A 70,784-nucleotide genomic window follows, 5' to 3' on the forward strand; every position below is an offset into this window, starting at 1 on the left:
TTTTTAAACTAAATATTGACGTAAATGAAACGCTGTGGTGACTCATAGCAGACAGTAAAAGCTCAGCGTGTACGAAGTGCCATCGAAATCAATCGAACTTGAGACACGCCTCGAAACTTCTGAACGGGAAATGGCAAACAAATTGCTCAACAAAATAAAAGCCTCGTTGGTCAAGACAGCTGGGAGCGACACAGAAAGTTTTGAGGAGGAGAAACATCACGAAACCCAGGTCACTGATATTCTGTTAGTTATTAGGAGAGAAAAACAGATACGAATAAATAAAAAAGCACTTTAAACCTATCAAAGAACATAAACAGAATCTATATTGTATAAACATGAGTTGATACAAAAATGGACAAAAAATAATGAGGAAAAAGCACAAAATATCAAACCAACTCTTAGTAGTTCAGCTTCATTCCTGCTCATTTTTGCAAAAGGTCGAACTCTTACACTCCACACTCATAGCGTTTAACTATATAAAGTGACCAGAAACCTATTATACAAGAATATACAGTGACAACAACAAATGCCATGCACTTTAGTCTCTATATCACAACATGTTAAAAAGTGACATTATCTCTGGGACACAAATCTTTAAAAATATGCATCTGATGTAAATAATAACAGGTCCATAGTTTTTGTTTTAAAAAGTGTTGTTTGAGTTTCATAAAATGTTTGCACACACACTGCATTGGAGCTTTTTTATTTTTTTATTTGCATTACTCCCTAAAAAGTGAACTTTTTGTTTTATAAATAATTTCAATTAACTAAATATCTCCTGAGCTTTTAAAGGAATCTGTTGACATCTTTAAGATGTAAAATTTCACCTGCTTTTTGTGCCTTCACTCTAATACTGTTTTATGTGCTCTGGTTCTCAGTGACGTTTTGTTTTGTTCTTTCTCAAGATGAAATGAAGATGCTTTGTTCACTGCTGAACATCTAGGTTCTTTATTAGCACGAATAAAAGTAAGAAATAGAGGACTACCTTTTGAATAACATGGCTTTACTTTGAAGTCCCCGGACAGGAAACAGCCTTCAACGTTTCCCTAAACTTGCAGTGTTTCCAGGAGTCCTCAGAGTCTCAGAGCTGACTCCGCTGCTGGAGGTGTTTGATCGGGATCATGGAGCTGGTCTTTCTGTCAGCCTGTCCCTCTCTGCACCTCTAACCCTCCAGCTGCCCCACTATGGCGCTCCCGGTAAACGACTCCTGCTCCGTGCCTGACCTCCCCGAGTTCAATCGGTCAGAGGACGACGGACACACACCGGAGTCGGTGATTGTGCCGGTGGTGTTCGGGATCATTTTCGTGTTGGGGGTGGTGGGGAACATTTTAGTGCTAGTAGTGATAGGGAAGGTGGGGTACAGCGCAGGTGGGGGAGGCGGCGGTGGAAGTGGAGGAGGAGTTGGGAGGCGCTCGCTTAGCCCGACCAACATCTTCATCCTGAACCTGAGCGTGGCGGACCTCGGCTTCCTGCTCTTCTGCGTGCCCTTCCAAGCCACCATTTACACTCTGCCGGAGTGGGTGTTCGGGGCCTTCCTCTGTACGTTTGTACACTACATCTTCACCGTCAACATGCTTGTGAGCATCTTCACGCTCGTGGCCATGTCCGTGGACCGCTACATTGCCGTGGTGCGCTCCAACAAATCTCTGAGCGTCCGGAGCCCAAGGAACGCACTGGCAGGGCTGTGCGTCATCTGGACGATGTCTCTGGTGTGCTCGGTGCCGGTGGCCAAGCACCAGGGCCTCATTAGCTACCACAACGGAACTTTCTGCTGGGAGGACTGGGCCGGAGCCTCCAAAAACGCCTACAAAGTGACCCTCCTGGTGTTGGGGTACCTGCTACCGCTGCTCCTCATCAGCTGCTGTTACACTAAGGTCAGTTCAAAATAGGAGGCATTTAACGGGGTAATGTTTGACTCCCAGCTGCAGTAAAACAGGCATTAAGAACAGAGCAGAAGGTCCAAAGGCCGTGCACAAAGTCCTGCAGATCATAAAAGCTGTGCGTAAAAACGCGCGTGAGGCGCGCACTCACCAGCACCGGTGTGGCGCTTCAGAATAAAACCAGTTCAATAGGTCAGCTTAATGTGGGTCACATGTGATAAACCGATATGACCAAACTATGATAACATCATACAAAATACCCAGCTGAAGTTTCAGAATAAACGCACCAGACGCAGGTAAGAAGCTTTTGCTTCATCGTAATGATTATCGAGACATTTCCCAGAGGTTAAATATTCGTTTCCCCAACTGTTTTATTTAAATGAAACTTAACATCAAATATGGTTCATTTTCTTTAAACCAGGCAGTAAAAACATCAGCATCCTAGACCCCTGATAACCGGTTTAATATCCATCCTCTGCATTTAAATTTATGATCAGACTGTCAGAGATCTGTGAGCGTCAAAGCTGATCTGTTATAAGTCAGTCATAAATAACCGTTCAGCGATACCTGTAGCAGTTATTATCAGTTTATGTGTAAAATATTTTCTGATTCATTCATTAATTGCTTTAAAACGCAATTAATCACATTTTCTGCTAATAAAAGTCTGGAATCCAGCCAAAGAAAAATCTCTGAACACGTTTGCACTGTTTAATAAACAAATAATACAAAAATATTAATTTGACATATAAATTCAGTTCTGATGGGTTAACCATTTGCTCTCACTTATTTAATAAACAAACAAAACTTACAAAATAATAAGTATTAAATGAGTACAAGTCCGTCCTTCCATCAGCTTATCCCCTTCAGGTTCACAGGGGGGCTGGAACCAATCCCAGCTTGCCACTGGAATGTGAAAAATGTATTTATTTTATTGGCGAAGTGCTTTTAATACCTACAGATTGTTGACTTGAACTACACATTGATTAGATTAAACAGATTTAAAATGAACATTTCTGTTGCTTCCTGAAAGTGGCTGTAATTCGGTTACCAGGGAACTAATTAATAAATAAATTCACAATAAATTCCAGGTTCATTTATTTGGATTTTTTTCACGGTTAAAGTCACTTATCAGATAAAAGTGTCAAGCTGAAGTAGCACAGAGTCAGTTTGTGTTTATGTAACAGCCGACTGTCACAATAAAAGTCCTCTGGTGTGGCCTGTGACTTCCTCCAGCGGGCATCTAACTGTGTAACTTTAACCTTCAGCTGCTGATATGAGTACAAGTTGACCAAGTTGATGCATTTGCTGTTTACAGACCAGTTGATCCGTTTTTGATAAATCATTAAGAAGTATTTCCTTCAAAATTAATCTGTCTGCTCTACTTTTTCTCTCCAGATTTTATTTCATCTCCATAAAAAAATGAAGAACATGTCCAAGAAGTCTGAGCGCTCCAAAAAAAAAGTAAGGGTCTCCTCTTCCTTCTGTGCTGCGCTGCATGCAGGGAGACCAAGCATACGATTACCTTCTGTGGAAGAATCACTCAGTTGTAAATGCATTACACATGGCTCGTGAATTAAAAAGGCTGCAGGTGTTCCAGCTTTTATTTTTAATGAGTTGTTGGAAAGACAGCTTGCTGTTTCCTGTAAGTAAACTTTCATCCAAACTGGTAGGGACTATGGGTCTGGTACTGGTACAGCAGCAAGCCAGTGCACAGTATTATCAAACCATACAGGAAAAAGAGAGAGTCAAAACTGAAAACGAGCACCAGCGGGCTGTTTGAACACTGTTACTGTTACGATGAAGAGATGCTGAGGAGGATTCCCTGTAACAGGATGATTGGCAGCTGTATTAACTGTAAGAAATTAGTTATTTTATATGAAACTTTTGGCTGCCAGGCTATGTTTTTTTTCTCCCAGAATATAAACAGGTTCTTTAATTAAAAAAAAAAGGAAACAGGTTCATTATGAAGAACTGGCTCATCTTAAAAGGTTTTGCCTGAAAAAGAAACTTATGAGCTCCTCTAAAACAATAGCAGCTGGCACTGAAGGTGGTCTTTTCTTCTTGGCGCTGTCCTCTCTGTCTTCTTTCTCTGTGAGCCACATGGAGAGAACAGTTACGTTTAAAGGAGAGATAAGAAAAGGAGCATTAGCAGAGCTTGAACGTTGATCTGTTTTTCTTACAGGAAACACAGCTCAGTTCGGGAGATAAAGAAGCTGTAACAGGGATGACGTGGAGAGGGTAGTTTTAAAAAAAACTAATAAGAAAAAAGTGGTGCCTACCTGAATGCACATGCAGCCATCTTGTTTTATCAGCAAATATTTTTTTGTTTTTGCATATATTTTGTTTTTTAGAAATGCATATGCTTATAACTCTGGTGCTTAGCATATAGAAGTGATTCACAAACTAGAATGTTTAGTGGTAAAAAGAAACCGCATTCATTTGAAATGTGGGGAAACGCTGCCCATCTCGAGCATCTCTTCTGGAGCATGTTGCCGCCGTGTTTGCATGGGTTCTCTAGCTTTTTATCTTCTCTACAATAAGTTGTAATCCTTAATTGAAACAGCATCTGAGTTGTTAGAGCAAAGAGTCTGGTGTAAGACAGCACCTGTTTCTTTTAGGTCTGGTGGACCTCCCCCATGGCATTTCATACTACGCCAAAATAAATAAGTAATAGATAAACAATAAAATATCAGAAAATTTGTGTTTTTTCACTATGTACCATAAAAACAGATAATTTTCATGGTAACAAAAAGCAAAACAAAATACATATTCTGCCAGTTAAAAAATGTCTGATTTTGGATTACGGGACGGTCTGCGTAATGTGCTAATAGAACTGTTTCTGTAATTTTACACATTTATTTCTTAGAATTTAAGCCCAAATCAAATCAGCATTTCTTTATAGAAAAAAAGAGATGTCTTTTTGAAATTGGACTTCTTTCCCTTGTATTAGAATATCAAACTGATTACATCTGTACTTGAACATCAGTTTTCTGTCACGCTGAGGAACTCTGAATGTCTTTTCTCTTTGCTGGGGGCGGGCCAGTTAGCGTCTTTACCAGGCATGGCTCTATGAGGGGGCTATGTCTCCTTTTTCAGATTGCTGACACTTTGCTTTCAGAAACCCTGCCAGGGGCATTTGTCACCAGCAATACTGATCTTGGGATTAATTGAGCAAGGACACCCCCATCACACCATGATAAGGGTGGAGAGGTATTTGAAACTAATGAAGTTGATTTTTGTTATTCTATTTAAAATGTATGCTTTGGTCTGCATAATATGGAACCTCAGGTTTAAAGCCACTGAGGGAACAAGAAAAAATCAATATAATATGATTAAACATCACCATCACAGTCAAACCTGTTCAGCCAGCAGCTCAGTTGTGTTAGCTCACCTGCCCCATCATGTAGGTCATAGTTTGCCCAGAGTGTGACAGCTGTGGAGCAGTAGAAGTTCAACATGACAGGTGTGGGCGACAAGCCTCAAAGATTGAGTTACTTGGTCCTAGCTGGCAGGCGACAGTGTGCAGATCTCCCGTACCAACAGATCAGAGAGACATTAGCTACAGGCAATTTACAACAAAGTATCTGCTGTTTCTCGGGTCAGTGGAGCAGGAATAAACGCTACTGGGTAAATATTTAGACAACAGGACTAAGAATAGAGGAGATTCCCACAAAGTCTGAAGAGGAGAGAAATGTTGGGCCTTCATTCACACCAGTTCCATCCTCTGTGGAAACAAGAGACACCATAACACTGATAACAATTATGTAAGCGCTCACGTCAGATTGATGTTTCAGTGTCACGGAAACACCAGCCAGCTGAGTTCTTTGTGAGGACATACTGCTGTATATATAAATATATCCCAGCTCGCCCTGTGGACGGTCTTTATCCTTCAAGCTCGGATCCACCAGACCCAAGTCAACCAGAGGACTCGGGCCTTGAGGGTCCTGGGCTGTATCGTTCCCAGGACTGCGCTCTTCTGGACAGATTCCTTGGATGACGTTTCTGGGATCTGCTGGAGTCAACAGCCTAGTTTGAGGGTCACTGCCCCGAGTGCTCAGATCAGACCATTTTTTGCCATCACCCTCCACATCTCTCAAGCTCCTTTCTCAGTCCTTGGTACTTCTTGAACTTTTCACGTTCCTTCTTCCTGATGTTGTTATCCTGTCTTCCTCTGCTTGTCCACCACTATGTCCAACTGGTTAGCCCTCACCAGTTTGTCCCTCTGTATCTGGAAGTCCCACAGGATCTTGCCTTGGTCATTCTCAACAACCCAAGGATCACCTGCAGGGCGTAGGTCAGGGGTGGGCAATTCCAGGCCTCGAGGGCCGGTGTCCTGCAGGTTTTAGATCTCACCTTGGGTCAGCACACCTGAATCACATGATTAGTTCGATACCAGGCCTCTGGAGAACTTCAGGACATGTTGAGGAGCTAATTTAGCCATTTAAATCAGGTGTGTTGGTTCAAGGACACATATAAAACCTGCAAGGACACCGGCCCTCAAGGCCTGGAGTTGCCCACCCCTGGCGTAGGTGTTGATTGCCTGGGTCGTGTTCTTCCTCTACAGCTCACTCCTCAGAAGTTGCATTATTCTCTGCAGGATTTTGGTGGGTGTGACTTTCCTTGTGGCCTCTTCATGGTCTTCATTTTCCTATTCCCAGGCACTTGCAGCTGCCCTCGATGTCTGTACACAGCAAATCCAGCATGTCCAAATTAACACTGTCGGATTTGATTTCAACACTATTAAAGTGTCTATATGGGTCCACACCAGAGAGTGTTAATTTAACTCTTTTTGGAGAGTTGGTACGTTAACTCTGATTTAGTGTTAAACACCAAATCTGTCTGGAGTTGATAATTTAACACTTGGTGTTAAGAGTTTATATATTAACTCTCAAAGAGTATTTTAGTTTAACTACGTAAGAGTTATCTTCTAATTCATTCTAAAAAGCGGGAATTTTACTGTTCTGAACTTCTAGAAATCTCTTTTGGAAATAAACATTTACTAAAAAGATGCAATGGTTTTTGAAAAACATTTATTCTGAACTGTGCACCACAATTTCAAAACATTTTCTGAAAGATGTAACAGTATACATGTTCTCACTTTCATTAGAATTTTGTTTATCAAAAGGTCTGACATGGTAAATGCAAATAACAGCATCTCATCACTTATTTCTTCAATACAATATGCATGTCCTTCATTCATCACTTTGTGGAACTTCAACGCACTTCTGCTCTCCCCCATATTCCATCTTCACAAGCATATCCTGTGTGGAGATTGAATAAAAATTAGTTGACACTAATTAATGGCACAAATAATCCAGTAAACAATTGCAGCACAGTAAAAAAAAAAAAAAGGAATCCTCTTTGAGCCATTACTTGTGTAAAGTATTTTCCCAAAAGACAAAGACACAGGCAACAGGTAATACTGAACTAAATGTAAAACCTCAACCTTTTTCATTTTTACCTAAACCGTGTGCACAAAACTCTGGAGGGATCTATGCTAACGTAGAAGCCAGTCAGGACGTCGGCGATCGTTTTCAGGCTTCAAGTAGCACCATTATACCAACATTTCACATTCTACACATTGTTTTAGGTGTATTTGACCAAAAGTTTGACTGAAAATTCACATGCAAGCTTTTTTTCAAGGCTGTGGTATTTGCCCGCAAACAATACCTTTCAGCTAGCTAAAACAGAATATTATGCTATCAGCGAGCAACATGGCTAATGCCTTTCACACAGCTTTGTCTCAACTCCAAAGAGCCACAGAAGTAAAAGCTCATAATAATAATTGAAACAATCTTTGGAAAAAGCGACTTACCAAGCATGGCAAACAACTCAAATATGTAGAGCAAAATGTTCTGAAACGGCTTCACTTCAGCTTCGATTGGAGCCGTGCTGGGGGCGGAGTCTGTGAATTTACTCTGTTGGTGTCATAGCCCCTCTAGGAGTTCAGAGTTAAGAGGTCAAGAGTTAATGTTTCCATTGTAACACCTCCAGATTTGACAGAGAAACACTCATTTTTAACACTCGATTTTAACTACTATCATTTTACACCTCAGAGTTACATTAAAAGAATGTGACTCTGCTTAGAGTAAAATTAACTCTACTTTTGCAAGAAGACTATTAACACCAAAACATTTAACACTTTTGAATTTGCTGTGTAGTGTAAATTTCTGGTAGTGCAATCCCCTCAGTTCTGGCTACCTTCCTTCTCTCTGTTACCATCTGACTACACATCTGTAGTCCGAATGACATTCTGATGTGATTGCTGTACCTCCTTGTGGTGTGTATCAGTGAATTGATTTCTCGTTCATGTTGGGTTGCGTCCTCATCCCAGATGCTCTTAAAGTATTGCTCTGTCTCCAGCTGTAGTGGGGCTGTTCTCATACTGTTCCCCTACCTTGGATGGTTCAGTGGAGAACATCTGGTTTATTGTCCTAGATTCTATCTCTATGGTATACCAGAGGGATAGAAGCTTCTAAGGCCTCAGATATAGATAGCTTTCAGTACTACTTTTTAGGCACCCCTTAGAGAGGGGGTGCACAGTTGCCCCATCCATCCTCTCCAATGCCTGGGTCTGGCTCTTGGCTGGGTACTGAAGTTTGTCAATCTCTGCTCTCTGCATCTTTATGCATCGCCATGATCTCCGCAAGCATCTGGCCCAGCAGCTGGACCGGCTGTGCGGGCTGCGGGTCTGCCCGTGCACTGCTGGCTCTGGGTCCATTGTGTAACTGACCCATTTAAAAAAAAGGGCCATGGGTCATACTCGAACCCGGGCTTGCTACTCTCAGGCATGTGATATATGACCGTATGCTCATCTAACTGAGCTAAACCACAATTGGAGAAGGCATAGAGAGGGCTTAAGCTAACACATTAAACCGGAGATGGCCGCCGTGTATTCAATTTATTTCAACAAAGTAACTGTATTCTGATTACCACCTTTTTAAATGGTAAGTGTAACAGAATACAGTTACTCATATTTTGTATTTTAAATACGTAACGCCGGTACATGTATTTCGTTACTCCCTAACACTGCACACACACACACACACACACACACACACACACACACACACACACACACACACACACACACACACACATATACAATATGTGGTCAGAAATATGCAAAACACCCAAAATAGGCATAAATAAACCAAGAAATGTTTCATCAGTTCTTTCCTGTTACAATATTTGTGCAAGGTTTTATGCTGGTGTGACATGGTTAGATAACACACTTGATTAAAGTGTGAGAGCAGAAACATCATATGAATTCACACAAACAAGAAAGACAATAAAACCATGTAATAAAATATAACAACGCATCGTATGACTAAACAACACCTGTGAATTTATTATGTTTGAAATTAAATAAGGGGCTGGAAACTTGGCACCTTTCAGTGCTTTCCATCCGGACTACATTAGTTTGTTTGAATTTACAAATATTTGCATCAACTTATGAAATAAGAGGACCTGTGGAACAGAATCCATCCGTCCATCCTCTTCCGCTTGTCCGATTCAGGGTCGCGGGGGCGCTGGAGCCTATCCCAGCTGTCTTTGGGTACACACTGGACAGGTCACCAGTCTGTGCATTCACATTCACACCTATGGGCAATTTAGATGTGAACCCCACTAACTGCATTTCTTTGGACTGTGGGAGGAAGCCAGAGTACCAGAGAGACCTCCCGCAAACACGGGGAAAACATGCAACCTCCACACAGAAAGATCCTGACCTGATGGTGAACTCAGGGCCTTCTTGCTGTGAGGCAAGCATGCTGCAGTGGTTAGCACACCAAACAACCTTTTCAAAATATTTCTTGGAAAAGTCCTCAACTCCATATTAAGCAATCAGCTGAGATTTTCCATCTGGGCACTGTTTAGTGCAGTTTTGTCTGTCGGTGGCATTAGTGAGTCTGTTGCTCTTAACTTGCCAGGGTTACTGTTATAAAGAAAAACACATTAGTCCAACAGCTCTTTAAAATAGAATCCAGTGTGTCCATATTCAGACGCTGAGCATGCAGTGGACATGTGGCTCTGTACAACCTTTTAGAAAGGTCGTGGAATCTTTAATGCAGCTGAAAACAGAGAGATTGTTTCCATATAAACAGTATAATGTTTCAGCAGATGTTCGGGTTGAGTGCTGAGTCTCATCTCTTCACGTAAGACTGCAATAAAATTTTACGACGCAGATTTAGCTGCAAAAAACAATGATTTCAACACAAGAGTTCAAAAAACAAGAAGACCCGGCATGATTACTTTGGAACTGAGATCATCTCGGAGGACATGCTTTTTTCCATTTCCAGCCTCGCTGTCAGACACGCAGTCAGCTGTTATCTTCAGTCTCATACAATGAAACGCAGACGTCTCGGTCGCTGGTCAGTTTCATCTGCCCACAGTCCTGAGGATGAATAGTTTTATTGATCTTTGTGCAGTAAAGAGAGAAAAAACTAAATCGAATCAGTGTTCGCTGTGTGAACTTTTAAATCAACAACAGATCCCCACAGTACACCTTCATCAGCTGTCTCCTACTTCTTGTAAGGGTCTCGCAGCCTCTATGGAGTTACTCTGTCTCCATGTCTTCAAGAGATTTTCAGGTTTAGCGCTGGCTTTGATTCAGTGATATTCAAATCAGGACTCTGCTTGGTTTGTTGGGCTCAGATGCCTCCTGATGGTGATGGAGGAGAAGTTAAATATACGAGTGAATACATCTTGTAATGCTCAAATATAAAATTAGTTGATGTTTGAAGATGTTTGAAACCCAGGATTCAGCCGAGCACCGTCCTTCACCTGAGAGAAATTTTATTTTTGTGAGACTCAGTTGTGGAAAATGTAAAAGTGAGCGTAGCTGGATTGCTTTCAGCGCTCAGAGTCTGTTTGTACGTCTGAAGTGGACAGACTGTCATCTATCACCTGTCGGCCGCTCTGTTTGGATATATTATAAAGCCCTGCGTATTTTATCATTGTCCATCAGCTAACACACTCACCTGCTTTTGCATCAGACTAGTCTTAAACCCACAAAAGTCGCAAAGGCTCCACAGTTTTAGTCTTGGCTACATCAGCTTTGCTTGATTTACAGTTCAAAGTAATCCTTGAATGTTACACTGGGCCTTAATTCAGGCTTTCAGGTCATCTTCTGTCTGAAAAAAGATGCTTTAGCTCCCTTTAACTGGTGCTTCTTTCAAACAAAAAAAAAGGAACAGCTGTGTGCCTGAGATGATCATATTAGAGATATCCGCCCTCATTGACAGCAGGTGGGAGTGGAAACAAAGCAGTCTGAAGCCTGAGCTTCTGGCTCTCAGGGAGTACTTTGGCCATGTTTGTTATGATCATCTTCAAATGTAATAGTATATATACAGTATGACAGACGTTAAAAACAAGCATAACAAATATTTTTGGGTCTCTCAGACAGAGATTACAACGTGAGAATATTTTAGGACATGTGGGAGTTTTTCTGGAGAGAAGATGACACTTTAACGAATGTTTGTTTTTTTGCAACTTGAAATTTGCAACATTTTCTGAAAGTGTAGCCATGTAAACATTAGTGGTGTGCTTTAGTTTGGAGGATGAATGAAGTGCTGTCTGTAACAGGATTAGACTTTGTGAGAGCAAACAAGAACAAAACAACCCTTTTATGGAAAAGAGCATGGAAACTGTGAACAGTCAGGACACTTGTAGAAATCAAGTGAAGTGAACATTTTCATGAGAGCATAATGAAAGAATCTTTGCAGACGGGATACTAAGTGAGTGTGAACACATTTTAAAAAAATCAGACATAACTGGGACAAAGCAGTGAGGACTTTTGGGAGAGCGAAAGCTTAATAAATGAGAGCTGAGAAGCTTTTGTTGCCGAGTTGAAGTGTGAAATGGCAGCTGCCTGTGTGGGAGAAGAGGCTTTTTAATTAGATTAAATATTGACATGAACTGAGTATGGATAAATGTGCGGTTCCAGGGTTGTGGGCGGAAATGTGATGTGCTGACTTTGGAGATGAGTCACGGTAAAATTATGACAACAAAAAAATAGGTTTGAAGCTGTTAAGACAAACACTGAACTCATATATATTTCAGGATGTAGTGTCTGGGGATGGGTTATTACTTTCTCTGTTATTACTTTCATTTTTTTAAAGTCAGTTCTTCATTGCCAAAGATTTACAAGAAATGCAGATATTCTTTGAGAACAGCTTGTTAAAGCTCCATCTATAATCAGGCCTATGTTCAGTTTCTGCTGTGAAGTATTTCAGCAGTAAAACAGCGACACACTGTTAAGTGATGTGTTTACCGAGTGCAGGTGAAGTGGAGCAGGATCGGTGTCTGCATTATTGGCCGAGTCTTTGAAGTCCAGACCTGCCTTCTGACAGTTAATAATTAATAGTTATCATCTCCTTGCCCCAAGTTTGGAGATTTTTATTTAAAAAAAACAAAGAAACAAACTTTTGTTTAGGATTTTTTGGTCGCTAGAAGATGCATTTACTGTCCAGTGATTGCCAAGACTTGCGATAGCTTACGGTTTTGTAATGTGGACCTTACACAGTTAATTCACACTTAACCCTGTGACCCTTGGAAACATCACGCGGTTTGAATCTTGCTTCTCAAAAAAGGACAAACTCTGATCTCCATTAGTTTCCAAGTGACTACAGTAACAAGAGATAACATAAAACATGAAAGGTAAAATAAATAGCCATTACCATCTTACGGGTAAAGTACAGATTAAGAAATAGTTCATGAAACAATATTTAGGTCTTTGGTATGTTTCAAAAAGATATTTTAAATAAACTATCACAGCGGAGGAAACTCAAAGTCCCAAAACAGACTGGGATGATAAGAGAAGGGCTGACGATGACTTAGCGGTCTAAAAAAGTACCGAAAAAAACTCTAGGCAGATAACTGTGACAAACACACAAAAACAGTCTGACAAAGAGTGATCGTGGACCACTGGAATATAAGCTGGGGAGCCAGCAGGATGAGTGGTGACAGGTGAGTTTGAGTGTAATGCGCTCATGATGATGCAGAGGGATATTTGATCTATCTTGGGTTACTTTTTCGCTGGTTATGGTCATATGGAGCCTAAATTTCTGTTTTATATTGTAACGTAGAGATCCTACGATAATACAGAGAAACCGCCAACAATCAGACAAGTTCTTGGTGACAGTTGGAAGGAAAAACTCCCTTTCACAGCACGTCTTTCATCCTGTCTTCCTTCTCTCACCCCAACCGGTCGCAGCAGATGGCCCCGCCCCTCCCTGAGCCTGGTTCTGCCGGAGGTTTCTTCCTGTTAAAAGGGAGTTTTTTCCTCCCACTGTCGCCAAAGTGCTTGCTCATAGGGGGTCATATGATTGTTGGGTTTTTTTCTCTGTATGTATTATTGTAGGGTCTACCTTACAATATAAAGCGCCTTGAGGCGACTGTTGTTGTGATTTGGTGCTGTGTAAATAAAATTGAACTGAATTGAATTTTAACAGGAAAAAACAGGCTCAGGGAGGTGCAGTTGGAGTGGTTATTGTTTGCTTTGCAATAATCGCACCAAAAATAAGATTTCTGAGAACTGAAAAGAATAAACTAAGAGAGAAAAGCTCTGTATTAAAATAAAGACAAAAATATGGAAAATAATGTGATTCTAGTGATTCACAGATATAATGGTAACATACTGTAGTTAATGAGCATTTAAAAGGGGACCAATTATTCTAATTTCTAGCACATTCATTCATTTATTCATGGACTCTGATAGATTTGCTTTTGTTATTTTATTCTGCAATTATGCTGCCCTGCTCTTGCAGTTTATCATTCACTTTAAGTCAAAATTCCTCTGATTGGCTGCACCTCACAAAGGGTTTTGAACCACAGGTGAGTCAGCCTGCCGTGGTCACAGTCAGAGGCATGTGCCCGAGATGGCATTTTAACAATATTCTCCCTCTAGGACATCATGCAGATCCAATAGAAGAAAAACCTGTCTGAAAGTGAGTGTGCAGAGCAGTCTGAAGCCTGAGCTGCAAGTGGCGGGTTGACGATGGCTGACTCCTCCAGTCCTCAAGTTGAAGCATCAATGGGAAAAATGCCAAACTCCAAATTACCGCTGATGGATCCATTGGAGTGTGTGATAATAAGAAAGTGCTGTCTGAATATTTGTGTAAATGGGTGAAGTGGCTTGTTATTGGCTCAGAGTAGAACAATGCTATATAAGTCCATTTACCTCCTGGCTCGCGGAGATTAGTTGTACATATTTTGGCCTCATCATTCAAATATTTTTCCATGTTTAATATGAACATCCGCCACTGAAAAAGTATATACAGAAAATAAGGAAAGAATAACAGGATTACTTTGAGTGGTGGCGGTGGTGGACTTTAGAGGATAATATTGAGGAATATTAATGGAGATTTGAGGAATCTTTGAGGAGTGTTTGGTCAATATTTGTCGGGCATATTTCTAAGTGTTTGGAAAGTGAATTCACATTGTTTATGGAGTTTTGGTTTAGTATGTGTGGGGAGCTCGGAGAGTATTTGTAAAGTGATTAGGGAGTGTTTGTGGACTATGTGGAGTGTTGGAGAAGTCACTGGCTGAGTGATGGTGATGGTGGAGCACTGGTGAAGTATTTAGACGTTTAGGAGATTACTGCCGGAGTATACAGGGGCGTGCTGATATACTGTACGACTACATCCTGTAGATTCACACATATGTTATCTCTCCCTGCAGACGGCTCAGACGGTCCTCCTGGTCGTCACTGTCTTCACTATCTGCTGGATGCCCCACCACATCATCGTCATGTGGGCGGAGTTCGGCACTTTCCCCCTGACCCAGGCGACCTATGTCTTCCGCCTCGTGTCCCACTGCCTGTCCTATGGAAACTCCTGTGTTAACCCCATCCTGTACGCCTTCCTGTCTGAGAACTTCCGCAAAGCTTGTCGCAAGGTCTTTACCTGCTACTTCCTGTACCCGCCGCCTCCCACAGAAAACGTGGTTCGTTTTCGCATGGAAAACTTCTCCACCACACACTCCACCACCAACATATGAAGGGCCAAGATAAATGACGCTCAGGGTGCTTATCTAGCAGTAAATGAGGGAAAGCTTTTTCTGAGTGGATCTGCTGCAGGCAGGTCACATGAAAATAAGACGGCACGTGATTGGAGGATTTATTCACAAGAAAACAAGAGACTCATCAGAAACTTGCAGAGCCTGGACTGCTTTAAGTTTTGTGTAAAGATATTTCAGATATTGTTTTTAAGCTTTAAACTTAATATTAAAAAAACATTTTGTGATGTGTTGGTTTTTTTATCGAAAATTTTGAAACTTTCATACTTTTATGTTTTTTTTTGTTGTTGCTTTTTTTTTAAATAAGAAGAATTTTTTTCAGACCATTAACGCAACCTGAAATCTTTCAGTTTGAAAATGTAAACTGTCATCATATCATACGGTATACAAACGAAATATACATAAACGTTTACATTTTTCATATTTTTATTCATTTTGTTTGGACTGACCGAGAGTCTAAAAGAAAGACATGCGAGTTTAAAGTAACCAGATCAGTTAAAAAATGTAATTATATTTAAAATATAATAAATAATTCTGCAATTTGTTTTTACAAAAATTAATTAATTACTTAAAAAAAACCTTTAAATCTGTATTTCAGTTTTAATGGTGTAAAATTATTTATCTATTTATAATAATTGTGCTGGTTCAGATTATAATTTCAGTTTTTTATAATTCAGTGTTTTTTATTCATTGGCAACCTTTTCGAACCTTTGAAAACATGAAATCTGAATATTTATCCCGATTCAAATGACATTTATAACATCTGGAGTTTGTTTGTGTCTCACGTTATGAAATTAGGTCTGATTCATTAAAAATGTATTAATAATTAATGAAGCTCGTTCAGCTTTGGTCCACAGTCAAACTTTGTGTTTCCTTTCTTTTAGGGGACAGAGAACAGAAATGACCATTTGGATGTGATGAATGTGTGTGCATGAAAGACAATAACACATGTTTATGGACAATTACTCCACATTAGCAACGTACTACCAATGATTTGACTTAACTAGGCAGTCAGCAAGGTCTGTATTTGATGATCTGTGTAATATTTATAGTGTGTGTAATCACAGGTGTTTGACCACAGTTTCTTTGTGTGTAAATAAAGTATGAACTGACTTCAACAAGCGTTGGACTCTCATGTCTATGTGAAGGGCATTGTCCGACATTTAGTGCCAGTATATGTGCAGAGCGAAGAAGAAAAGAAGAAACATATATATGGCATCAAATGAAAACCCGGCAAATAAAAGTGAATAAAACTACCATCTTTATTAAAACGTAAAAGCATAACAAAGGGAAGCAATTGTAATATTCTGTACTCTCGTACTGTTTGGTTAAACATGGTGATGTCAAGTATATCGCTGTATTCTATTATACTATACTGTGTATACTATACAACAGCGGTCCCCAACCCCCGGGCCTCGGACCGGTACCGGTCCGTGAGTCGTTTGGTACCGGGCCGCGAGAGTTGAGGCTCAGGTGTGAAATGTCTGGTTTTCAGGGTTTTATCGGTTTTCAGCGTTAGTTTGTTACCGTTTTTATCGTTAACTCGGTTTTCCTGGGTCTTTTCATGTGTGTTATGAATAAATCTTCTTTTTTTCGGTACCGGTACTAGTTTTATTTTGTTGTATTTATCCGCGACACCTTAAAGGCCGGTCCGTGAAAATATTGTCGGGCATAAACCGGTCCGTGGCGCCAAAAAGGTTGGAGACCGCTGCATTAGACTACACGTATGACCAAACATAACGACATATTCATATAGTGCTTTATTCAATACGCTTTCTATACCTGCCAGCCAATGTGGAATCACCAGTTAACCTAATATAAAGCATTTCTGTAAGTTCAGTAAGGAAGATCTGTAATCAATCATCTGACTACTTTCCTGGGTGTTAGTTCTGTTCTTTACATCACTACCTCTTTCTCATGCTGTCAGCCTCAGTACCGTCATCATTAATCTAGTCAAATCATCGTCTTCTTGCCCACCTTCTTTGAGCCACTCTGCCTCCAATTCACGTAGTTTAAATCTGTGCTCTCCATCTGCAGGGGAGGGGTGGAGATGTGCGTTTAGGGTGTGGTGTCAGGTGAGGCTGACTCACAAACCTGACCCCAATCATCTGATCATGTCTCCCCACTTGCGTATGTCGCTAGGAACTGAAGAGAGAACTGCGCGTGGTGTGAAGCTGAAGGAGGGCAGCTTGAAAGCTCCTGCAGAAAGCGATCGAAATTTAAAAACAAACACTGAGTGTGTAACGCTGTGTGAATACGTCCTTTATTATCACATTCTCCTTTTTACACTCGTGGAACCCACCCTCCTTCCCATCTCCACCAGACAGTCGCCTCAATCAGTCAGACCTCAGTCCTCATCTTCACCTCCGTCAGCATCCAGACTCCAGGGGCTCATGTCCTAAATCCTATCACTGCTGCGATTCCTTCATGCCATGATGGGTCATAGGAGTCAAATCACCAGATACATTAATTTCTCCTTCTCAATAAATCAAATTCTTACAAGTGATCTCGCCTTATTGAAATGCATATATGTATAATATGCTGGAGGAAATCTGTGCAGGCACAGAGATCTGATGTTCAAACCAGAACTCTTCTTCCTGTAAGGTGACAGGGCTAAGCACTGCACCACTGTGCCACCCACAGGACATAATGCATATGTCACGTGGGTGACAACAGGAAGAAAAAAGTTAAGAATGTTCAGCATTTGTAAGGGTGATAAAATTGCCATATAAAGCTGTTCATTCCACTCTCTCAGCAGTGCCTGTGGTGACCATGAAACATGAAGCAGTCTCCAGTCCAGAGCCGTACTGGGATAGAAGAAATGCTTTGACACAAAGTTCAAACTAAAACATTTTCTTAAATTGTTCATTACTCAGTGAGAGGTGGTCAGGGATTAAATTAAACAATGTTACAAAACAGGTAAGATTCTTATGATAATGAAGGCAAACGATAAACAGTGAAAATTTCAAGTCTACAGCAAGATTTTATGTTAATTAATCTTATTATTCTAGACAGTTTTATATTTATTTTACTGCAGATTTAATGAAGCACTTTAGTGCATAGCAAGAAAGAACACACGTGGCTTCTGTATGAAACAAAAAATCAGTCAGGTTTCGTTGTGTTTTGGCTTCAGTCCTGCACAGTTGCTATAAACTAATAAAGTAGAAGATTTCGCTGTGCTGCTGAGTTTAAAGACAAATATGTTTTTAATGCAGACACAAAGGAAAGCACATGATCGTCTCATCATTGAGCTTCTCACTGAGGTAAGACTGTAATGTGTTTCCCTTAAAGTATGAGTTGCCTTTGTGATATATGTTGTTGTGAATAAAACTGAATTCATTTCAAGGAAATTGTTGTAGTTTATAAAATATGATCAATACAGGAGTAAAAAAAGTAGTGTTATTCAGGGAATGTTCATTGGCTAACGACGGGTCACAAGCCCGTAGCCAATGAGCATGCGATCTCTTCAGTTTTCCTTTCTTGTGCTGCTGTCTGTCAAGATCGTGACAGAGAAAACGATCAGTTAGGTTAAGGATACTATGTTTGTTGCAACTGGTTACATTTACTTTTTCTTCTGGAATTTAACAAACCAAATGCAGGAGCTTTGTGTTGGGCAGGAGGGGGGGCTGCAGCTTCAGGTTTAGCAGTTATTTCAGAGTTATTATTGGTTCAGGAATACTGAAGCATCATGCTTGCTTTATTCATCTCCCGTGAGTTCAGAGCAGGGTTCAGTCCTTCAGGATAAACAGTCGTCTGAAGAGTTCTTGGACCTGGTCCTTCCCCGTGTCCTCATGGCCCCCCACTGAACGCTGAAACCAGATCTTTGACGCTGCTGGCTGTACGTGGTGTTTCCTCGTCCTCCTCCTTCTTCTTCCTCATCTTTCTTGGGTTGGCATTGAGACTCTTGGAGCGCAGCGTTGGATACATCTGGTCCTCCCCTACCAGCAGCTCCTCCTCCTCCTCTGCATTATTATTCTGACCCTCCTGTTCATGGCTTTGCAGCTTGGTCTCATCTAGTTCCTCTTTGGATTCCTTGCTGGTCAATTCAGTGGCCCAATTCTGGTCCTGCTGGCCGGGGCTATAGATGATGTTGCTGACATACTTCTTATTGGAGGATGGAGAGCTGCTGAGGGTTGGAGAGGATAAATACTGTGTGACCTTTGACCTCTCCAGAGGGAAGGACACAGCCGCCTCCAGTCGGCCCTTCTCTATGGGTTTATCTTTGTTAGTGTCAGCCGAGTCACGTTGAGGTGAAATGGAGCAGATCTTGGGGGATTTGATGTCTGGGTCACAGGGAGAGATCAGAATGTCCACGTTTGAAAGAGACTGAGTGTCCTTAAGTCCTTGTACCTCCAGAGCTGAGCAGAACTCTTTCAATTCACCTAAAAAGAGAAGTTCAGACAGAGGATAACTGTTTACCTTCATTCTTCTGATATAATGCGTCCAATAAAGACTCATCTCCTGTCCTACCTGTTTTGGTTCTTCCCTCGCTGTTCCCACCTTGCCTCTCTGGACTCTGCTGGACCCTCTTGTCGTTTCCCTCCATGTCTCCGAAAACCGACGTCCTGTCGTCGTGCTCCAGCTGGTATCTGTACAGACTGTACCCGTCAGCGCTGTTGATGCTGCCTTGGCGCAGCAGAGTGCCCGGCTCACACACGGACGATCCTCTGGAGTGCGTGCGGACGAGCTCAGCTCGGTCGACGCCCGCCAGCTTCTCCAGAGCGTTCATCATTCGGTTAGAGAACTCCTCCAGCTGAGCCAGGCGGAGGTCGACCGTCTGCAGGGATGCCTTCATCGAGTGTTCCCTTTCATTTACCTCCTCCAGACGCATGAACATGTTCTCCACCCTGAACACACGACATGAGTACTCAGGGCTGTGATGGCAACAAGTTGTAAGTTATGCTGTCTCACTTAAGTTTCAGTTGCCGGGTAAATCATTACATTTTTGTTTGTTTTTTTTCACATTTAACAGCATTTTAAGTTTTATTCAGTTCTTAACGTATGTATTTTTGATTCTGGCAGTTTTGGTCCTCCACAGATTGCACGCTGAGATGAACACGAACCTTTCAGACGTGACTCTTATTCGCTCGTTGTTAGACGACTGCTTCTCATCGTCCTTCTCTCTGAAGTATTCCTCCACACACTGTTCCTCAAACTCATGCAGACTCTTCAGCTCATCTGCATTCAGCACCAGCTCTGAGGGAACACAGCATTTTAAACTCGGCACACAAACACACGTGACTGCAATGTGTGCCTCAGACTGGTAGAGGTGGTTCTGATAGCTCGAGAAATACCAGGATTATGCTGTATTCATACTGAGCCTTTAACCTACTTTAGCTTCTGTTAGTGATGTGCTTAAACATATTACATTTTTAGATATCAGATACTGAAAAAAACTGAACAGGATCCAGAGTTTAAGTTCAGGTTCTGATTATGGCGGTCTCTGTCTTACGCAGTCGTCTTTCGCGGTCGTCGTACTCTCCACCCTCTGCTCTCCGTCTGCAGTGGCAGCACAGCCTCTTCAGTACAATGTAGATGTGGGGGAAGACGATTAGCGGCGGGGGCAAGATGGGGCGGTCATGGAAGGTCATGATCAGCTGATATCGCTGGAACTTCCACACCTGGTTAGAGATGGACTTCACCTCAAAAAAGGTGTTGCTGTGGAGCAAGTGGAGAAAATCTCTTAACTCATTCACTGCCATTGACGTCTATAGCCGTCAATTGCAGTGTATGAGTCAATGGGTTTAACTCATTCACTGCCAATGGCTGGCAGTGAATGAGTTAATTATCACTTTATCATTATATAATCAGGTTTTCAAAGTTCAAGGTGAAGTTATCAACTGGAACCGTGAGCTAACTAGAAAATGGTTTCTAGGTATTTTTCCTTCCCACCAGTTAATAGATTATGGTGACATCTACACAGGAAGTGACATTCCCAGCCCGGGCTATTGTTTTCAGTGCATCTCTACTGTACCTCTGTAGAGCAATTGAGGGGACACACTGCAGATCTAAGCAGTTTGTCCTCAGATGTTTCCTTGGATAGAAAATTTTCCAACAAAATGATTTCCTCTCAAGGTCTTGATATAGACACAGTATAGCACCAATAACATCAACTCGTGTTCCTGCTGCCAGATGGATACTTTGTTTCTATTGATCACACAGCCCTTTGTATCAGAGCAGAGAAGCTAAAAGGTCAAAGTTCATTTAAAAGCTTTGTTAAATTGGAAGTGTGCAAAAGTCTGCTTGGGTCTGAGTGATGAAAAATTTGTCATCAATGGGGTGAACATGAGGCTTCTTTTGGATGTCAGCATGCTCTACAGTCTGTCGCGACACTAATGTTACAGAGTTTGAACTATAAGGGCACAAACAGTGTGTTCATCCTCCAGCTCCGAGCAAATGAGTGAGTATAAGGCCGGGATTATACATGCTTGTGGACATGAACAGCTGTGTAGTTGAGCAGTCACCACTTGATAATGAACCTCACGTCACATACTAAGTATGTACGTACGGCAAAGTAAACACTGCCATAATCAGCAGCCAAATGGTTTTTAGGACACATACGGATCATTCTCAGTATTTTGTCCACATATTTTTCTGTTTCCCCCATTTCCCCTTTTTCGACACTGAAACTAAACTCAACTCTTCTTCACTGCATTTAACTTGAAAAATATGACAAGTGTTTTTAAAGTGGGTTTTGTCTGAGTCAGTGTCTGCAACCCCTAATTTCCTTGTCTGCAGTGCAAGTGTCAAAGCTTAATTGACAGTTGTCTACACCTTACAAGGTGTGGATAAAGGCATGCCTGAGGCTGGCTTTGGGGGATGCCAGTTTTTGTCTTTGTGCTCTCTGGGCTGTCATGTGTAGCTCGGGTTACTAACGGATTTAAAATTAAATGTTGTTTCCTCTTTATGTTGTGACTTTTAAGCCACGACGGAACATATGTTACAGCTCGTGTCTGCAACGACTGCTCGGTGTACTGACTTGAAGACGGCAATGAGCAGGTTGACCAGAAGGATGTTGGCTACCAGCAGGTAACAAGCCATGATGGCGGGCGTGAGCCAGGCTCCAGGGATGCAGGGAGGAAGCTTCTTCCCATCTTCATCATATAAGTTTTCTCCACAAGGAGCTGAAACCCAAATACACACACACACACACGCATAGACTTGCAGCACTCATTAAATCTGACATAAAGAGTAAACTATAACAATGCAAAAGACAACATCAGGCAACAGCATTTATGAGCAACTGAGTTTTTATGAGTGTTACCAAAGAAATTTTAAATAGGGTCTGTAACACCCACCCTCAGAACCTCCTTGTTTCATAGACAGCACTTATGAAATGACACATTTTTGTGAGGGTAGCTTAGTTATTTCAGCTGCTAAACTCATTTCAGCCTCTTCTGGTTCAATGAGACTGAACCGAAGGGAGTTAAAAGAAAATCAGTGAGTTTAAAAGCATAAATTCAACAAATGATGGTCAGTAGATAATACAACTGAGATTTCACAACACTATGAGATTAGCCTTGTATGACCTCAAATGCACAGATGAGCACATTGACTGTTTGGTTTGAGTGGGTTAGTGCTTTTAGATGCTTACGGTTGATTTCCATCGCGTAAACTGTCCAGGAGCAGCGGAAGGAAAGAAGGAAGAAAAATAATCAGCTGAAAATCCTCAAAAAGTGAAGAAGACTTCATGTTGGAACCACTGAAGGAGATAATGTCTAACAAAGGAGAGGATGACAATCACAGTCACAATGAACACAACAAATCAACTGCAGGGGAAAAAATAAAATTCGTTTGTAGTATCCAAATGATTAATAAAAAGCATAAGTACAGTGAAAGTAAATACAGAGATCAATTGTTTTTGGAGGGAGAGGACAGCAGGGTGTGTGGACTAACTGATAGTTTACAGCATGGAGGGAGGACGGGGTAAGGACAGCATGAGGACAGGGGACTAACAGCTGTCTTACTATGGATTCTAGTCTTACGGTCTATGGAGTCGGCAAACACCTCTCCGTAGATCATCCAGTAGGGCATGTAGAAGATGTTGCGGGCCAAACGCCACGTCGGCTCCTCATCTGGGTGGAGGATGGCCTGCCGAGCTACACCAAAACTCATCAGCACCACCAGCATGATAACCACGAAGTACAACATGTCGATCATCTGGAGACATGTGGGAACACGAGACATTTAACCCAATCAATGTGGACTCTGTGACGATATCAATATTATACCACACGTATAAACAATAACCTGTGTGCACTGCTGGTACCCCACATAAATCTGATAATACAGTGTACATGTAGCTGTGTACTGTGAGGTACCAGTACATCACAGTCCTTTTAAATGTAAGACTATGATTTCCTGGTGCCTTTACAAAAGGTTGTGTAACATTGCGTTGGCCTGACTGTAAGTGCGGTTTCCTGAATGAAAACATAAGAAGAAACCCACACCAGGGGTCCTACCATTTTGCCGATCATCATGACATAGGGCCCCAGGTATTTGTTTACTCCGAAGATGTCAAGAACTCGGATGTACCAGAAGATGATGTCGACGCAATAGATGACGCGGCCATATCCCATGTAGGGCTCAGGCTCCAGCCGCAGCAGGAACCCAAAGATGAAGACCGAGATAGCCACCAGGTCTGTGATGTTCCAGTAGTCCTCCAACCACACGTTGATCTTCTGCTTCAGCTTCCCAGGCTCGGACATCAGGATCTGACCAAGCAAGTGTTTTCATCCAGGTCAGAAGAAAAGGTCAGAAGTTCATTTTTCAGAGACTGTAAACACGTTACTGTACAACCCGCTTGAACTGTAATGATTTGAAAAGTTTCCTAAAGTATCAATATTGCTAATGTAATTCAGTCTAATGCATTTCTAATGGAACAAAACAATTAAGGATCAAATGTTGTGTTAAAAGTGTAATTCAAGAAGAGACCCTTTAATATGAGATCACCTTTCAACCTGTCAGCTCAGAGGATTAAACCTTTAGGTTCCGCCATTGAGCATAATTTCAGTTGCATTTGGTTACATTTTTTCATGTAGTTTCTTCAGTAAAGTGTAAAATTCTAATTAGGCAAAAATAAAACGTTCTTTTTCTGTTATTAGCTGTTCAGATCTCACCCTGCACCCCGATCAGATTTCATTTTGTCCTCACACCTACTGAGCTCATGCTAACTGTTAATGGCTGTTTTGTTTGTTTGTTTTTCAGGCACAAACTTTGCTTTGCCTTCAAAATTTTAATGACCTTCAGAGCAGAATCCAGAGTTCATAACAAGCTCACACTCAGTCTGAAAATGTAAAAAATAGACTTGTCAGACAAGAGCAGTGTCTGTGTTATATAACACAGTACTGGCATACCAGTATAAATTGCAACTTGGAGCAGCAGAGATAATGTTGTTCTTGCACACCTTCACAGACTGGAAGAGAACCTGATGTGGATCGATTTAACCACCTGGGCCAGTTCTTGTGTAGTTAGGGACTGAAATCTGCTGCTGAGTGAGTGTCACAGAAGCAGGCGGGGGTTAAACAGCCAGGTGTGTTTGATGTTCACCTGTCTGAATTTCTCCAGGCCCAGAGTGACGATGTAAGAGACGACGATCCACTCTTGCAAAGACGGCCACCGCTCCATCTTCACCAGGATTATGTAGTTATACAACATCAGATACACCAGGTATGAGATCTAACATGGACAAAAAACACAAGGATCATAGAATCTAAAAGTAAAAATTCAGCTTCTGGATTTATGATGGACAGCTAGAATTGGGAACGTTTCAGACTCTTAGACCTCTGAGTCTTGATGTGCCAATTTATTTAAGCACATAACATTGTCCTTCAGAGTTACGACTCCTGGGAGACCCGGGCAACCCTTGGATAGTAAGTTCATTAAAGATATGGGAAAGAGTACTTAAAAAGTATCAATTAAACCAGAGGGCCGGATTCCTTAAGTGGTTTGCATATGACCCAGAATTTTTGCCTAGTAAGATCGACTCAACATTCAAAACATGGGCAAATAAAGGTCTCACCACATACAGTACGTTGTTGAAAAATGGAAAAGTGATGAGTTTCCAGGACCTTAAGAAAAAGTTTGGGTTGCAAAATCAAGATTTTTTTTAGATATTTGCAACTGAGGGACTTCCTGAATAAAAAGTTAAAAAATCCTCAGTTATCAACTGGGAATGAAGAGATTATATATATATTCGAGAATGTATATAGAGATGGATCCTATTACAAAATTTTTTCCAAATTATATTGTTCACTGATCAATCTACGGGGTGATGATACAAGATATGTTAAAGCAAGATGGGAAACAGAGAGCAACCTATCCCTAACAGGAGAGGAATGGGATGGGATCTGTAGACAGCAGTGGTCAGTAACAAGCTCCCCCTCATGGAGGGAATTCAGTTGGAAGAATGTAATTCGTTATTTTATTACCCCAGCTCGAAAATCCAATTATTCTCAGAATACAACATGCTGGAAGCATTGTGGACATGCAACAGCAAATCATTTCCGCATTTTTTGGGAATGTCCCCATGTGGTTCCATTTTGGAAGGAAATACATAAGGTCATGGAAACAATCTTCCAAAAGAAAATACAATTTCATTTTGCATTATTGTACCTAGGCAACCTAGAGAGTCTTAATCTATGCAAACCGGATAAATATTTGTTCAGTGTGCTGTCGGTAGCTTCCAAAAAGGCCATAACTCGCCTTTGGCTTAAAGAGGATACTCCTACTATAGATGAATGGATTGATGTGATATATAATATTTTTGTTATGGAAAGAATAACTTTTAGGCGAAAGTGGCAGGTGGACTCATTTGACAAATATTGGTTGAAATATGTACAAAATGGGAGGCCCGATTTTGTATAATGTCATTGTATTTCTTGGTTTGTTTCGTTTGTTTGGTTTTGTTTTGGTCCGTTTGTCTCTTTTGTTGTTGTTTTGTTTTGCCTTGCTTTCCCCCCCACGGTGATTAAGTTGAATTTGTTGTACATGTTGTATAAATAAGAAAACTAATAAAACATAAATTTTAAAAAAACAAAAAAAAACATTGTCTGTTGCAGTTCTGTCAAACACGAAGTTTCAGGGAAAATATTCATAAATGTTCAGTCTTTTTATATCTACCAGATACTTATTTTTATTATCTGAAATGCCCTTTTATATATTTCTCATTTTAAATATTGAAATGTGCACTTGCCGTGTTGAACCAGAACTTGGTGAATGGGGCATTGTAGAACTCATAGATTTTCCTCCCGATAGGAACCCTCTTCCCGTGCTTCTTGTCACTCTCATTTTCTTCTTCATCTCCTTTCTTTGAAGTAGCGTCAACATTAGATGCTGCATCCTGAAACAAAGTCTTAGTTACTCAAACAGCCTGATTTTATGCCGATGTTAACGACACGAGAGTTTTATACCTTGTTTGACTTCTTGTCATCTTTAGTTTTTCCATCATTGCTTCCTTTGGATGAATGATGAGGAGCTTCATCCCCAAGACGAAAGTCCAGGAGCATGATGGCAGGAGGGAAAATAATCCCTAAAATGACCTGGAGACAGGGTGAGGAGGGGACAAAGGTCAAGCTTAACAGAATTATGTTAACATATAGATGCCTCTACTGCTGGGATCCCTCAGGGTTCTATCCTTGGGCCCATTTAATTTAAAAATTATATTTTAACTTGTGAAGTTCTGAAAAGCAAACAAACTCTTAACCTTTTCTGTCTATCCAGTTTCTTTATTCTACCCTTTTCCTGAGAAAACCTTGCTGCTGTATTCTGCTGGTACCTTGAGGCTGTTGCTTTTGCCCATCCTCAGACAGCCCATCCACATGTCGGTCAGCAGCATCTGGCTGCAGGTGTGGGCAATGAAGTCTCTGTGTTTGGCAGCTACAGCCAGCTTCAGGCAGGTGGAGTTGCTCCAGTTTTTTAGCTCGTAGGTCAGGAGCTTCATGGCCACCTGCTCATCGTGTTTGTAGGATTGATCCAACAGCTCATAGGCCAGCTGACCAAAGTCCCTGCAAAGAAAAAGGCCAACACCCTCCTTAGGCTGCCTCACAGTGGATACTTTAAAGCTGGAAAACCAGCATGTGGCTTTAACAAACACAACTGAGAAGGTTTAAAAGATAACAAGGGCCTTAAGAGTATAAACAGAAGCTGGACACGATGTCCAGGATTGTGTGTGGGACTCACTTGGAGTTGTTCTCCAGGTCCTGGTAGATGTCATCCACCAGCTCGCTTTGGGAAGACTCGTGAGCCATGGCCTTGTAGAGCTTGCAGGCTACTAGAGCCTTTGCCATGGCCTCCTCCCCTCGCTGCCACAGGAACAATGCCATCTTTTGGCGCTTCATCAACACCGCCCACACCATCAGTTCATGGAAGGGGTATTGGAACCTGCTGACTTCAGGGTCATCTACATCAATGTCTACTTCCTCCTCCTTTTTCTTGTTCTTCTTTCCTTTCCCCTTTGGACGGGGTTCATCATCCTGCAGAAACCAAGCAGGTCAGCAAGTCTTCCTCTCAGAGCAGATCACCTTTAGTTTTCAGATCTACATGTACATACCTCCATGCCAAGAAGCTTCAGCGCTTTGGGCTGTAAGACACAAGATGAAAATGTGAGTAAATATTAGTGTATTGATGCTACAGCAGATGCAAGGTCATTTCTATCGCAGCTCCACCAACTTTACTCACTCTTTTGAGGCCATACAGGTTGTTATACAGAGTCCTGAAACTCTTCCTTGTGTACTTGCAGCGGTACGCTCCACCCATCAGGAACTCCAGGACCAGTCCAATATCGATCAGTGTGATCTGGTAATCTGGAGGAAGATTCCCCTGAAACACATGTCATTGGATTATGCATCTTTTGTTCAGTCATTCCTCATATTTTCTTTGATTTGCTAGTTTTCTTTCTGCAGATGCAGTGTAGAAGAGCCGATTTCCTTCAGTGAACAGGACACTTATACCTCGTTTTTAAAGGTCGTGAACATATTTTCTATGATGTGCAGCTGCGGTTCTGCCCTGGTACCTTCTGGGGACAAGCAGCCTGAGCTCAAAGCATATACTGCAGTTTAAATATTTCATGAACTCGGTGAATCCAGAGCACGGTACTCACCTTTTTGACATCTCGGACCAAAAAGTGCAGAGTGTTGGCTGGTCCCAGTTTCTGCAGAAACCAACCACAAAACAAGGTGATGCGAATAAAAACAGTGGTGGCTTCTCTGCTTAATACAATTTATACAAATTAACAGATTCACTTAGAGACCAGAGGACGTGATGAGCGGGATGCACGCAGACAGCAGCAGAGAGCTGTTTTGTAATCTGACAATAATGTGGTTAAACCATTGTTTTAAGAGCTTTTATGTCTGTGGATCAGAGCTAGATTAGAGACAGCAGCAGTGATATAACAGAAGAAGGACATTAAGCTGCAGAGCAACGTGTCAGCGAGAGTAAAGTGGTTAGAGCAGAGCTTTTGTTTTGTTAACAGATGTCCAAATTTTATTGAGATCAAACAAGCATGAAGGTATTATATTACAAGGGAAGAGTAACAAATGGTGAAGTACCAAGAAATTGGAGCATTTTCTGCCTGATGTATATGAGCAGTGTCCCTGAGAGAATTAAGATTTTTCAATGCATCATATAAAACCAAAACTTTTTTTAAGGTTTCTGCTGATTCAAACAGTGCAGTTTAATCTTACTCTCATATTCAACAAACCAGCCCTCATTACTGCATCAATAACAAACAGGCAGACTGGGAAAAACATTTGAAAGGTGACATAACATGTATTACCAGCAGGGTGTGCTCAAGCTCCACTGCAGCTCAGTTCAATGCTCTTCCAGCCCCCATTGAAGATAAGATAAAATAACTCTTTATTGTATTTTGAATGAACCTGAGGTTTATGTGTGTGTTACCAGCCTGCTGTGAGCACCAAACAATCAGGGCTCTCACCCTGCTACGTCTAACATCTTTATTCAGGATAATCACACCCAGTTTAACACCACCATAAATCGGTTACCCAGTTTCATTACCCCGTCATAAAATGATGCTTTGTACTGGGTTTAAAATGGGTTATTTCTTTCTGCTGCTGATGGATTTTTATGCTGATTTCATTCAAGGTCATTTTTAATTTTTATTTATCATATAATTCTTGCAAAGAGCACTTTTTCCGTTGTAAATCAACTATGACTCTGCACACGGGAGGTGTCATGGAGTAGGTCCTCCTCTCACCGTGTTGTACAGCTCCTCCAGACGGGGGATGGTGAGGAAGTGGTGGATGTTGACGCCGTTCTCAATCAGAAGTTTAACGAAGTCAACCCTGTCCAACACCAGAGCGTCCATCATGGCCTGTTCCAGTGAGTTCACCTGTCCCACACAAAAACACCATCATGACAATCATCCCCTGCCACCTGCTTCTGGATCACAGATTTGCCTCGATGTGTCAGTCACTGAACGGATGCTGGTGGCGGCTATTCAAGATGATAACATCACTTTTAGTCCAGTCTCCTACCCAGTTGAGCAGCTCCAGTTTCCGAGGGTCCGTCTCTTCAGGAGGTTCAGGTTTGCTTTTTCCTCCTTTTCCCTTCTTCCCCCGGGGTTTCCCTTTAGCCCCTCCTGCTGATGGTCGCTGGGCTACCGGGCTCTTTGGACGGTCAGAAGGTGAAGTTCGCACAGGCTGAAACAGAAAGCAAACGCAAGTGGGGAATCAATAATCCACAAACACATAAGTAAAAGACACCTAGGCTGAGGAAGCAGACAAATGGATGACAGAACGCTGATGTCAAAGAAAAAAGTTTCTCTTGAAAGAAAAACAAAGTTTACGGAGTGACTGAAGCTGTTGTATCTGTGAACTCACAGGCCAGTGGAGTCCATACACAAAGATCTGACTGCGAGCAATGTCCACTCTGTTCCAGGCCAGAGCCAAGCTCAGCTGATCAGACGCAGATGCATTTGTACCTGAAACCAGGAAAAAAGATCTCACCCTCAGTTCCGTCCCTACACAGACATGTTTTTGGAATAAATATTAGAAATATGAATGTGTTGCTGTTACATTGACCAATTAAACCATGTGAAATCACTGCGACTCCATATGCTTGAAGAAATTATCTGTATTGCCAGCAACATGTGGCTTTCATGACACTCATTACACCAAATGTCCCAATTTAAGTGGAGAAAAGCATAATTTGCTTTGATGTACTCAGACCTATCAGAGAAATGATCCTGAACTGAAACACAGGCCAACATTTCTCTTAGGCAGTCGCCTGTCTAAAATGTTACCTAACACAACAGCATTAACATTGTTGTGCGTTTCCTTCTTAAAACCCTTTCACACACCAACCTTTGAGCAGAGCTGTGAGGATGGACATCTCAATGTCCTGCTGTCCCTCTGAGCCCATCCTGAACACTGTAATCTACACAATCAACAAAGAAACAGCACAGTGAGCGACACAAACCGCACCAGACACCCAGAGCCTGAGAGGCAAAGCTCAGGGCAGAGAACCGGTCCCATTATAGGTCATCCGTCTCAAATCAATGTGCATCTTCTGCTTTGCTGGCTCCAACTTACTTATAAATCTTATGGTGCAAAGCTTGGACACATATAGACTGATTACTGTGACAATTTAGCTTCATTTATCTAATATTTTTCAAGATTCTTTCTTTGAGTCAACATAAATTAATTTAATGTCAGAAAGAATTGTGCATGCTTTATTTTGAATTTTATTTAGCATCAAATATTAGACAAGAGACCTTAATGTTTTCATAGTACTCATTCATTCACACAGTGACATTTTTAGCCTTTTTGAGATGTTCATGAAAAGCGGATCAGCTGATCATTTAAAGGATTCAAAAAGATCTTTAAAGGATTAAAAATATATGAAGCTAAAATTTCACAGGAATCATCATTTATCTTCAAACTATCTACAATAACAATTTTATGCAAATTGGAGACGATAAAGCAGGTCGTAAAAATGTGATTGAGATGGAATAAGGCATACGTAATCTGGTAAATCTGTACCTGTTATCTCTGAGCCTCCAAGGATCTATTTCCTTTGATCAGATATAAAAGTTGGATGCAGACAGATGTAAATGTGATGAAACTGTCAGAATTCCAGATCTAACAGACGTTGGTCTTGATTTATGCAGCAGACCAGGGTCTGAGCAGCTCTCCTGCAGAGGTGGTGTCCAATGCAGCAACCTGAACACAAATGTCTTGTGACATTTGCCAATAATGTTATTTGTATTTATTTTTAGATGCAGGCTGTATCACATTCAACTCTTAATCAACACCGATTGTGCATCTATTTTTTATTTTATTTAAAAAGACCTTAAATGAAAGAATAGGTCATCTGATGACGTCCTCTAATATATTCCAGCAGCATCAATCCAGCCTACTCATGAGGAAACCGTTTGGTTTTTAAACCCCCTTATCTGGCGATCTCAGCTAGACCATTGAGTGTCACTGAAAATGACATTGAAGGCTTCCCAGTGTGGTAAAATATGAAGGACCCTCAGTAAGTGTCAGTAAAGGATGAATCTGGAGTGAGAATCTGTTGTTTGGACATGTGCGGCAGGTTTTCAGATGCGTTGCACTGCTGGTTTCCCCCCCCATCCCATCTGTATTCTGTTGATTTGGTCTTTGTGCTTATTTACTAATTGATTTACATTCAAAAGGCAGGTTCTTCTCTGGAAGAGATTAATGGATAATGATATCATCACTGGAAGTCAAAATCTGAACAGGCATTTTCACGTGTGTGATTTACACGAGCTTTATTTTCCTCATGTTTCTGACTTCAGGTCATGTCTGCAGACGAACATGTGAACCTGCAGCAAAGCAATTTTAATCTGACAGCAGATCAGTTTAAGTGAATTGATGTTCAGATTTTTACATTTATGGGCAGCCTGCTGTTGCAGCTGTTCTCTGGAAGAAGCAGAGGATTGTGGGATTAAATAAATGGTGGAGGGTCACAGAACAATCTCCACTAAGTGCTGCAGTGTCAGTTCAAAGGGAAACCCTTCATTGTGCAAATGTCACAGTGAACAGGTTTGTATAACATGAATCTGTAATCTGCAGAAACGGTGCCCAACCAGTAGTGTAGGTTAACTTACCACAGTTACACATGTGAGGTTTAAAAGAACTTAAACAATGTTTAAATTGTTTAAGTTCCCCACACACACACACACACACACCTGAGCTTATGTCATTACAATCAAGTGTTTGCTCAGTGCTGGTTCAGAGACTTAAGCCATTGTTCTCAAATTGGCACCAACACTTGTGCACCCTGGCATGTAAGGTAGCTCCCCCTGGTTGCGTTCGGTCATCAGGCCTCTACATGGCTTTAATTCTTTTGCAGGGTTGGACTGTTACAGGACACCCTGCCCTACACAGTACAAAAGAAAAATGGTGCATAGCCAAGACGAAGGAAAAATAAAAACCAAAATCAGGCGCAGACAGTTTAATTTTGAGAAAAATTAATGCGTTTCATTGTGAACTCAAATCACAGTTTGACATTCGGTTGTTGTCTTTAGTAAGTCTGCAGCATATTCATGCACTCCTGAACCACTCCGATCCAGGCAGGGATTATTTCGTCCCCAACAGTAACACAGTGTATGAAGGCAGTAGGGCTGGTTTGTGATAAATGACTGAGACGAGATGGGTTGGGGATGGAGATCAGGTTTATTAATGAACTGATGAGGACATACGTGACAGACAAATGCAGTTATGAAGCCCCCCCCCCCAAAAAAAAAAAAAACCCCACACACCTTAATTTCAATTTGCCCCCAACCTACCAGAGCTCTCTTCTTCATGCACTCCATCACCATGAGGAAGATCTGCTGTGCCTGGCTGCGGCTGTAGTTGAAGGTCTTCTGGATGGTGACCAGCAGCTGGTCTTTGACACTCTCACTAACCAACCTGCGCAAGAGAAACATCCAGGTAGCCACATTAACATTAAACTGAGGAACGCAGAGGGGTATAACGATAAAGATTCCCATATTAAAACTGGAAAACTGAGCGTCTCACATGATCTGATAAATTGAATTATTAGTAATTGTGCATTTTAGAAGCAAATGTGATTTTCTACATGACGTTGTAGTCTGGCTATTTAACTTCAATCTGTCGATGACAATCCTCAGTGATTGTATCAATACCATAACTGCCACCAGGTGTGATCGTCTAGTTAAGCCTGGCTTTTACGTTCGTTCAGCTCACCCATCTTCCTCGCAGTATCTGTGAGCAAACGAAAGGATGTCTGAAGCTCGACCACTGCCATCACAGACCACCACTGGGACAGGGGGCTCCTCCTTCAAGCTCTCCAGTGTGATTGAGATAACATTTGGACCACCTTCTACGATTAGACAGACCACTGGGACCCCCTGACCAAGACCTGAAACCACCATACACAAAAATAAGTTCTAAGGCCAACTTCTATCAGCATCTGCAATTCAAAATAATGACCTTTAGCATTCAGTGATTAGCTTCACTTGCACCAATTTGGTTTTCCTTTTCTGAAGAGTCACTCATTCACACAGAGTGCTGTGCAGCTTTAGCATTGCTGAGCCACCCACCAGAAAACTGCTCTCATGCATGGTCTTCCACCTTTATGCAGGACCACGTACCCAAACCCAGCACCCCTTTCACTCTGGAACTGCTTTCTAGCCATGCATTGTGCTCAAACTAAAAATGGTTTGTTAAAGACAACATTTCTGCCACAAGTAGTGTGAAACAGCCGCCTCACTTAGACTTACCTGACTCGATACAGTTAAGGTTGGATAGAAAAAAAAAAAAAAGTCTTTATTTTCTGGTCATTTATGGTGGCCTCATGAAGTGAGAGGTGACAGCTGAGCTCCCCTTTGCTGTCCCTGCCTTACAGACAGCTCCAGGCATAGGATGACAAAGGGAAACCCACAGGTCACACAGATTGATGGACTGATAAGCTTCAGACTGACACTAAAAGCAATTGTGCATTTTGGGTAGGTCACATGTTTGACTCACGTGTGTTGATTTTCTGCAGAGAGATATGCTTCTCCAGCTGCCGGCGGAGGCGAACCTCAGCGCCGTACTTTCCACACGTCCCGTTATCAGCAAGGATGAAGTGGGAGTGGCTGCTGTTCAGGACTGACAGCTTGCTGAGCGGGTTGGACATTGTCTGATAAGGCCGGGTCACCTAAAACATGAAACCCCATGTTTCACCCAAGTGAGGAACAGCACATTCTGCTGCCAGGTGTTTTACTACATAAATATCTGCAAACACTGTCGGCTTAGACTCCGTCTGGTTTGTCTTACATCTCTCCCAATCAGGTCTTCTTTGTTCTCCACAATCCCCCATGGTGCAATCCCGATAGCACAAACTTTCCCTCTGGACTTTGAAGAATGGTCTTTCAGAGCATCGCCAACATGGCGGATGACTCCTGGGGAAAAAAAAAAAAAAAAAGAAAAAAAAAAAGAAAAGTCACGATATACAAAATGACTCTTTTTGATGTCAAAGAACAGCAATGGCATCAAGTCATCTTTGCATAAAGAATGAAGGCTGTACCTGTACTGACTCCTCCAGTGAAGATCCAGGCTCCAGTGGTGACAGCAGCTTTGATCAGCCCTTTACCAAAGACCTGCTTCAGCTTGGGAGGCAGGTCAAAGTTCTGGAGGCCTCCATGAACAGAGATGAGTAGTGTGGGAAGCTCCAGCTGCCAGTCCTTCACCATCAGGTGGAGCAGGGAATCTGGTTTGGAGTCAAAGGAGACCCTGATGTACTGCAGGAGGAGGAAGAGGTGTCAGTGCTAGAATGCTACAGAAGCAGTGAAGCTGGCGTGTCACTCCTCAGGCACACTACCATGGCCTTGTTGACATGTCCTCCTCCCTGAAACTCCAGCACCCCGTAGGCATCAGTGGGGGAGACCTGGGTGTGTTTGAGGGCACTCCATCTCTCCGTAGATTGGACTTCCAGCTGGACCAGTGGGGCCCCGTCCTCTTTGGCCCCCAGAGGGATGGCGGTGTGCTGTGCCACCAGCTGACCACAGCTGCACCTGAACAAAAACAGCAGTACAAACAGGTTACAGGCACTGATGTTCATTTACCGCCTCACTGTGTAAGGTAACTGTTGCACTGAGCAGAGGGGGAACTGTCGTTTCTACTATAATATGACGAGATGAGAAACTATCATTTCCACTTTAACCATTTTTGCTTTTATAGGATATCAACTCTGCAGACGGGCTTTCATTAAATTGCAGGAACTGAATGTTTTGTGCAACATTACCGCAAATAAAATTTCTGAACCTGAAGTTAAACACTAATAGTACAGGTTCTCCAAGAATTCTTCATAGCAGCAGAACTCACATTATAAACCGGTGGTCAACTCGTTTTTACCATCAAGCTCGTCTCGTTTGTCATTTAACAGACATGAGGTCATATGACTAAAGCACATAATCAACAGCGAGTGACCAGTCACATTACACTGAATGAAGCGATCAGTGTAGAAGAGAAGCAGCTAATAAAGACAGAAAGACTCCAGTCACTGGAAAGCTTTTTGGCTCCTCTGGAACTTGAGTTGCTTGTAACAAAAACAAGTTAGAAAGCCGCACTCATGGCCTCAAGTACAACACAATTACAACACTCAGGCAGACGGGAGCGATTCCAGAAAACCAGCCTTAATTTACATTACACTCAAAAACCCGAACACCAACGAGCACAAGCTCAGAGCCAAGAACACACAGAGGCTAAGGTGAAAGACTGGTCTGTTTATACAGATGAGTTCATCAGGGAAGTGGAGACAGCTTGGGGAAAAGGGACACAGGTGAAGACAATAAGGACAATCATTAAGGATTAGCTCAAAGACACAAAAGAAACAAAGGAAAAAGGAAATAAACAGAGGCTGGAACAATAGACCAAAACACAACAAATACGAAGAGCTAACTGAAATATCAAACTCCAAAAATGAAAATGAGGGTTAAAATATTTAAAAGAAAAGAAATAACACAACAAACCCCAGAGGAAGCTGTAATTATAGCTGCATGAGGAGGACCAGCTGATAAAGATCACTTGAAAGTGACTGAACGCAGCTCGTCTCCTCGTTCATAATCATTCTGTCCGGTGAGAGAAATTAAAAAGAAGAGAAAATTCTCTCTCTGAGGTTCTGCACTCGATTGTGTCGTTACCTGCTGGCGTCTTTGCTGGGAATGATCTGAATACATTCCCTCTTCTGGAAGGTTCTGTCGATCCAAGCTCTCTGGATCTGAAAATATGTGATTACGAAGAAACATGAGGATGACTCTGCTTCTCCTTCTTCACAGTAACAAAGTAACAGGTTAACTGTCATCAAGAAAAACATGAAACCGAATGTCCGAGAAACACCTGCTTCCTTTCATCTTCAAAGGAACTTTAATTATTAATTTATCAAATTAAAGTTCACTCATCCAACACAGTGATGTTTTTAATTTAAGGACTATATTTTTCCAACTCTACTGATAAATTCACATCATCTGCACAAAGAAGGTAACAAAAGGCAAAGAGACAGAATCATTGTTTTGTCAGTTTGATCATAGAAAATGATTTATTCCACTTTTCCTGCTGTTAATAATAAATAAATAAATAAATAACTATTTGGTGGTGTATCCTAAGGTGGATATTATGGATTAAATATGTCTCACATCAGCAAGATTACAAGATAAACTTAGTCGTGGATCAGAGTAAGTTTTTATAATAAAAACAAAAACTTTATTCAGTCACTAATATAGAAAACTATAAACAGGAAGTCAGCTGAGCGTGTCGGTGCTCTCTGTGGTTCATTCTTGTTCCTGTGTTCAGCTGCAGAATGACTCAAATGAAACACCAAACTGCTCATGTCTGAATATATCTGGCTAATTTCTGGGAGAGTGGAGCTTTCCATTTCTTTATGCACCCAATCCTCTTACCCTCCGTCCTAATCCTGGAGCTGCACAGAAAAACACACGGAACTCCCCTTTAAAGCTCTATTTCCTGTGTGTTTAAATCCAAACAGCACCAATGACTGGTTGTTATTGTGTGTCTGCACTTTGTAAAATTCCTGCACTCTGGATGATGGAGGATTAACGTCCGAACGGCACATGAGCCTCAGCGTCATTGTCTATTTCACGTGAGCGATAACCCTCCACCATCATCATCATCATTATCTTTCCCTCCCCATCCTCCTGACAGCTGAGGAAGAAGAGGAAGAGAATCAGGTAAATTCAGTGATTCATCAGGCAGCAAACGTTCTGTAGAGAAGGAAACCAAAGTTACTGTTCTGGGTTTAACTTTAAACGAAACAAAGACGTGTCAGAGAAAATACTTCAGATGTGAAGAAGTCACAATTAAAGGGCATGATTTTCACATCAGGATGTGTGTGAGAATTCAAATGTAGCCCTCAGTACAAATCCGTCTGATATCCAGTAAGGCCAACATTAGAAATTAGAAAATAACTTTCTAATGTATGCTGCTTTATGTATGCTTGAGCCAGGCAGTGCCCACACCTGCAGCAAACTGAGTGATTCCAGTAGTAAAAATGCTTTTCAGAGAGCTCCATGTGGGAAAAGTTGACTTTGTTCCCATCAGGATTCTCCCCAAATTGTCCAGAGTTTCCTGTGTGACAACAGCTAGAGGGAGAAATGGTTAAATGAAAGTGGGTGAGCCATTGCCTCTAGCTAGGATTCTGCAGTTGTTTTAGCCTGCAGAATAAAAACCCAGGAACGGAACCAATCCCAAAAAGTTCTGTTCATTTGGACGTAATGATTCAGTGGGAGAAACGTTTCCTTACTTATCCAAGTGTCAGCTGACTGCAGGTTTCCCCAACCTTATAAACAGTACCTTTGCACAATGACTGAAGCCAGCACCACTAACGATGGACTGCAACTGATTCGTGACAACTGTCTGATTTTGTTTTTTCAAACCCAGAAAGCAGCTCGAAATTATCTAGTGGCAATGAAGGATGTCAACCTCAAGAATAGCCAAATTTTATGGTGGACAAAATCTTGCTTCTTGTTCGTTTCTCTTCAGTTTTTTCAGTGTGTCGAGGTCGTAAACACATTGACAGGGATAAACCTAAAAAAGTACTTTTTAGACATTTTTTAAAATTAATCTTTGAACAGATAAAATAGATTTGTTGTACATTCGCTCTATTTCTATCCACTATGAATATCATTCTTACAGAATCTTTCAGAAACCAACAAACCTCTCAGATGCTTCATGTTCAGATCGGGCGAAGAAGAGTCAGAAGTCTGTGTGGACACCAGCAGCAGCCTGCACATCTACTCCAACGTCCAAACATCTCACTCAGTGCTAAACCTGAAGTGAACTGCAGACCCAGCAGCTCTGTGAGCTCCCACTGGCTTCCAGCTCCGCGAGGACCCTGTGAGGACTGGGTCTGGGTGCAGCTCAGCAGATAAGAAAGGAGTTGACTTTATGCAGCTGAGCAAGTTCATGTGACAAGCATGTGAGGCAGCAGGGCTCTTTGTTCGACCTGGTCTCATGACTCCAGGCCGAGGTAATCCTTCTGGGAGTCTCATGACCCATCAAGCTTCAACACAAGAGCATTTTCATGAGCTGCTGGGACCAGACTCAATAAATCTGCTTTTAAAAATCCCCCAAAAACATAACCTCCCAAAACCTCCCAAACCCTGATCCTCCATGTGCTCAGCTTTAAACTGAAACCTGTTGAACCTGCTCCCCCTCAAGATTTCGGTTTGTCTTCATGGAAACTGAGTCCATCTTCTTTGGTTTGAATCGTTTTGCTTCTTTACTCCAGTTTTTACATTTGGTTGCTTTTCCACCGCATCTCAGAGAGGAATTCTGTGCTCTTTTCTTCACTACGGTCACCTCCACACAGGAGTTTAGAAATGCAGAGCCCACTTTAATTCAGGACGGCCTCACCTGTGGACCAACCAGACTTTCTAACATTTTATCATGGCACGAAAAGCACCGCTGATATAACTGCATCTGGATTCTGGGAAACACTCGTGAAAACAAAGTTTGCCTGCACAACAGACCGAACACACATTCAGTTCATATGACAGTTTAATCGATCAGAACATGTACTTTTACTTCTGATACTGTAAATAATACTGATGGACCTCTTCACAGTGATTTTATTGCAGTACTTATACTTGAAAATTTAGTGGAGTATTTGTTCCGTTCTTCTGTGCAATAATATTCTGCTAAAGTACTTTTAAAGTGAATAAAATAAAATCAAGGAGTGTTTTCTCAACGAAAACAGAAAAAAGGAAGGACTCAGCAACAATGCACAGGGTGTGTGAGAGAGGCCTGGAGATTTGGATTATCAGGGGTTTAAATGAGATTAATGCTGTTCAGAGGAACTACTTGTTTGCATAATGAGCTGTTGTATTATGCTCTATTTTATTTCATTCAGAGACAGGAAGTGGACCGCAGCTCTGAACCAATCAGAGAATAACAAGGTAGGAATAAACAGCAAATCTCTTCAGTCGGCACAACAGCAGCACAATGCATTGATGGGGAGGAATCAGCAAAAATCAAACACTTATTCTTTGTTTTTGAACAGATTTAGTGCATGTCACATATGTAGTACCAACACCAGTTGGGGTTGTACAACAATCCCTGGTGGTCTCTAGTTTGCATGTGTGTTTCCATGTGAACTGGAGCCTATTTCAATTTATTTCTATAAATATTGTATGAAAACATATTAAAAATATATACTGATGATAATTCGTTCAACGGTGAAAGCAATATTTAGGAAACTGATAAACCTGTGCCAGAAGTAAATGTGTAAAGTTCTTCTTTTGGACTTGCATCAACACTTAACTGAGGTTCATCGGGGCAGTTGTTACACAATCTTTCTGACAGACACACAAACAGCAACAAAAATATTTCTGTAAGATCTCAAAAAGTAGCATCAAAAAGCTAAAATAAAAACCTCAATGAAAAAATGCTGGAAGAATTTAAAAAGAAAAGAAAAGAAAAATCAAGCATTTGTGCCAAAAATACAAAAAAACCTGCAGTTCCCACGATCGCCACGGGCTTCCGTTTTTTTTAAAATGTCCAACTTTACAGCAGAAATTTAAAAAATAATGTTTACAGCCTGCGATGTGAAACAGTTTTGGGTTCTCTTTATATAATACCTACTTCGTATTTCAGTTGCATTAAGGCTCAAAATTGGCATTATTAAGTCTGAGCTGGATGCTTATAAAGGTGGTTTTAGCTGAAATGTTTAACTGGTTACCACTAATTTGATTTACTGAATTGGGTCCCATGCAGGTTTACTATGATGATGCCTTTTGAAAGTTTTCATACAATTATGAATCCATTTTATTAATTTTATCAAACTCATTTTATATATGAGTATAATCTGTGATAAATATCAATATCAAAAATTCTTTGCTCCAGTTTGGGAGAAGGATATTCTAGGATTTTTTTCTAATTTAATTATGTTGTTCTATGAATGAATGTTCTTTCTGCCTTTCTGGCACTTTATCTTACAAAAGGCTTTGTGCAATCCTTTTCTTCCTATAGGAAAAGTGCCTGTCTTAGTTTTTATAAACAAGTATAACCCTCGATGACATTCAGTCAATTTAATTTGTTCCTTTTCTTCATAACTTCTAAAAACTTTTCACAATATGCAACGTTTTTTCCCATTTTTTTCATTCATCAAATTAACGGGAAACTGATTAACTGAGGAGATACAGGTGAAGCTTGCGTCTGACAGAAAGGATCTGGTTCGAGTGTTAAGACGAGCGTGTTACTCATCTGTGCGACGTTGGCGTCTCTGTTTTATTAATTAGACCCTTTGCTGTTCGCACTTTAATGTGTCTGATTTCACAGTCACATGTTTTCCAGGGAAAATAAACAGATGATTGTGTTCATTGAGCAAAATCACATGAAGCCAATGAACCGTGAAGTGAGCGGGCCACATGATCTGAGGAGGAAGAGGAGGGGAGAAGGGCATGAGTAGGTCACATGGTCTGAGAGAAGGTGCTGCTGCTTCCTCCCTGAACCTAAAAACAAAAATCTGATTTCTTTGTTTTGTTCAGATATTTGTCTTTTTGTTTTTTTTAATGCTACTAAATGTGAAGTTGCAGTAGCACTTTATTTAAACCAGTTTAACTGTCCTCTAACTGACCTCCAAACCCAGCTTCCTGTTCTGACCCGGGGGGGGCCTTGCACTGTTACAACCCTCGGTCATAAAAGAGTGCAAAGAGTGATTTCTGTGTTCATGCTGTTGTTGATTGGCTGTCTCCCTGTGGATTCAGTGTCTGCAGATAATTTTCTGTGGAGTTTTTCAAACATTTCTCAGAACAAAACCTCAGAGTCAGATGGAGGCGGTGGTGGTGATGATGATCAGAACAAAGATAAAGACCACAAATAAGAAAATGCAAGACTGAAAGAAAAATGATTAAAACAGCACAATGGCACCAGTGAGAGAAAACCGCAAACCACAAACAAGGACCAAACCAGCACGAGGAGGCCTTCAGATATTCAGTGAGTGTTTTCAGAACTGCAAATGAGTTTCAGAACGTTTGCTGAAAAACACTGACACCAAAAAAAGTCCAGAAAAAAATCAAACAGGCTTCACAGAGTTCATCTTAACATCTTAACTGAGAGACCAGGAAACGTTTCTCCAAGAGCTCACTCTGGCTCACACCCACCAGCTAATTTTAACTTACACTCAAAACATCTGTAAGAGGCAGCATTATGCTAAACAATCTCAAGGGGAATGATTGCAGGATATTCAAGTTCTGAGAGTTAAGGTAAGTCTGAGGTGCAGGGGTGGAGCCAAATAGTGGCCAGGTGGGTCCAGTGACAGAACAGAAGTCTTGCAGCATGCATGCATCCTATAGAAGGCTGTGCATGTGTACAGCTGATGTTACCTGCAGTGACTACTAAAGAGCTTTTTCTCTTAATGCTTGTTTAACCACCTGCTTTAATTGCAGTTATGGATGAGCTTCTTTAACAGTTCAAAAAGAGGAACTATAGGTAACATTTCAGGTACTTTTTGACCATTTGATGCTGTAAGTAACGATCTCATCCTGGCCACCGCAGTAAATATTGCCACCTTCCCAGGTGAGTTTTCCATCCTACCTTCTGTGATGCAGAGGATGCGCTGCGTTTTATGGATGAGCGTTTGAAAGACCCATCAGTTCCTCTCCTCCCTCTGCTGTCCATGTTGGTAAAGTTTAGCTTTCCTCCACCTTCATCGTCCCATCTCCCCTTCTGTACGCGTGTCCTCTGTCTCTTCTCTGTCTCCCGTGTCCTCTTGTGGTCGTCGCAATCCCGTCCTCAGTCTGTGATGCGTTCATCTCTGGGTGGGGTGTGGTGGGTGGAGACCCCATCCTGTCTCTCCAATCAGGATTAGTGGATGCTACAGACGGCCAAGGGTGGTGCTCTACGAGGGATGCAGATTTAATAAATGATGATTGGAGGTAAATCTACTTTAAACCTTGCCTAACTCAGTGCAGACAGGATAAAGTTCTGTCTTTTATTCTTTCATAAAACTGAAGTACCACTCCAACATATTTGGATGTGCAGCTCCACCTCAGCACTTTCACTGCTGTGAAATTTTAAATGAGAGTGAGTTGGGTCAGATTCCCCACTGCTGTTTGCATTGATAGCATTAATGAGAGGTAAAGGCTCCATCTGCAGGTTGACTTGAACATGACAAATTTATTCATGACAAGAACATATCAGTTGCTCCAATTAATCATTTTTCTGCAGCATAAGGCAGGATCAGGTGACCCTGCAAGAGGCTCAGACTGCAGGAGGACTTCCCCTGATGCACTGAGAACTTCTCCTCCATGTGCCTTAAGTGCTGCTTTCTCCCATACTATTTGCCTATACGCTGTTTTTCTTCTCTGTCCTCTCACGCCCCAACCATTTGCGGCAGTTCGCGCAAGCATCGTTCTGCAGAAGGTCTCTTCCTGTTTTAAGGGTGTTCTTCCTTCACACAGTCAACAAGTACTTAACAAATTAGGACTAAAAATAAAACATTAAAACATATTTAATAAAACTTCTATAAAATAGAGTGGCTGTCACAGGTTGCCGGGGCAAGTCGTGTGGGAGTTATTTAGGACCAAAATGCGGCAGCTCTAGTGCAAGTGAGTTTATTAAACAGAAGTAGATACAAACAGAAATGGCAAAGGTGAGTATGGAACTACGAAAACCTAAACTGGGCAAAACTAACAAAACCAACCAGAAACGAAGCTGCAGGGAGGCACAGGAAACCGGACGGCGAGAAGCAGACGAACGAGGACGAGGTAACACACACTATAAATACACACACCAGGAATCAAGGGATGGGAAACAGGAGGGGAACACACCTGGAAGACATCACAGCTGACGAGGCAGGGGGAACGTAAACAGAACACACTGACATAAGACAGAGCCCTTCAGAGTAAAACAGGAAACACATACGCGTAATGACACAGACTCAGAGACGCGGACTAAACACAGAGACCTAATACACTAAGGAGATACACAAGCAGGGAAGACACCAAACAGAGGAAACACAACTAAACCCTAGGAAACCCAAAACAACAGTCATAATACAAAACTATCAAAAGTAAAAGCACAAAACCAAAAACACTGGGTCACCGACCCAGGACCATGACAGTGGCAGCAGAATAAAAAATAGTCTTTGCTGAATCTTTGTTACGGAAACATCGGCATGGAGTTTGGGGTGCGATTCATCCCGTGTGAAGCGATGTTGAATTTCAGTGGAAGGGAAAAACAAGGATCTGCATTTTGTCCCAAGTGGTATGACATCAGTGACTCTGCACTGAATCTTGATTATGATTATGAGTCACTTTGGCAAAACCATCTTGGTGTTTTGCAACTAAATGTCATGGATGAAGCGTGCAAAAAGCAAAGGGACCAAAGTAGCCACGCCTTAAACCATCCCCTGCTTTATCATCTATTTCACTCTAACTGGAAAAATAATTTACAAAGTGAACTTTAACGTTTTGTTCAGTAAGACCCAAAACTGGTGACTGAGATCACAAATGTCTGAGGAAAATGTTTATTGAGGTCATAAGTCAAGTAAAAAGTTCTGTCATTTTTTCATACACTTCTATGCAATCAGACTTCTTTTGAGGATTTTCCTCCAGCTGATCATTAATAAGAAAATTTAAGGCTTTACTTTTCATAACTAAAGCTGCTTCCACCTTGCATACACAGTCTATCATTCAAATCACTTTTTATTTGACGACTGAATTTAATTTGAAAAAAATGTTATTGAATGCTTGACCATAACCTGGAGTCGCTCTGGGCTATAATCCAGCAACACACACATAAATAAAACCTGATTCAGTAAAAGGTTTTACATGATTTATATTACAGAGATTCAGGATTAATGTTACACTCTCACACCGGATTATTGATGAGGGTGTTTCTCTCTTATCATATATATTAGCATCTTCTATCAGAGGCGTCATTAGAAGTGATTTTGCTGGTATTATGCTTCAGATACACAGTGCATGGCGTATCCATGGAGGTTCAGCTATGGACACAAAATACTCCGTGACAGCTAGTTTGCTCTGTGTGATTTTATTATTTGTCATTTAATGTTTTTAGGCTTTTATTCTAAATAAATTGTCAATCTGGATCTTTGGTTGTCATCTGATTGAAAAGGTCCTCTGTCTTTTACAAATATGGTCAGATTGTCCAGAAACACCGCAGACCACGGCCTCTCTGTGTGAGGATCTAAACGTATTCTACGCTAGATTCGACACAGCGAACACCATGAGACCGGACAGTGTGCGCACCGCGGATGACGTCAGTGTGCACACTGTGTCTGAGGAGGATGTGCGGAGGTGCTTCAGGAAGGTGAACGCACGCAAAGCTACTGGTCCGGACGGGATTCCCGGCCTCGTCCTCAAGTCATGCACGGCTCAGCTGGCTGGAGTGTTCACGCACATCTTCAACCTTTCCCTCTCTCTGTCTGTAGTCCCAGCCTGCTTCAAAATGGCCACCATTGTCCCTGTACCCAAATCCTCCACCATCTCCTCATTGAACGACTGGCGACCTGTAGCCCTGACCCCCATCGTAAGCAAATGCTTCGAGAAGCTGCTCAGGGACTTCATCTGCTCTGCACTACCCGACTCACTGGACCCTCTACAGTTCGCATACCGCCACAACAGGTCCACTGATGATGCCATAGCCCTGACACTACATACTGCCCTGTCACACCTGGAGAAGAGAGACACGTATGTGAGGATGCTGTTTGTAGATTACAGCTCAGCATTCAATACCATCGTTCCCTCGAAGCTGGACAGGAAACTGCTGGATCTAGGACTGAGCAGCTCCCTCTGCAGCTGGATCCTTAGCTTCCTGTCTGACAGACGCCAAGTGGTCAGACTGGGCAGCATCACCTCATCCCCCGTCACACTGAACACTGGTGCTCCACAGGGGTGTGTACTGAGCCCTCTCCTGTACTCACTCTACACCTACGACTGCACAGCCACTAACAGCTCCAACATCATTGTGAAGTTTGCGGACGACACTACAGTGGTGGGTCTTATCACCAACAGTGATGAGACGGCTTACAGGGAGGAGGTCAGCGCCCTGACCCACTGGTGTCAAGACAACCATCTCACCCTCAACGTCGCAAAGACAAAGGAGTTGATAGTGGACTTCCGGAGGTGCAGAGAAGTACACACCCCCATCACCATCAACGGCGCTGCTGTGGAGAGAGTGAGCAGCTTCCGGTTACTTGGTGTACATCTGGCTGAGGATCTTACGTGGTCAGTACACACAAACAAAACAGTGAAGAAGGCGCAGCAGCGCCTCTTCTTTCTCAGGAGACTGAAAAGATTCGGCATGAGCCCCCGCATCCTCAGGACCTTCTATCACTGTGCCATTGAGAGCATCCTCACTGGATGCATCACCACCTGGTATGGCAACAGCACCGCCTACAACTGCAAAGCTCTCCAGCGAGTAGTGCGGTGTTCTGAACGGATAATTGGAGGTGAGCTTCCCTCCCTCCAGGACATCTACAGGAAGCGGTGCCTGAGGAAAGCGGGGAGGATCATCAAGGACTCCAGTCACCCCAGCCATAAACTGTTCAGACTGCTTCCATCAGGAAGGAGGTTCTGCAGCATCCGGTCCCGTACCAGCAGACTGAGAGACAGCTTCTTCCACCAGGCCATCAGACTGATGAACACGTCATAGACACCTCAGCTTCACTACTGGAACTTCAACATTATGCACTCCATACTGTACAGTAACGCCACTGTTTTGCACATGTCTCACTCTGTATATTTTATTTTATATATTGTTTACTCTATTTAATTTGTAAAATATGTGCACACACACACACACACACACACACACACACACACACGTAGAAAAATATTTAGTATACACATCCAGAAATGCATACACTATTATATATTGTACATATATTTATTAGTTTCAGATGTAGCCATTCTTGTATTTTGCTTGTTTACATTATTGTATTTTGCACAACTCTGTTGCTTGTGAAGCTCGCACACAAGAATTTCACTCACATGTGCTGTACCAATGTACCTGCACATGTGATGTGACAATAAAAGTGATTTGATTTGATTTGAAACCTGAAGGGCTTATTTGTATATTATAAACTACAAATACGTGAAATGTATTTGTATTCTAGCCCCAGCATCATGCAGACAAGGAAGCCTTAGGATTTTCAAAACCTGTTCCCAAACAAGTTTGGACGGCTTGTAAAATGTAAATAAAAGAATGCAAAAGCTGAACTCTTGCAGCAAAAATCTTTATTCCTCATCCCCCTGACTGTCTTCTCTCATTACTTTAAATAAAACTGACCTGCAAATGCCTTTTGGGACAAAAAAAACAAGAAACAAGAAAACCATTTTAAAGCTTTTATTTGTTCACTAAAGTTACTTACACTGCATCAACAACAATAATTAACACGTAAAGCTCTTGGGGAAGATGCAAAATATTTGTTTTGCAGAAGAAAAATCAGGCTGAAAACTTATATATAACAAAAAAAAAGATTTAAAAAAAATGCAAACATGGCTTCAGAAGCCTCAGCGCTGCAGAAACAGTTTGATCTTAATCTGATGTGGATCCAGAGATGATTGAGCTTTTTGGTTTGTTTGACTTTCTTTTTTGCAGGAGATTGAATATACTATATATATATACTATATATATATATATATACTATAAGTATTCATAAGTCAACACCTTTTTTTGTAATGGGCAGTGAGAATTTAATTTGCTAAACGACTTTACACACAAATTACAGCCCCATTCAGACACATGAACCTCATAGAAGGAGGTGAGCAATGAAGCCGTCACTATAGTTATTCAGGCTAACAGCAGAGGAGTGAAGTCTCAATAATGCGATATAGAGAGTCTAAGGAGGTTGGGAATAAAGCGATTGGACTCCTTTAAGTTTCGTGAAGACGTCTCACTTCTCATCCAAGAAGCTTCTTCAGTCCTGATATTTTATTGCTTCCTCCTGTGATGCTATTGGTACACCAGCTGCACATACTGAGATTTTTATTCAAACATGCAGGTGTGCTAAATGGATTCCTGGAATCAGCATTTCATGACTCCTCATGGAAATGGAAGAGGGAGCAGGGACGTTCCCTAAACTGCAGTGAACCAGAACAGTGTGGACAGCGTTAAATGAATTATTGTGTTATTGTGTTATTAAAGATGAAAGCAGAGAATAAATACATTTTTCTCTGCATCGTTGATTGTTGCACATTGTGTCAAATATCACGAGTTGCTGTATCGTGATACCATCATTATCACAGGTGACTTATTGTGATAGCATAGTATCATGAGTGGACTCGTAAGAGAAGTGGACATTCAGCTGGACAAATACAAAAGCCTCCCCATGGGGGCGCTACTGACTCAAAGGGAAGCAAAGTGTGTGCAGTTATCCTCAGAGATGGAATTTAGTCAACAAACTTAAACGTGTATCATTAGATTTAAAATGACTTCCAGAAAATGCAGAAGCTGTTTCCTGTTTTTAAGTCTGCTTCTGTGTAACCAAATAAAAACTATAGAGATAATCAGATTAGCAGCAGCACCGGTGCCTTCATAGGGAGAATGAAAGAATCTGAATCACATGAATGAGGCTCTGGACAGGGTTGAAAGCACAATAGGAGAAGCCAGGTCAGAGAAACAGCTCATTATTACTGAGCTGAACACTGAGTCACATGCTGCAGACTGGATTACCATCACTGAGCAGAGCAGGTACTGATTACATCACCCACCTCCTTGCTCTGAGTGAGAATGAACAAGAAGTCCAGATGTGTGATGAATATTTCAGCCTAAGGGGGGCGCTGATGAGTTGATATGAGGCCAATACCTCACCTCTGTCAGATCCACATCTTTATCTGCAAATCAGAATGAACAAAAGCTCTGTCCAGTGCAAACACACAGGCATCCACACAGACATAGAAGGGTCAAAGTTCAAGGTTTGGTCCAGACTAAGTGCTGTTGGGGAGCTGTGCTTCCAGTCAGCTCCCAGCAGGGGGCGCGGCCTCCGGCTCACTCATTTCTCAGCTTTCACCTTCGTGTCATATGTCCCGGCATTCTTGTACGCTCCCACGTAGCCCGTGTTCTCCACAATCTCCTCACGACCCTCGCGACCTTTGCCCTTGCCGCTGTCATCAAAGCGCTCCTTGTGTGATCCAGTGTAACGGGACGTGTCGGTCAGACGGTCCACCGCTGCTGTCTTTGCCACTTTCTGATGGAAGTAGAAAAATTAGATTAAAGTCAGTAAAAGAAAAAATATCTTCCCTGCTTCAGGACGCGTCTCTGTTTTTTTAACAAGAGGGGAAAAATGAAGACAATGCAGAAGCGTCACAAACTGCTGTTCCTCTAATGACCACTTGAGGCCACAATGAGGTTGGCCCTTCTAGAGTTCCATGTTAACATATCCAACATTACAAAGCATGTTTACAGCCTCTAACATAAACCATCCACTACTTCAGGTCACTAAACATTATTTATTGATCGTGTGTTTGGGCGTTGGAGCCTTTTAGAGCATTTTAATAGATGACACAATAAACATTCTGGCTTGTTGTGTTTTATTCGTCTGCTTTTTAACTCACTGATGATAACGTGTGATTCCAAAAATCATCAAAATGCAAAATCATGAAGTCAACAAGTGATATCACAGTGGCTACAACTATTTTTCATAACTTCTATGTTTTCTGTATGACCATGGGTGCAACACGCAAACGCCACTTAGAAAGCAACTCTTACTGATTCACGTTTAGTTTAAAGTGGAATTAAAATTGTTGTTTGCTTTAAGCTATGATTCTGATCATTGCACAGCATTTTAGATAACACGGAGCCCTCTGCATTTAACTGCACTGGGTCCCTGTAAACTGCACCTTCATTATGCAATCCTCTCTGCCCCAGGGCATCAAATGAAGACTCCACTGCAAAACCACAACAAGAATAATATGTCTGCTTTCTTCATTAGTTTTCTTCAGGTAGCTGAAATGAGGATAAGATAGAGTAACTGGAAACTAAGCGAATGAAAAAAAGGCCCAATGTCAGAGCAGGCAAAACAAGGCAAACAGGAAGGGTAGTAGAAACCAAAGTTTAAAGAATATGGACATTTAAATAAAGCATCTGATAGTTTTTAAAGTCACATGTATTTAGCACCATTCCCACTTGATTAGCAAGTAGCAAGAGGTGCCTGCTCCTTAGCCTTTTACAGTCATGTAGTTATCAAATCAGTGTGAGAACCAATAGTGAGTGAATGGGTAGATCTGGATATGAAACAGTTCTTTTTCACCTCAGGAAAACAATGGATTTCACCAACAGTCCCATATTGTACTGCTGATAGGTAAAGTTTAAATGACATGCAGTGTCATTTGTAACTCCACAGATAGCCACCAAGAACTTCTTACTATGAAGTTCTGCTTTAATCCATGAAAACTTTAAAACTTTGAATCGATAACAGACATATGATAGATAATATAACGCTGATTCCTTCATGAACACAAAAGCTTGTAACTTGATCGTGTTTTTTACTCATGGATTGTCATCTGTAATGCATGCATTTCAGTCAGTCAGACTGTATCTGCTCTGATGACTGAAGAGCGTTTAATGATCTGGAGAGGATCCAGACTGCCTCTCTTGCTGGCTCAGGCTCTGAGGACCTCATCATTATAAAATAAGAGCTCTTTGATGTGTGCAGTTGTGATCTGATGGATGAACCAGCTGTGATTGAGCCATGGCTCTGAAATATTAGAGCAGAGTAAGACGCTTGTTTGTGGAGCAGCTCAGGACTTGTTTTTCTACAGCTGAAAACTGAGAAGATGAGCCTGAGGTGATTAAACGCTGAGCTAAATATAAAATATGAGCAGCACATAATCATACTCGTCTAATCATGTTTTCATGATTATGCTGCTGTTTTTCACAGACAGACACTCTTCTGTCCAAACTGTAGCTCAGAGTGTGGAGCTGGGAAATCGACTAAACTGATCAGAAAAATTCGTTTCTATGCAGATGATGCAGTTTTATGCATCATCTGCATAAAACTTCCGACTTCACTCGCCCCTTGATGTTTTTTATCATTACTTTAAATACACTGTGTTATCTACTGCCCTCTCAAATGAGGCCCTACCCCAGGTGTAGCTCCAGGGTGGAGTCCTGGTATCCCTGGTCCTCAGTCCTTAATGAATCCAATCATAGACGTTTTGAATCGCACTTAGTCTGGCCCCTCACCCAGGACCAGTTTGCCTTGGGAGACCCTACCAGGGGCAAACTGCCCCGGACAACATAGCTCCTGGGATCACTTGGGCACACAAACCCCCCCACCACGGTAAGGTGGCGATTCATGGAGGGGACTATTATATATAAGTATGGGTGTGGCTTAGTATGACAGTGTGGTTTAATCCATATAACTACATTATCACTTACCTTTAAGTCTTTTCTTTTGGAGACTCATTGCTTTTGTTTTTACACATATGCACAAAAAGAAAAATGATGCATTTCACAAAATATACATAGCATAGAATCACAATTTCCTGTTTTACTGTTGAGCATCTTTATTGTGGGATTTAGAGCTTTAAAACAACAGGCACACAAGAATCTTGTCTCACCGTCACACCAACGTTGGTAGGCTCTCGGCCTTCCACCAGCTTGTGGATAGACTGCAGTGCCTCCTCTTTGCTTTGACCTTTGAACCTCTTTGGAGCCAGCTCTTCCAGAGCTTTCTGAAACTCCTCGTAGTTGATGACCCGAGACGTCTTCTGTCTGTACAGAAATACACAAAAGGAACACAGAGATGGAAGAGTTCAGAGTCTAAACTGTACTATTAATTCTCTTGGTTGGAAAATGTCTTTTAGCTGTTTTTAGATTATTAAACAGATATTTTGTTTCATCGAGAAAAGTTTGGGAAGCTGAACACAGGCACAACTGTCAGAGTAATTGTGGTGACTGGGAATTCAACAAGAACTCAAGTAACTAAAAGTAGAGCAACAAAACTACAGAAAACAAACAACAGCTGCCCCTTCGATACACCGCACTGCAATTCCTCAAAAACGTCCATCCCAGGAACACAGCAAAAAGTCTTCTTATTGCAGGTCTAAATCTTTGGCATAGTTCAAAACAGGTCCCTAAACATTTCCATTATTTTCTTGGTCCCCCGGTGTATGTTATTGTTTCTAAAGAAATACTTGACATCAATCATTTCATCCAGTGCTTAACATTTTGTCCCCCAAAACAATGATGTACTATTGTTACTAAGTTTTATAATGTAGTTCCACGACTGTCTTTATCCGCCAGTCCCATCCATGTTACACCCATGTGATGGATGACACTCATCAGTTTTCGGAGTATGACTTCAGCGCTCTGCCTGAACTAATTATGTGCTACATTTGTGTTCGAATATAGACTAAAGTGCTGCAGTTTTATCAGGGCGTGTGGAGGAGACACTGACTTAAAAACTAAATACGGAGCAAAAAGTCTTTCAGAGGTAAGATTTATGCACGTGTTTCCATACAATATGGCAACAAAAGACTTTAAGGGAGGTGGTTTTACAAATATAAGTTCGAATAATCGCCCCACCTTTGTTAAAGAGCAGGACACATTCACTCCCTGCACGCACTGTTGTCCCACATTACAAGCAAGGCTTGAATGGCGCTTCTAAAAGGGCGTTTCCAGATTAGCCATGATCTGTAGCGTGTCCGAGCACAAAGCCCTTCAAGGTTTGCACCAAACACTGAGCTCCCCATCATCCACATTAAATGTGCATATGCAATAAAAATGTGACAGCTACCTTGACAGTGGAGCACTGCTGTTTCATCAGCATAATGGTACTCAATTTTCCTCAAATTCAGTGTGGACCAGCAGGTCTTCAAATACCACAGTAAAATATCTCCAGTACTCAAAAGGCACATGTCACCAGCAGGGTGTTGTGTAAAGTCACCTCTGTAATCCTTTTGAGTTTCTGGAGAGAGATTTGTACGGAAGAGGATTAGGGCGGAAGAGGATTAGGGCCACTGGAAGAAAAAAATCAGAATTCTGACTTTTTTCTCAGAATTCTGAGAAAAAAGTCAGAATTCTGAGACTAAAGTCAGAATTCTGAGAAAAAAGTCAGAATTCTGAGATTAAAGTCAGAATTATTATTTTTTTCCCAGTGGCCCTAATCCTCTTCCGTAGATTTGGCCATGTTAAGATGAGACGCTAGTTCATCAGCCGATGGTCACAAACTTGGTTATAAAGCTGGGAAAAATTTGCTTTCTGTTCCAGGCTGCACATTTTAATGATGACAGTTAACCAGTTCATTTCTACTGTGAGGCTGGGGATTATAAAATGGGACTCTCACTTTTGGAGCGTGCCTCAAGTGGACATTAGAGGAACTGCATTTTATGCAGTCTTTTGACACTGGCGCTGATGTGAACACTCACTTGACTTTGGAGAAGACGATGTCCACGTCAGTGCCGGTGACGTTCTTGCCGTCAGTGATCTTGCAGTCTTTGCACAGTTTGGCCCAGTTCTTCCCGGTTAGATCCTTGCCTGTTGCCTTTGTGTCTCCATGGACTGCAAACTTCCTGAAAGCTGTGAGGAGCTGCTCCATGTCTGCACTCTCCGCCATGATGAAAAGATAATCTACAATAAAATTAAGCAGAGGACAACACTGGAGATCGTGTGTGAAGGTAATCTCCTCCCCCTACAGGATTTATGAGAGCATTTTGAGTTTATAAATCAAAGCCATATGTATTACAGCTGTTCATTTAGTTTATTCACCTGTAGTCACCTGGAGCCACACACACTGTCAGATAATTCTAATTAAAATGCTTCAACAGTTACCAACATCACAGTTGTGGTTGACAGATCCAGTTTAGTGGTTCAGATGGGCCAAGAGAACAGGTGACTGTGTCGGCGGAGTCAGAGCAACCACACCCAGATCAGGCTGCCATTATGTTTTTTCATGTATGAGCGTCTGTGGAGATTGATTCGCTTTTGAAGTCACCCTCCGGTGGCCATTAGAGGAACTGCAGTTTCTGGCACAGCTTCATTACAGATTCTATCCTGTTATTTCCTGAAGGTCAATATGTCGTGCACAGCACTTTGTAAAATAAACCAGCAGAGTGGATATTTCCTCCTCTCTGTGCAAAGCTCCTCTTTCTGAATGGTTCTTGGAAACAATGCTTAGTTTTCCCTTTGGGAAACCTTCTGCTGTGCCAGTAGCAGCTAGAAGTTGTTGCTTCTGTGTGTAGGTGTTTTGGACATGAAGATCATTTTGATCATTTTGCAGCTCCAGCAGAAGTGTGCATGTGCCCACAGAATATGTGTGTGTGTGTGTGTGTGTGTAGGGTGTGAGACGTGACCTCACTGTGGTTTCTCAGGCTTGTGCGACTACACACACACACACACACACACACACACATTGATGCAATCCCAAACAGTGGGTTTCATGGAAACAGAACTGGCTGCATCTCTGTCCAAATACACTTGTGTCTCCTTGTCATGCTGCTTCTGGTGAAAATTCCACTTGCACAACTCTGAATCAGAGCTGCTGCAGGCCATAGCGGCTGAAGTTATAGTACAGATAGTTAATATGAGCCCTGCTTACACACACACACACACACACACACACACACACACACACGCACACACAGTGTGTGAAAGGTGTAAGTGCATCTGTGCATTAAAACTGGTGTGTAGGTGTCAGATTCCAGGCAGTGGAGGCAGCTGCAGTTTTAATGTGAAGCAATCTCTTCTATTTGGAAGCTGATTCATTAAACCTGCTTTTTGTTTTTAGGAAGAGTGATCAGTGCAACTCCGCTGCAGTCTCTTTTTAGACGTCTCAACATAAGAAGCATCTCTGCATTCAATTGGCTCTTGTAACAATCTTCAGGGACTGACCTCTTGTGATGAGCAGCGATTTGTATCGCTTCTTTAGAAAACAGAAAATATCGCACAAAATCACACATTTAAAAATCAACCGATAGTTTAATTGCAAGGAGTCAGACTCTGGATTAGCTCACAGCAAGGCAGGTACTGTCTAACATCTATCAGATGTGTTCAGGTGCAAGACTGAAAGTCGGTCATCTCTGAACCCAAATCCCACAATCACGGCAGTTAAAACTGAAGACAGATCAAAGCAGGATTTAATCTGGTCTCATCAACAAGTTAAGACTGTTCTGAGTTCAGTCAAGTTTGAGCTGTTATTGTGGTAGAATGATTCACTCTGATACAAACCATTCCCAAGCCAACTAATCCCAACAGAGACTGACATTTAACGATCACATGTTAAAACATTCAAATCTATGAATAACTGTTAAAACAGGAGCACAGAGGTTGAGGAGAAATGCAGGAGCGTTAGAGACAAAGGAGACTATAACCAAATATTAATCGGATGTATCATGGTACATGCGATTCTAGAAATTCTAGAAATAAGAGGAAGGTGACATGGGAGATCGCTGCAGCCCCGAGGTTAAAACCAAGGTCACTGCTTACATAAACGTTAACGTCAGCGTACTTGAACTTAACTCACTGTAGTCTTTTCCTAAGAAACACGTATCGTTGCTCAGAAAAATTCCCTGCTTACTTGGAGGAATAAAACAAAGATGAAACAGTAAGGTTAAAGTTAAAATCTGGGTGGTGCACAACAAGCCGAAATGGCACCAAAAAAATGGTACGCCAGCAGTTGTGACATCACATCTGGCAGAAACAGCAAGCGAAACCTCCCTGTGCAAAGGTAGACTAACAGTTTGAAGCGTAGCAGTTTTTTTCTCATCCTCATTGTGTTTCTTGAGCATTATCGTTGACAGAAATAATGAAAAACACAAAAACATAAATTCAGATCAAAATTTGCAGCGCTAATTTAAAACATGCACTGCAGCTGGGAACTTTTTACGATACCACCCGACACAAACATTCAACGCAGTTATATGGGACATTAAACAGTGGAACAGTGGTAAAGAGTCAGCGTGACGTAAGATTTGCAAAAGGACTTCTTGTAGTGAGAACGTTGTTAGCTTCATGCTAGCACTTGTTGGGTGCTCCATGTGAGAAAGGGGAACTTCAGACACTCTCCTGAACTAATTCTTGTGAAATTGTCCAATATTTATGTGTGAAAATTACTTTTTTTTTTCCTTAACCATCGATAGACTGGGCTGCCCACATCTCGCCGTCTTTATTCTGCCCATAGTGACCAACAGCCTGTTACAAAAGCATCCTGACTGTAGCTTACTGCCTAAAGCATCTGCCTATCACTTGCACTTGTAATTCCTGGGTTTCCTGAAAAAACAAATATTCTATGCACAATTATCAGCAGGCAGGTAGGAAAAGCTGCACCTGGGTGAAACCCAGGAAAAAAGGCTGGGTTCTGACACTTCACTGCTCCTTTATGTTTTTGCTTTGAGACGCACAGACAGATATTGAAAACTTGATTGTTAATCAATAGTAGGAACTTCAGTCCTGTCTCAGTGTTAAAAACAAAGCTCAGCTAGGCTCACACGCTCTGTTTCTAGCAGCAGCTCTCCTTCAGTTTGAGTGCGTTTTAGTCATGGGGCCACACAGACTGTGTAAAGTGTATGGGCGTGCCAGTCAGTGTGTGTGCATGTGTGTGTGTGTGTCACTATGCAAAGACAAATAAACAGATTACCGACTGTCCACACTTTTAAAATTCATAAAACATGACAGCATGTGGCTGCACTTTAAATCCCTGCAAGTTTGTGTTCAGTAGCAGATCCCATGCACACATCGCTTTTCTAATTTTGTACTTTTTAAGCCAGCAATTTTTAGCAAATTGTAATCAAACATCTTGTCTGGTGTGAAGGATCCTGCTGTTTGCTGTTTTTTGTGAGATCTGAATATTTGTTTGGCGAGAACGCTTCATGGCTATTTCTTTCAGACATTTTAAGTTGATAAGTGGCAGCATTATTGAAGACACAGCAGATGAATCACTGAAGCTTCCAGCTGTGCAGACTCCAAACATTCTGCTCTCTGTGCATGTCTGAAATTAAACCGACTCTGATCTTCAATCAGTGCAGAAAAAGTTTCTGGAATAAAACTAAAAAGTTGTTCCAGCACTGACTGCGTGAAGATTTTAAAAATTTATCTGAAAACTGTCCTTCTGTTTATATTAAACACATCAACTTCTACTTTTTTGTTCTTCTTAATTTTTCCATTCTTCTTCTTTGCTTTGCACTTCTGACATCTGCACCACACCCAATCTTTGAGTCTTATTCTCTAAAACTTTTTTCTTAAATTCCACGATTTCTCTCTTTTTTTAATTGCATGTGTCTCCTGCAGTTTCCTACCTGTCTGTCTTCAGTCCCCTCCGTCTGCCTCTGCTCTCCCTCTTCTGGCCCTCAGCAGCGGTGGCAGCATTCAAATGAGTTCTGAAGAGCTAAGGGCTTGTTATCATCTGTTTACCCCGTCGCCTTGGCGACATCCTGTCCAACATCAGGGGAGGGCAATAAAACAGAGAAAGAGGGGGAGAGAGAGGGAGGGTTGGTCCTACGGCAGGGCGCTTATGCAGGCTCCTGCAGTTTCCCACAGCTGCAGGTCAAAGGTCAGAGGTCATAATGATCATATAACAATGCTGCATGCAGATTTTTATGCTTTAATTGAAATTAAAGGCTGGATAAAGTGTAAACATAAAACAAGAAAAACACTCTGTTGAGCCTTTGGCAGGTTTTAGCAGCTGCTCAATACACTGGCTGAAAATAAGATTTAATGAAGTTATGATGACAGATTTCTGAGTAAATACTCTTTGCAGTCTGGCCCCTTCCTCTCTGTGTCAAAGCTGCACGTAAGGACGGGCGAGTGGCTGAAAGGCAGCATCACTGCTGCCAGTGACAGAGAGGCAAACACAGAGTGCTTTGGAGAATTTCTAAGGTAAAAAGGAGACATGCGGTCATGTGAAAAAGCAAGTGCACCCTTCCTTCTACCATAGGAAGCCAGGTGCTGCTGATCAAGTGCACATGATTAACTGATCACCAACAAGTGTAAGCACCTATATAGAAGCAGGAGTTTCATCAGTTTGCTGTTCTGGACGACTTACATGTGTGTAAACACGTGTAATCTTCTTGCCATGTCCCAGAAATTCGCCCTGAGCTCATGCAATGCTCAGAGAAATTGCAAAAAACCAAGAGCTCTGTCTCAGACTCTCCAGGCTTCGGTTAGCATATTAAATGTTAAAGTTCATGAAATGGGCAATTAGAAAAGGACTGAACAAGTATGGCTTGTTTTCAGGGGGTTGCCAGGAGAAAGGCTCTTCTCTCTAAAAGAAGATTGCAGCACGGCTGCATGCAAAGATGCATCTGAACAAAAGCCTTCTGGATCAGTGTCACCTCAGACAGACAATGTGTGGGAAAACCAAACACAGCGCATCAGCACAAACACCTCATGCCAACTGTCAATCAGGGTGATGGAGGGCTGATGAACTGGGCTTGTTTTGAGCCACAGGACCTCGATAATTTGCAGTCACTGTGGTACGGCCTTTCAGTCGCTCGCCCGTGAATACATTTGTCTGATGGCTAAAGCTTGACTCAAACTGAGTCATGCAGCAGGTGATTAAGCCAAAGCACAGCAGCAAATCTCGCACAGAGTAGCTGAAAAAGAAAAGAATCAAGCTGCTGCAGTGATCCAGTCAAAGTCCAGACCTGAGTCTGACTGAAACGCTGCGGTGGGACCTTCAAAGAGCTGGGCAAAAACAAATGTCCACAAACCTCAATGATCTGAGCCAATGCAGTAAACAAGAGTGGGCCAAAACTCCTCCACAACTATGAGACTGATAAAATCATAAAAAACATACTGCTTCACGTTATTGTTGCTGACGATGATTTTACTGATTCTACTGAAGCTGTACTTCGCTTCTCACTGAGTGCAGAGTCCTAAAAAGCCACAGGCAGACGGCATGATAAAATCATAGCTTGGTGAAATGTCATAAACTCATGGCATTACTACAGGTGTAAACACTCCCAGAATGCACCGAGGCCTGCATCCATTGAGAAGTCTCAGGCCCTGGAGGCAGTCTGGTCTGCATACGATCACATTTTTACAGCTGAGTGTGCAAGAATGTCTGCACACGCTCTCGGCTGACATCTTCTGTGTAAGCACAACTGCAAACTCATTCACACACTGATAAATGAGCGAAACACAAACACGGACCGATTTCGCTGCGCTGGGATCAGCTGGTGCTACACATGTGCAGACTCATAATGTGTTTCAGAGCAGAAGCTGCAGAAGCAGAAGGGTGAAACTATTTTAACTCATTTTATTCCACGGTGCACCGTAAACCCTGATTTGATCTCAGGCACGTCTGGACCAGGAAAACTTTTGCATTACCTTATGCATATTTATAAAACAGAATATGAGCTGAGTGACATCTCTTGAGAAAATAAGTGTGACTTTTCCATGTTTTTTACACAAACATTTGAAACTACAGCAACTCTTTGAAGGCACAAAACCATCACATATATTGTGTTTTGAAACAGGACAGTATGAAACATTATTTTACTTCACTGTGAAATAACATAACAGTGCATTTTATTGAATTATTATTTTATTTATTTTATTGAAAAAATAATAGTAACTTGTCTTCAATTTTCATCCAGTGGGCCAACTTGCATCTCCTGATAGGCCAGACTGACACACCTGGTTTTAACTGTTTTGTTTATGTTATTCAGAACAGAATTCACTGATTATTGCTTTTGTGCAGAAGATAAGACTAAAACGTGAAGCTGAACTTGTCAATGAGAACTTTCAAAAACAAAAAATACAAGGATATGACTCAAACTAAACCAGAAGCTGAAGTTAATGCAGAGGTCAAAAGGTCACGGTGCAGCACAAACGTGATGTTTTATTTCCCCTTCTCCGTCTGCAGAGAAAAAACCTGCAGAACGTTTTTAGAAATATAGATGCAGCACAAACAGTTCTTCTTGTGGCAGGAAACTGAACTTTACTGAAACTTCCTGCTGGACATGCAATGACAGATTAAATCATTGTTTGTGTTTCTGTTGTCATGGCAACAGTGTTTTGATGTTTGTCATGTAGAATCCAGTAAGACGGGATCAGCAGGCCTACACGCTGCTGCAAACATCTGCAGGTACTCCAGTGCATTTCATGTCCTGCTCAACTTGTTAAAAACAGAAAAATGCGCTTTAATCGTATTTGTTTGATTTTAAAGAAAGGAACCTCTCAGACACCAGAAGTTTTTATGGTTTATATTTTTCTCTTTTCAGCAGGGGAAAAGGAAATGTGCAAATTTGCATTTTTGACATTCATACCGAAAACACAAAGCTCTTTATTCTGCTTGAAGCGGTTGAAATGCGTCTCTCTTCTCAGCACCATATTCACATAAACATTTCTCTCCTTATATAACGCTGCAGACAGTCGTCACCTTAATAACAGAACAAAATGAAACTGCAGGTTGATCGGTGCAACAGGCCGACAAAGACAAAGAACAGCTGAGACGCTTTCATCGGGAGCACTTTAATCTCAGCATCTTTCTTGTTCAGTGGAAACCAAATTGAACTGGAAATTTCCAAGTTAGACATCTCAAGACCGATCGCTGAAAATGTAAACAAAGTGGCTGACAGCGATTTGGCAGGCAGCATTTTAAAAGAAGCTGAAACAAAGGCACCCTGAATTCTTAGCTATTTAGTTTTAGTCACATGGCGCTCTGCTTGAGGCACCACCAGCTTCAGGAAACCCTCCATCAGGCTTCCTGAAGTGGAACAATCAGAAGAGAGTGAAGGCATGTTGAAGAGGGAGCTGCCAGGCAGGAAGACAAAGAAGATGATCACAGAGACGGTTCATGGTTGTAGTGAAGGAGGACATGCAGAGGGTTGGTGTGACAGAGGAGGATCCTGGGATAGCATGACATAGAAGCAGGTGATCTGCTGCGGCAACCTCTAAAGGGAAGCTGAGAGAAGAAGAAGAAAGGCCTTAGTGAGGCAGAAGCTCAAACAGCTTGTCTCAGAAAGGAAGTGCTGCATGAAGGGCCAGGATGACAGAAAGAAAAATGCAGGGCCGTCCCCTTTGTTACCATCAGATCAAATAAACGAGAGTGAATGATACGAAACAACCAACAACCACAACAGTTTCAGGAGGCTACCGTCCTAAACGCTGTAAATATCTGTGAATACCACAGAAACTACATTTCTGAGGCTCTCATTCACAGACTGTATATAAAAGATGCATGTACGGTCATGTGCAAAATTAGTGAGTCACTCTTTATTTTTTAATATTTTGTTTCCAAGGAGACTTAATTGTAATTATTAAAGTGGTCTTGAGCAATAGTTCTCCAGGCTTTTTGAAGGTCTTTCAGTTTTTCTTTGGAAATTGGCTGCTTTTTTGTTCATTTTCAGTCCAGCCCTTGGACCTGACCTCATTTTGGAGGTTATTAAGCTACTCAAGTGTGATCTGCGGATCATTCCCAATTACAAAAATGCAGATGCTGCTGGTGCAATAAGCCGTAGGTTTTACGTCCAATGGATGATGATCTGATTAGTCGACCAAAAATAATCGGTGACTAGTCGACTATCAAGATAATCGTTTGTGGCAGCCCTAATGTTTAATGAGACTTTGGATGTCTACAAGAGTGAGAGTCAACTGCTTCAAAAAGTTCAGTGTTTTTAATGTCACACTGTGCTGATTTTCCTAAATACTGCCTGTGCCACATGTCTCCATACAATAAAAGACTAAAACTAACACTGAAACTAATAAAAATAAAAGCAAAGCATTCTCAAGCAATAAAAACTAAAGTGAAACAAGCCCAGTAACTGAGACAAAACTGAATAAATAAAACCTAATTAGAAAATGCCTAACTATGTTAACTTTGGTATGCACACAGTACGTAGGAGAAGAAAACTGCTGTTTGTTTATCTGAACGACGTACAGAAGAAGGACGGTTAAACTGACAAAGGGTTAAATCAAAGCAGCCAGTCAGAGTAACTGGTGCACGGGGCTCTGCTGTGGCTCACCGAGCGGCCTGCTAGACCATTTAACAGCGTGATTAAGTGAGTTTCTGTTCTTTACGGATAAATATCCAAACCACGATCCAGCTTTAATAAAAGCACGATAAAATGAAATCATTGTGGTTTTCATCAGCGTGGAAATGAGAACGTTCCCTCACACAGGACAGATGCTGCTGCCCTGTTTTTTCACACACAGCTTCCCAGTTTGTCTCTCACAGCGTGGGGAAACTGTCAGAGTATAACAGGTGCACTGCTGCACTCAACACTGACCTGCTCTCTGTTCGGCTCACATACTTTTAGCATTGGCTGCTCAGAGAGAAGCTAATGGACTCTGCTCACTTTCTGTTGATGGAAGCAGAACGGTTGATATAACAGAAATAACAGTAATTATCACCTATAAAAAGATATTCAACACAAAGCCTAAAGCTGAAGCTGTTCCATCAGTTTCTCTCTTTAGAAATATGAGCTGCAGTATGTCTCGTCTGCTTTGCTGCTGCCTCTTATAACATCTGATAACCTCATTGACTGATCTGAAGATGATTCGTATTGAAAGCAGATCAATCAGCTCCAGAAGAACAGATGAGATTATCTGCTGCCTCATTAATTTACCGCCTGATTCTTCTTCCACAAGAGTTTATTTAACAATCATGTGTTTGTTTGACAGATACTGAGGACACTGATGAAAATTTAAATGATTTCATCATCTCGCTCTTTATTTGGTTTTCGGGTCACTGTCAGAATAATTTTGGTTTTCCACTTTGATGGGCTGAGTGAGCTCAGCTGTGATGTCTTCTTCATCCTGTTTAGGAGGATAAACACGCTGTTTACTTTTTGAGTCCGCAAAGAACAATAGGTCAGAGACTGTGAGTGTGTGTCTTTGAGCGGCAGGAAGTGAGCTCATGGCAGCGGGTGTGTCGGCAGGAAGCAGCTGTTGGTGTTCGGTTACATCATGTTGATCAGGGTCTCCAGGACAACCTGCGAGGACACAGCCATATGACTGGAGAGGACGTCAGACTTTGGCCAGAACAAAGCTTCCAGGAAATAGCCATAGCCGCACTCTGGCATCCTCCATGCTGGAGTGTTCATATTCACTCTTCGTTTGTCTGCATGTTTAGTCATGGCAGCATTAATATATAAAAATATAAAAAAGTCACCAGACTTCCTTCATGAATGCAATATTTTGGATTTTTTTCAGTCAGAGGGCATCGAATATTGTTCACATATTCAAATGAAAAAACAGAGGATGGATGGATGGATGGATGGATGGATGGATGGATAGATAGATAGATAGATAGATAGATAGATAGATAGATAGATAGATAGATAGATAGATAGATAGATAGATAGATAGATAGATAGATAGATAGATAGATAGATAGATAGATAGATAGATAGATAGATCTTATTCTTCCTTTCTAATGAATAATATCAATATTCGCCTTACTTGTACACACTGATATGAATATAACAAACATATGCAATTATACACCTATAATCACATCTGTTTATTTATCTATTTACTTAAGCATACAAGCTACAATCAAAGGTCTCTAACTTTGACTCAAATGTCCTGATCTCCATTTTTAAGCTCCATCTCTGGACCACTTTCAGCACATCTGCTATTTTTTGATCACTCCATGGAAGACCTCTGCTGACCACTTTCACTCAGGACTTCCAGGGAAGCATCTAAAAATACTACAGATGCTGGAAGCTGTCCAGAGATGTGTGAGAGGATGACCTTAGAGGGAGATCAGGCAAACTAAAATCAGATAAGGTTTTTGCTTTTCACGGGCAGAGTCGTGTCATTCTTTGATTTCCACGCGTACTGTAAAAAAAGCTGCGGTTTTTTCTGGTAGTGTTGCAGCTCCTAAAGGGAGCAGGTGGAGGAATAACTGGAGGACAGCTGACTGCAAAAACATGACAATATTTGACGTTTGAGGCGGCAGCGTGTTAATGCGGCTGCTGACAGAGACTCACAAACATCAGTGTGTGTGTGTGTTCAGTGACCGCTCTCGGGTGTCACCACAGGAACACCCAGCAATGAGTGTGTGTGTGTGTGTGTGTCACATACTTCTCATTGCCACTCCTCTTTGATTGACGTTGTTATGATGTTGTCTTGACCGGTTGCCCAGGCAACTCCTCCTCACATCGTGAAGGGATGATGACATGCAACAACACACACGCACACATTATCAGCCTGTCAAAATAAAAGCTTTGGCAGATACGTGGTGATAAATATGATTCATTAAGTTAACGTCTAAATCATCCCTGTGGTGTGTGTAACCACTGTGTGTATGTGTTCCTGTGACCTTCAGCTCTTTTGCCTCTTGCTGAGCAGCTCTGATTTTGGAAACACAAACAGCTGCAGCATGAAGGCTGACCCTCGGGACTCATAATGGGACCATTAGAGTGAAAAACAAAACAGTGCAACTTACAATTACTTTCCTAACAATGAATCATTCCAACTATTAAACATCAGAAAACGGCACAAATGTTCAGCACAGCTCCCCAGAGCTCTGATTCATTATAAATGGGCTTTTTTGTACAACCGACAGTCCAAACCCAGAAAATATTTAATCCACAAACTGTATGAGAAAGAAAAGCAGCATTTCTTTTGCCTAAATTAATGATTTCCAAATTGTGGGCCAGAGTTGCCTGGAAGGTTGTGAAGGATCTGCAACTGGGCTACACGAGGTCATTTAAATTCCCATCCTGTCATGTCTTGATCCCTTAATTCCCCGTGGAGTTATAGAAGCACTGAGCACACGAGCAGGATACCAATCCACTATCTGGAAAAGTTTTCCATGTTCACTTCTTGATGTTTTCACACCATCGCTTTCTCCGTCTTCCTCTGCACTACTTCCCTGGGCTGTTTCTTTAGTCATTTCTTGTGACCTTTTATTGCAAATAAAGGGAATGATTTACATTAACTTATTTCTAATAAAACACCTTTGATAAGACCAATCTAGGCTCTACCCCTGCTTCTTACCCCATAGCTGCTGGCACAGGCTCCAGCATGCCCACAACCCTGAACTGGATTAGTAGCTAAGAGAAAGGATGGAAACACAGCAGTAAGTTTGAAATTACATGTTATTTCAAATTTATTTAACAATTTTGGTCACTTGTGACTCCAAATAAAAAAGACAGCAATCACAAAAATGCTCAAATCAAAGCTTAAAACAGTGAGAAAAAGGTTCACAGAACAGAGTGACGTCATGGTGTGTGCCCATCTTTTATATACATGTTTCTATACTCTGAGTGCTTCACTAGCAGGATACAAGCTTAAATCTTCATTTGCATTTAATTTCTTCTTTTTATGTGGATGGATTACTCATTTACATATACAAAACCAAAATTTGTAGCTTAATGCTTTATCGTAGTCATGTGTGTTGATAAGGCTACAGAAGATTTTTATGAATTGATTGATTTTAGGCTTCTTAATCAACTAATTACTGTGGCTCTGATCTGAAAACCCAGTTGCTGTCATGACTCTTCAGGAATGAACAAGCAGGCACAGCTGAAAGTGCAGCAAACGAAGAAGAATTAAATCTCCGGACCAGCATCTGGATATAAACGTGTAACAAATGCACCAGCTTTCATTCTTTATTGTTAAATCAGCTGACAGGTGAAGCATCCTCAGCATGTCCAGCTGCACACAGACTTCAGGAGGAGTCTGAAAAAATGAAACATTTAAAGGAGCGGTTCAACATTTACTGAAAAACTTAATTCCTGTTAAGAAAGAGCCGTTCTAAGCTTTCATGTCTTTATGCTGCTTCATTCACACGTGACGGCTGAAAGAGCTACGTGGTGACATTTTCTCTGATCCCACGCCCACGCTGCACACTACCTACGCAGCAACAGCCTGTTAGCTTCCAGTTAAGAAAACTAAAGATCACCAATTCAGATGTTCGATATCTGGAATGAACTAAATGCTGAAGTGCTCCTTTAATAGGATTCAACCTGGTGTCGCAGTTTGCAGTGTAGCAGCGGGTGTAAGCTACACCCGGCAGACGTTTAAAGCATTTGTGATTGGCTGAAAAGTGACGAGTGTCAGAAAATCCAAATTACAGATTTCACATAAGATAAATAAGATAAGATGTAATTGCTGAAGCTTTGAGCTTCATTTTCTAGCTTAGTGGTACTTATCGGATTAGTTACTGATGACTTCATTGACTCATTATTGGCCTTTTTGGGGTTCAAATTTAAACTCTTAAGCACCTGGTGTCTCTGTGGCCCACAGTTACCATGGAGACCAGGTTAAGTAGCAGAGGACCGATTGACAGGAAACAGTGAAAAACAATTGGGAGGTGTCCATAAAGTCTCCACAGGAACAGACACACAAACATCCACAAACACTTCATTTACCGAGACCTAAACAGGAAGTCAGGCTTTGGCTTTCAAAATTAAAGTAAATCAATAAATAGAGCAATATAAACCCTTCAGAATAAAAGTAAAATAGTTGTGCCAGTAAGTGATTGTAAAAAGATAAAGAGTAGCAGTCTGCTTTATTACTGCTCCATCCAAGAGGGAGCGCCTGAGCCCAGCGATGCCCGGGACGCTGGTCTGGACCCGGGTCTGGGCCTCAGTCCAGTCTTCCTCCTGCCCAGGCTGAGGACTTCCTCTAGGGGCTCAGTGGCCTCTCCGCTGGCCCGGCTAACGAACACTGAGGGAGGGTGCGTGGTGGCCATCTCGAACCTCAGCTCTGCCGCGTTCTTAGCGCGGGAGGAGGCGCCCTTCCTTTTAGTCCTGGGCTGTGGTGAGGGCAGAGGGAATGCCGGGACAGGCCTGTGTGAAGACGCGTCTGCTGTAGCAGCAGAGGCCGAAGAGCCCAGTTTGGCCAACGCCACCGGGATCTCCTCCAGAGACTCAGCAGAATCTGAGTGGTACTCGGCGGGAGGGGCGGCAGCCTGGACGGGGCCTGAAGTGGGGGCCAGGGGGGGCAGCGTGGCCCTCAGGGGGAATGCTGGGAAAGGAAGCCGCTGACCCAAGGACACAGTGGACACATTGCTGGGCTCTGCTAGAGAGAAAGAGACAGAGTCAGAAACAATTTACTTTCTTAGGAAAGAAAGAGGAAATTATTAATGTCATCATTTTTTTAGAACATTTAAGGACATATTTCAGGCTTTCTGCCAGACATCGATGCAATTGTTTCATATTTGTAAAGGCTTTATTCTGTGCAGGAGCAGCTCTGTGATCCAGGAACAGAAAAATACACATTCCCACGCTACCTGATATCAGTCGCTCAAATCCCACAGCTCAGAGTCATTGCATGTCCTGACTGAATGCCACTTGAGACTCTGATTCTAACCTGAAGGAAAACACCTGAATGTTTTCCTGATTGGAGAGTTGGGGACCCTCGAGGTTAAGGCTGTGTGAATGGAAGAAGATCTCGGCTATTAACGATGGTCAGAATTGCCACTAATAGCTTGCCAATCGAGCTATATTTTTAGCATATGTGCCCATTCATCCCACCCAACCATTCTCTTTAATACATTAAATTAAAATGATCACCCTATTACGAGTCATTAGGAGTCTTGCTGCTCTTGGAATGAATGCATGTTTGGGAAGCAGCTACAATGATTCATCATCCAAAATAAGGAGAGAAAACAAACATAGGGTACTTCTGTCTGTTATTCTGATTTAATACAGCGAGCAACATTTTAGCTGTCCTACAGATAGCATCTGTTTATGGTTATCTATTCCCCCCCCCAATTTTTCCAGGTTTTTCCAGCAAATGTGAGAAGTGAAATAACCAAAACAGCAGCACCACAAATCTACACCACGTTTGGACTTGCTCCAACATCACTACAGGTCTGAACAAGATGCTTGTGAACATCTATGAGAAGAGTAAAACCTTTGTTGGTGTGACTCTAAAATTAATAAATGACAGCTGGGATCCTGAGAACAGGTACATGTTTTGTTAAAGGAGTTCAAAGTTTAGACGGGAGCTACCTGAAGACTGTCTGCACTCAGTGACCCGAGGCAGGTCACATGTGCAGCTGAAACATCAGTGTGCACAGCTGCACATGTGGAAGTAAGGGAGAAACAAAACAGGTGGAAGGGTTCAGGTTTAGGTCAATCAGTGCTCCCACCTCAAATCTAACAGTTTGTTTTGCTTTTTTACGTTGTCGAGCTGCTCTTCCTCCCTGACTTAAGGTGACAGGATCTGCTGTGTGAACACGGGACGGGCAGACGGACAGAAGCTTTGAGTGTTCCTGTTTTTGAACAGTTTCAGAGGAAAATCTAATTAAATTAAGCAGCCTGGATATGACCAAACTCAAAATGTTGCAAACTCTGTCTTTTGATTAGTTTAGCTCTTTCATCCCAACAGCTTTTCAGTAACTTTCTTTTCTATTCTTTTTTTTAAGCCTTCACTTGTTTTCACTTTGTTTAATCAGCTGGTGCCAATAAGTTTGACCTCTCCAAACAAATTCTGTGAATGGATTTGTTCTTTAATGTAAGATTTCGGATCTGTAATTGTAAACAATTTTCTCTTATTTTAGTTTCCAAAAACAACATTAGGAAAATATTTATTTTTGCTGATTAATCGTGTGCTATGCTAACTGAACTGACTGAAACTGCCCTCTGCTGTAAGGTCAAATGAAGCACCTTTATTTGCCCAAGGCTTTGTGTCATGACATTTGTGTCAGCCCGTTTTCTAACATCGCAGCTTCTGCTGTCAGACTTTCACTTCTGTGTGTGAACGCACCACAGGACCGCAAGGTTAACACCAGTAAATTTCAAAGAGGAGGTCGTTTAAGTGGAAAGCAGAGCAGACGCTTGCTACAGAGCAGCGGAACTTTGACAGCCTTTAGGTTCAGGTTAGAGAACACGGTGTGTTCAAAAGTGCCTTCATATGTACAGACAGGTGAGGCCATACCGGGAGGCGGGGCTGTGGCTGGGCAGCGCTCTCTGGTCACCTCTGCTGGGACTTTACGTACCTTCTTCTTCTTTTTCTTCTGCAGAAGAATAAAAATACAAAGCAGGTTTTTAAGTGCGGTCTCCCTCACTGCTGTTTTCTCATATTCGCTTCAAATATACACAAATTTATCCAAAGTTTCTCCTGATCCGTCAGACCTCCACAGTCTGTGCAACATCACACTGAACCTGTTATCGGGTGTGTGGTTTGTGGGCTTTTACCTGTGTGTGTCGATGTGTGTGTGCCGCTATGGCTTTCATCTCTGAAGAGACAGTGGGCGGAGCTTCTTCCTCCATGACAGGACTGGACATAGTCCTCACTCTACCATTAGCAAGGAACCTGGTACACACAAACACACACACAATGCATGATTATCTGATTGCGTACTACAGGCTGTACTAGTGCATCTAAAAAAAAAGTACCTGGATACTGTGCAAATCGTAGGAAATATTCTAATAATTTGAGACACTGGATTTGATGAGCTATAAGCCATAATCATCAACAGCAAAAGGGCTTAAATATTTCACTTTACCTTTAATGACTATAGAATAGAAACACATACACAAAGTTCTGTGAACACTAGAGATCACCCCTTAATACAGAGACCTCCTTCTCCACCAGCACAGTGCTGGTGCCCGATCTAGAGCCAGTTCCTCAGATTTCCACCAAATAAATAAATAAAGGCCTGGTGCTGATGTTAAAAAGCTGACACCAGCTTGGTACAACAAAGCTGTGGAGCACAAAGTTGGAACCAATAACACGGAGCTAGATCTGCATTGGCACCGTGTTGGTGTAAAAGAGGTAATAATGTCAATAAAAAGTAGCACACTTGTCTCCTTCACTGGGAGAAACCTCAGGTAAAGAAGACACGTGCTCAGAAAAAAGAAAAAGGTTATTACAGCTGTTGTGGAGAGGCATGTGGCTCAGGGTCAGCACTCCAGCGTCTCACCGTCGACCAATGAACCCTGTCAGTGCAGGTAAATAATCTACCTGTCGGTCGCTCACAGATCATACTAACGCTGTGCTTCTGTAATGACCCGACACACTGGAACTAGAACAATTTAACTGGACAACGACAGATTCTACGTGTGATTAAGTATCTAAACTAGTTTCCCTGTTTGTCAGTGTTTTATTTTGTGCCCTCCACGTTGTTCTCTGACTGTTCCTGCTCCACTATAAAAAAGGTTTCCTACGTCTCAGATAGACAGGATTCAGAGCAAGTGTTAAAGTGAGTGGGATTATTTATCAAGCCTTTCTGTCACACACACACGCACACACACAAAAAGCCTCCTCCCTTTAGCTCACACACACACACAATCCACACTTTGTTTGCTTCCTGAAAGTTGAAGCCAAAGAATTTCATGTTGCACTTTGTTTTCTGCAAAGAAAACCGTGTCCATGGCGACGAGGTCCGGCCTCCTCGTGTGGTGAAATAACTGTTGCCAGCTGTTTACTGAGACGTGTCGGGACCCGGTCAGTTCATCTCAGCCAATCACACGCGCCGGCTTTAAGTAGGACCCGGCCATCTGAACCAGAACAGGAGGAGCTGAGAGACTTACTCTGCCTCTCCTCGCACGGCCACAGCAGTAGGTTCCTGCACGTCCAGCTGAGGGTTGGTGTAACCCAGAGTCCCTGAGTAGTTCACATCCTGATGAGGGGACAGCAGAGGACAAAGACTCAGAGCCTGAACTCAACCCCACCCAAACCAGACTCTTTCTCCCTTTATTAACAGAGCTTATTCGCCTGCCAGTCAGTCACCTTGAGGACTGAAGGAGCTGCCGTCTCTTTCACAGATCCCGGTTTCCTCAAGTCTCTGTTGTCCACACGGTGGCGCTGCCTCACTATGTACTCGTACGTACTGAGCCTGTTCCACACTGAAACACACATACGTAAACATACATTTCCCCAGACCCTTGAACCCCGACATGGCCTTTAAAGGTCCGTCTTTGTGAAGAGAAAGAGGAAGTGGACTAAATGTCCTCAGAGGACCAGTTAAAAACACACACATAACACAAAACACACACCCACAGGATTTGTTCTGAAACACTGACGGGGTCTTGCAGCATTACCATGAGGTCAGAAACAAAGATTTAATAACCTCTGTGAGAGCGTAGACAGCACGAGGAAGGAAAAGCTCTTTATAGCTCCTTCATGCTGCTAAATAAACAAATAAATATCCAAACGTATGATATGCTGGCAGCATCACCTGAATGTGAGTGAAGTTATTAAAGAGAATTTTTTTTAACTGAATTTTCTCTCTTGGTTTTATCGAGCTGCAGACGAGTGATGTGTCTGACTCAGACTGCTGAAGCCTCATATTGCTTTTAAATAAATGAACTCTGCAATAAATCTTTACAAAGAAGGCAGACTGTGGATTTTATGCTCAATTCCCACTGAGCAGCACATCAGGTCTAATCTGAAGAAAAGGAATTATTAAAGCAATACAAATGCTGATGGCCCCCCAGTGCTACCCCTCAAAACCTTTATAAAATGCTCACATAAATATCTGATTGTTTACAAAATAAAAATAGTAGTAAAACTGATGCAAACTCACAGTTTTGTGGATTGTTATCTCTTTATAAAACCTAAAGACAACAAA

General features: G+C 41.8%; 4 protein-coding genes and 1 long non-coding RNA gene across 8 annotated transcripts in view; 1 reads left to right on the forward strand and 4 right to left on the reverse strand.

Annotated features, from left to right (window-relative positions):
* The first annotated feature begins 1,070 nt into the window (after positions 1-1,070).
* On the forward strand, positions 1,071-16,015 carry galr1b (galanin receptor 1b). Its single transcript, XM_026175975.2, has 3 exons — positions 1,071-1,874; positions 3,276-3,341; positions 14,562-16,015. Exons 1-3 carry the CDS (start codon positions 1,185-1,187, stop codon positions 14,877-14,879), a joined length of 1,074 nt encoding a protein of 357 aa, XP_026031760.1. The 5' UTR covers positions 1,071-1,184; the 3' UTR covers positions 14,880-16,015.
* On the reverse strand, positions 6,894-8,309 carry LOC145428500 (uncharacterized). The gene is made up of 2 exons (XR_013908786.1): positions 7,696-8,309; positions 6,894-7,141 (listed from the first exon to the last, which is right to left on the reverse strand). It is a non-coding gene; the product is annotated as an uncharacterized LOC145428500 (long non-coding RNA).
* A 126-nt stretch (positions 16,016-16,141) lies between the features above and the next one.
* Positions 16,142-43,089, reverse strand: LOC113026802 (transient receptor potential cation channel subfamily M member 1-like). 3 transcript variants are annotated; one of them, XM_026175964.2, is made up of 29 exons: positions 43,044-43,089; positions 41,936-42,239; positions 36,028-36,104; positions 34,707-34,899; positions 34,413-34,626; positions 34,163-34,287; positions 33,872-34,043; positions 33,089-33,263; positions 32,668-32,791; positions 30,218-30,290; positions 29,735-29,835; positions 29,390-29,554; positions 29,110-29,244; positions 27,997-28,047; positions 27,576-27,716; positions 27,448-27,477; positions 27,078-27,370; positions 26,674-26,902; positions 26,309-26,437; positions 26,092-26,238; positions 24,447-24,575; positions 23,360-23,611; positions 22,883-23,057; positions 22,492-22,512; positions 21,877-22,021; positions 20,350-20,555; positions 19,961-20,093; positions 19,368-19,744; positions 16,142-19,279 (listed from the first exon to the last, which is right to left on the reverse strand). In XM_026175964.2, the coding sequence occupies exons 2-29, from the start codon at positions 42,017-42,019 to the stop codon at positions 18,687-18,689; spliced, it is 4,689 nt and encodes a 1,562-aa protein (XP_026031749.2). In that variant the 5' UTR covers positions 42,020-42,239; positions 43,044-43,089; the 3' UTR covers positions 16,142-18,686. The 3 variants fall into 3 exon arrangements, with proteins under 3 accessions (XP_026031749.2, XP_080156844.1, XP_026031739.2); XM_080300718.1 differs by lacking the exons at positions 41,936-42,239; positions 43,044-43,089 and adding an exon at positions 38,058-38,310; XM_026175954.2 differs by lacking the exons at positions 41,936-42,239; positions 43,044-43,089 and having other exon boundaries at positions 36,028-38,039.
* Positions 43,090-46,696: 3,607 nt separating this feature from the next.
* On the reverse strand, positions 46,697-56,741 carry tppp3 (tubulin polymerization-promoting protein family member 3). The gene is made up of 4 exons (XM_026175988.2): positions 56,602-56,741; positions 52,738-52,939; positions 50,929-51,082; positions 46,697-48,554 (listed from the first exon to the last, which is right to left on the reverse strand). Exons 2-4 carry the CDS (start codon positions 52,923-52,925, stop codon positions 48,360-48,362), a joined length of 537 nt encoding a protein of 178 aa, XP_026031773.1. The 5' UTR covers positions 52,926-52,939; positions 56,602-56,741; the 3' UTR covers positions 46,697-48,359.
* Positions 56,742-64,342: 7,601 nt separating this feature from the next.
* zdhhc1 (zDHHC palmitoyltransferase 1) overlaps positions 64,343-70,784 on the reverse strand; it is a 16,217-nt gene continuing 9,775 nt past the window's right edge. The window contains exons 7-11 of one of the 2 annotated variants that reach the window (XM_026176009.2): positions 69,944-70,059; positions 69,745-69,833; positions 68,407-68,524; positions 68,147-68,225; positions 64,343-66,280 (exon numbers count right to left, since the gene is read on the reverse strand). In XM_026176009.2, coding sequence (XP_026031794.1) covers positions 65,775-66,280; positions 68,147-68,225; positions 68,407-68,524; positions 69,745-69,833; positions 69,944-70,059 — 908 coding nt within the window. In that variant the 3' untranslated portion in view covers positions 64,343-65,774. Of the gene's footprint in view, positions 66,284-68,146; positions 68,226-68,406; positions 68,525-69,744; positions 69,834-69,943; positions 70,060-70,784 lie in introns of both variants that reach the window. The other variant, XM_026176002.2, reaches the window with a different exon arrangement.

This window comes from Astatotilapia calliptera, chromosome 1, assembly GCF_964374335.1.
Source record: "Astatotilapia calliptera chromosome 1, fAstCal68.1, whole genome shotgun sequence".
NCBI lineage: Eukaryota > Metazoa > Chordata > Actinopteri > Cichliformes > Cichlidae > Astatotilapia > Astatotilapia calliptera.

What these genes read in the sequence shown, in the direction of transcription:
- LOC113026802 (XM_026175954.2), bottom strand. Translation starts at nt 36,200, where the DNA reads ATGTTTTTCTTGATGACAGTTAACCTGTTACTTTGTTACTGTGAAGAA. An exon ending in AGATACTGCGAGGAAGATGG is followed by an intron (nt 32,792 to 33,088) that starts GTGAGCTGAACG and finishes TCTCTTGCGCAG; the next exon opens with GTTGGTTAGTGAGAGTGTCA. An exon ending in TTACGCGATGGAAATCAACC is followed by an intron (nt 22,022 to 22,491) that starts GTAAGCATCTAA and finishes TTTGGGTTTCAG; the next exon opens with CTCCTTGTGGAGAAAACTTA.
- galr1b (XM_026175975.2), top strand. Translation starts at nt 1,185, where the DNA reads ATGGCGCTCCCGGTAAACGACTCCTGCTCCGTGCCTGACCTCCCCGAG. An exon ending in TCAGCTGCTGTTACACTAAG is followed by an intron (nt 1,875 to 3,275) that starts GTCAGTTCAAAA and finishes TTTTCTCTCCAG; the next exon opens with ATTTTATTTCATCTCCATAA. An exon ending in CTGAGCGCTCCAAAAAAAAA is followed by an intron (nt 3,342 to 14,561) that starts GTAAGGGTCTCC and finishes CTCTCCCTGCAG; the next exon opens with ACGGCTCAGACGGTCCTCCT.
- tppp3 (XM_026175988.2), bottom strand. Translation starts at nt 52,925, where the DNA reads ATGGCGGAGAGTGCAGACATGGAGCAGCTCCTCACAGCTTTCAGGAAG. An exon ending in ATCGTCTTCTCCAAAGTCAA is followed by an intron (nt 51,083 to 52,737) that starts GTGAGTGTTCAC and finishes ATTTCTGTACAG; the next exon opens with ACAGAAGACGTCTCGGGTCA. An exon ending in CTACCAACGTTGGTGTGACG is followed by an intron (nt 48,555 to 50,928) that starts GTGAGACAAGAT and finishes TACTTCCATCAG; the next exon opens with AAAGTGGCAAAGACAGCAGC.